This window comes from Oncorhynchus kisutch, linkage group LG17, assembly GCF_002021735.2.
Source record: "Oncorhynchus kisutch isolate 150728-3 linkage group LG17, Okis_V2, whole genome shotgun sequence".
Classification (NCBI taxonomy): Eukaryota; Metazoa; Chordata; class Actinopteri; order Salmoniformes; family Salmonidae; genus Oncorhynchus; species Oncorhynchus kisutch.
This window is the reverse complement of record NC_034190.2, coordinates 558,438-630,312: the sequence shown is the minus strand read 5'-3', so window position 1 is coordinate 630,312 and position 71,875 is coordinate 558,438. Positions and strand designations below refer to the sequence as shown.

At 43.4% G+C, this 71,875-nt stretch overlaps 4 protein-coding genes across 6 annotated transcripts in view; 2 read left to right on the top strand and 2 right to left on the bottom strand.

The window, feature by feature from the left end:
• mtdha (metadherin a) overlaps positions 1-10,980 on the top strand; it is a 22,936-nt gene extending 11,956 nt beyond the window's left edge. The window contains exons 7-11 of the mRNA XM_031794990.1: positions 6,230-6,307; positions 6,423-6,494; positions 6,598-6,845; positions 7,919-8,012; positions 8,316-10,980. Coding sequence (XP_031650850.1) covers positions 6,230-6,307; positions 6,423-6,494; positions 6,598-6,845; positions 7,919-8,012; positions 8,316-8,389 — 566 coding nt within the window. The 3' untranslated portion in view covers positions 8,390-10,980. The remainder of the gene's footprint in view (positions 1-6,229; positions 6,308-6,422; positions 6,495-6,597; positions 6,846-7,918; positions 8,013-8,315) is intronic.
• Positions 10,981-23,259: 12,279 nt separating this feature from the next.
• Positions 23,260-26,523, bottom strand: LOC109880494 (60S ribosomal protein L30). Its single transcript, XM_031794989.1, has 5 exons — positions 26,335-26,523; positions 26,171-26,219; positions 25,260-25,405; positions 24,354-24,484; positions 23,260-23,355 (listed from the first exon to the last, which is right to left on the bottom strand). Exons 2-5 carry the CDS (start codon positions 26,189-26,191, stop codon positions 23,303-23,305), a joined length of 351 nt encoding a protein of 116 aa, XP_031650849.1. The 5' UTR covers positions 26,192-26,219; positions 26,335-26,523; the 3' UTR covers positions 23,260-23,302.
• A 9,182-nt stretch (positions 26,524-35,705) lies between these two features.
• On the bottom strand, positions 35,706-63,713 carry LOC109880496 (serine/threonine-protein kinase 3-like). Of its 3 annotated transcripts, XR_004203806.1 has the most exons (12): positions 63,419-63,575; positions 62,553-62,633; positions 62,122-62,250; positions 60,546-60,660; positions 60,237-60,401; positions 59,363-59,530; positions 56,257-56,394; positions 49,150-49,269; positions 46,881-47,076; positions 44,947-45,131; positions 36,698-37,859; positions 35,706-36,660 (listed from the first exon to the last, which is right to left on the bottom strand). XR_004203806.1 is itself a non-coding variant. In XM_031794988.1 (11 exons), exons 1-11 carry the CDS (start codon positions 63,439-63,441, stop codon positions 37,698-37,700), a joined length of 1,479 nt encoding a protein of 492 aa, XP_031650848.1. In that variant the 5' UTR covers positions 63,442-63,713; the 3' UTR covers positions 35,706-37,697. The 3 variants fall into 3 exon arrangements, 2 of the variants coding, with proteins under 2 accessions (XP_031650848.1, XP_031650847.1); XM_031794988.1 differs by having other exon boundaries at positions 35,706-37,856; positions 63,419-63,713; XM_031794987.1 differs by having other exon boundaries at positions 35,706-37,859.
• A 1,420-nt stretch (positions 63,714-65,133) lies between these two features.
• Positions 65,134-67,391, top strand: LOC109880491 (RNA polymerase II, I and III subunit K). Its single transcript, XM_020472698.2, has 4 exons — positions 65,134-65,265; positions 65,802-65,870; positions 66,140-66,232; positions 67,162-67,391. Exons 2-4 carry the CDS (start codon positions 65,810-65,812, stop codon positions 67,182-67,184), a joined length of 177 nt encoding a protein of 58 aa, XP_020328287.1. The 5' UTR covers positions 65,134-65,265; positions 65,802-65,809; the 3' UTR covers positions 67,185-67,391.
• Positions 67,392-71,875: the final 4,484 nt, after the last annotated feature.

Here is a 71,875-nt window from a genome sequence, read left to right as displayed (position 1 = left end):
GTCATCATCTTGGTCCTGTTAAAGTAAAAAAAAATGTAAGAGGTTGGACTTTTAGCACGTATAGCATTTTAGCATGTATAGCATTTTAGCACATTGGTGTCACCTCGTCAGTCAGTATGCGTTACACCTGTGCTGTCTGCCTTCTTGTTAGTGGGAAGGTGTTTCACCTGTGTTGGCCCAGGTGCTATTTAGGAGTGGCTGGCCCAGCCCAGTGCTCCATTGGAGCATGAGAGATGTTGGGGAGAGCTACACTTCACATCAGCTGAGGTGTGAATTAATGCTCAAGCTATATAAGGTTGAAAGAAGTGTGAGTTTTGGTTTTCCCTGTTCGTTTTGGTTTTCCCTGTTCGTTTTGCTCCATATTCTTTTTACTCCCTATCCTAAGTTGTGGGTTTTTACCACCCTTCATCCAGGACCAGCCCCCTGGGTCAAAAAGCAGACCTTCCTACAAAGCACAGTGGGGAGAGAGAGCTCACACCTCCTTTCGACGTAACGTCTCAGTGTACGCAAGTCTGCGTTAGGAACCTCACCGACAGGTCTTGCTCTAAGATCTGCCTTGTCAAAATCTACCCAACAGGTAACCGAGAGAGAGCAGTGAAATTCTATACCATCCTCGACGAGCAAAGCAACAGATCATTGGTACAAGGCCCCAGCTCTCCCTACTCCCTTAAGACCTGCGCTGGAGTGATGGAGACAGTTGGAAGAAGAGCCAACGGCTACCAGGTAGAATCTATGGATGGGCAAGAACACCCGATTTGAGAAACCAACTCCAGACGTAGAGCTCCACCATGCTCACCTCATCCCAGAACTCAAACCCAAGGCTCTCATCATGCTCCTTCTTGGAAGAGACATTACCAGAGTCTACAAGGTGCGCAAGCAAATTAATGGGTCCCATGACTTACCTTACGCCAAGAACTTTGACCTCGGATGGGTCATAATAGGCCATGTCTGCCTATGCAGTGCAGCTTGGGGCTCAACTGGGACCTCAGGACCGATACTTTCACCTTCAAGGTAGCCGAAGATGAGAAGCTCTTCACACACCGAGGAGTGCGATCAACTTGGAACAGTCTGTACGACCCTCTGGGATTTGTGGCCCCTGTCACCATTCAAGGCAAGTCTATTCTCAGGGAGCTCACAATGACAAATGGGACTCCCCCCTGCATCCAGAAATGGAGGAGCCATGAGTTGCATGGAGAGAGTCTTTGAAAGAGCTATGTAACCTCCATATCTCTTGGGCCTACACGAAGTTCTCACCCTCAGAAGCGAGACGAAGAGAACTATGCATATTTTCGGATGCATCCACAAAGGCAATAGCCGCAGGTGCCTACCTCAGTGACAGACGTCAAAGGATTGAGTCACATGGGCTTTTGTTATGGGTAAAGCAAAACTGACGGCACACCCAGAACACACGATTCCAAGGTTGGAACTCTGCGCAGCAGTCGAGTTGGCCGAGCTAATCACCTCAGAAATAGACATTGAGCTTGATGATACAACCTTCCACACAGACAGCTGGGTGGTGTTAGGCTACATCTACAATGAGACCTGGCGTTTCTACCTCTGTCAGTAATCGAGTCCATCGGATAAGGAGATCTACCTACAGATTAGCAGACCTCTCAGACACAACCTGGGTCTCTGGCCCAGCGTTTCTGACACGCTGGTCTCTGTCTTGAAAGGGATGCTTTTGAGCTCATCAACCCCCCCCCCCCCCCCCCCCCAGGTTCTCCACGTAGAAGTCGCCGACTCGTGCCATCACTCACCTCGTCCACATCCCTCGTCTCTTTATCAGCACTATTGCGGGAAAAAACAGCAACTGTAAGGGCTGGCACTACTGTCAGACAGCATGTACACCAGACAGATGCTCTCAGTCAAAGGATATCGTCATACAGACAGTCCAAGAGGAAATAAATCCAAGAGAGTTTGAGTGGATCAGGAACCAGGAAAAAATTCCTTACGAAAGCTCTCTGAGAGCCTGGGATCCATTGGGCGGCAGGGTAGCCTAGTGGTTGGAGCGTTGGACTAGTAACCGAAAGGTTGCAAGTTCGAATCCCCGAGCTGACAAGGTACAAATCTGTCATTCTGCCCCTGAACAGGCAGTTAACCCACTGTTCCTAGGCCGTCATTGAAAATAAGAATTTGTTCTTAACTGACTTGCCTGGTTAAATAAAGGTAAAATAAAAATAAAAAGACGGCCTTCTGAGAGTTGGGGGTCGCATCACAGAAGCAAAACATGGGCATGATGAGAAGAACCCCCTGATCATCCCGGGGAAACATCACGTCGCAACTTTACTGGTGAGACACAAACGGATCCAACATCAGGGATGCCTTTTCACAGAGGGAGCCATCCGTACAACCGGTCTTTGGATAGTTGGCGGTGAAAGGTGCGTGAACAGCATCATCCACCAGTGTCACCTGTCGGAGACTTCGCTGTCCTCCTTAGGCACAGAAGATGGCCAGCCTTCCTGCTGATCGTCTTTCCACCGAACCTCCGTTCACCCATTTCGGCCTGGATGTGTTTGGTCCATGGACCGTTGCCTCTCGCCAGACAAGAGGCCTCGCCCACAGTAAGTGGTGGGTCGTCATATTCACCTGTATGAGCGTGAGAGCGCGAGTCACTGGATACATCAAGCTTTATCAGCGCCCTGAGGGGTTTCTTCTCGATCCGAGGCCCAGCAAAGCAGATTCATTCCAACCGTGGGACCAATTTCATTGGGGCCTGCAAGGAACATAAGATCCCCTCGAACATCAACAACGACTCGGTGGATACCTACCTGTCAGAACAGGGCTGCATCTGGATATTCAAACCCCCACATGCCTCTCACATGGGTGGTGCCTGGGAGAGGATGATTGGTGTAGAATCCAGGATTCTCCTTGCTGTGTTCCTCCAACAGGGTCATTCAACGCTAAGTCACGAAACGCTCATTACTCTGATGGCAGAAGTGGCTGCCATCATCAATGCCAGACCTCTGGTTCCAGTCTCTACGGATCCAGATGACCCCCTCATACTTACACCTGCTGCTCTCCTCACACAGAAAGTGAGTATCCCTTCGAGTCCTGCTGGCGACTATGGAGCCAAGGACCTCTTTAAGCGGCAGTGACTTCAGGTTCAACATCTTGCAAATACCTTCTGGGATAGGTGGAGGAAACTATACCTGTCTTCACTTCAGATAAGGAAGTGGCAGTCAAACCAGCCCAACCTTGAGCCTGGAAGCATTGTCCTCCTCAAAGACAAACAAGTAAATGAATGGCCTGTTGGACTGGTAACTCAGGTCTTCCCCGGCAAGGATGGTAAAGTCGAGGTTAGACTCTGCAAGCAAGAAGGAACTAAGTTGTTTCTTAGGCCCGTCACAGAGACGGTCCTTCTCCTCTCTCCAGGGGTCTAAACAAGCAAGTTCTCTTATATAGACATTCCATAGTTATCAGTGGTTATCGGAGTTCTAATACTTACCTATATTACTAACCTTGAATTTAGCTCCCCCTAGTGTTGATCTGGAGTATTTTCCTTTACCGAGAAAATAGACCTGTTAGGAGGAAGTTGTTCATTGTTGCCTCATGTAGAGCTCAGAGTGCTCTGTTTCCGTTGTCTGCTTACGATCTTCATCCATCCATTACGTTGTATGCCTTAGGAAGCTTTATCAGTTAGTATGTTCATTCCTTTTGCATACATCTTTCCTTTCAGAGCATTATTTGGATGTGTATGTGTACTTTGTGGAATAGATGGACAGCACTAGCTTAATTGCTACAGTATGTTAGCCTAGCTTTTACTTGTTGTCAGTGTGAGCAAAATATCAGGTTACATTCATATCTAGTTTGTATTTTAGGACAGATTACATTGGTTTATGCAGACATTATTGTCTTTGTCTCAGTTTCATGCTGTTTCAACTCAATACATCTTGTGAACATGGAGATCATGCTTTGAGGATTATTGATGTGAAGGCGTTTAACTTGCTGTTAAAATATGCACTGTAATGCATATGGAGGTCAGTACGGTGTGTGTCAGTGCTGTGTGTAAGTTGACTCTGCAAATAACTTGGAATTTCCAACACATTGTTCCTTATTAAAACATGAAGTGATGCAGTCAGTCTCCCCTCAACTCTTAGCCAAGAGACACTGGGATGCATAGTATTAACATCAGCCCTCTGATTACAATGAAGAGCAAGACGTGTTGCTCTGTTCTGGGCCAGAAGCACCTTAACTCAGTCCTTCTTTGCAGCACTGGACCACATGGCTGGACAATAACCAAGAATGCACTGTACCTGGCTAGTTACGGCTAAGGTTGAAAAGCCAAACAGGTTATGGTCAATAACATCAAATGTTGTGCTGTTGGTTCCCATTATTTGGCAGAGCCTACCTTATCATTCCATTTAATACCCTTGTTCCCATCAGTTGGTATAGCCCACCATATCGTTTGCTTCCTTTAAACGCTGTCACAGCCGTGTTGCTGAGAATCATTAGTACCAGTTGATAATATTGATATAAAAGACATGTCGGCTAATTAAATCATTATGCAGCGCAGCTCAAGATCTAACAGTTTGAACCCGACGCATGGCGCAATACTTGGCTGTGTCATCACACAGTTCCATGATTAGTGCAGGCAATAGACGAGGGTATAACCTAGTTTTGTACAGTGTTCTCCCTGTTATAATTATATGTACACTAATCTTCCAACATTACCATGGATTGAAGAACTGAATGAATCAAACCACCATTTTCTTTATTTTGTGTGAAGGCTTTCCAGGCCAGTTTAAATACTTAACTAAAGTATTTTTTAATCTACCATTTGGTGCTGAACTGGAGACACTTATTTAGATGCCTTTCTTTAAATTACATTTATTCAGAGTGGGCAAGGTAGCCACACCTACAGGGCGTGTTACACGACTGAATTGAGCCCCACAGTAGATGTGTCATAATACCCATAAAACCTAGTGGTCAAACGGAAATGGTTCCAATCGTTTTCCCACCATCCCCACCATAGGGGATTTTAGAAACATTTAAAATAAGGGCTGTGTTTCGTGTAGAGTAATGTTTTGATAACCATGTAAATCGAGGACAAGGTGACTTCTTTCAATATATTCGTCTCTATTTACTCTGATTTGACAAATGCTAATTAGCATCAAAGTAAACATCATGCAAAACTACAAATCCCTGCAAGCTCCTGACACCTTTGCTAACAGGTATTTTGTCAATTAAAGCTTACAAAAGACTGTTAACAGAATTGTAAATTTTTAAAGCAATTTATCCTATTTAATCTTTACTACTGTTAGTCTTTGGTTTTTCCATTTATATTTCGAGGTTGGAAATTAGCACGTAGGGCGCACCGATTTGGTGTTACCCCGTTAGTCAGTATGTGTTACACCTTTGCTGGCCCAGGTGATATTTAAGAGTGGATGAGTGGATGGCCCAGTTGTCTTATAAAAAAAATTACAAAAAATATCTGATCTTCATTGTTTTCATTTTGCTCCACTTTTTTGTTTGTTTCCTTGGTTTGAATTGTTTTCCTCTTCTTGGGAAAATGTAGTGGGTCTAATGGTGGGTGTCTTTCAGGTCCCAGTTGTTGTTGCTAGTCATCTTTCAGTGGACCCTCCCATGAGTATCTTTCAGAACCTCCCCTAGAACCCCCCCACCTGTTTCGTTTTGGTTGTTGATGATTCTGTTAGTTCCCTCTTCTGTTTGAGATAGTTTATTTGGTTTTCTCGCTGGGAAACGTCACACTACAGTTAGCTAACATTAGATAGTTAATCCAGAGATTCTTCCCTTTGTCTCGATTCGTCAGTCTCGTCCAGATCATCATGGCATTTGTTAGCCACATTAGCAGCTAATTAGCGTTTCATTTTTGGGGGGTGGGTTAATTATAAGCGGATATTATAATAAAAGTCACCTTGTCCCAGAGAGATTTACATGGTTATCAAAACGCCACGCCAGGGTAAACCTACAAGGGTTTCTAAAATTCCATATGGGAATAACAAATACTGCAATAAACGATTCGAAAAATTGCCCTGTTTGACTGCTAGGTTTTATGGGTATTATGACTCACACTGTGGTACTATAAGGTAAGTCTGAATACCAAATACTGAGACGTGTGTACGAAAGGTATACATTCATAAGTCTGAATCGGCCCCTTAACGTTTCCATCTGTTAGATGGATTTGAGAATGCCAACTGAATTTCTAAGCTTTTGTGTTTTTCTGGATGTTCTGTGATAACAACAGTCTCTATTGGTTTATTCCTTCCAGGGTCGTGGAGTGGGGTTGATGGGAGGATGAAGACTGAACTAAACACATTACCCTCTGTACTTGGACTGAAGACTATAGGTGATTAACACTTATCACTGATGTCAGGGACTGTAGAATGGACTATTTTGTATGGTTTGAGGAAGGCTAAGATGCTCTCTCTGTCTGTCTCTCTGTCTCTGTGTCTCTCCTCCAGAGCACATCACCCATCCTGCCTCTGAGCTGCAGTGGGAATGCCCCTCTCCTTCTGATGAGTGGTCAGGATTAAGTAAGAAACAATCCGTTTAGAGTAAATATAGCAACTGCTGTGATTTCTGCCTTCACTGGGTGGGTACGATATGTAACTGCTATTTTCTCTGTTCTGTTTCCAGGCGCTATTGCAGCAGCGGACCCCAGCTCAGACTGGAACGCCCCTACGGAGCTGTGGGGGAACTATGAGGGACCCCCGGTGGTAGAGGCCCCCGGCCCCCCGCCCCAGGACCCTGCACCCAACCACCCCCAGGGGGCACAGGGGTCAGACGATGACAAGGAGAAGGATGACTCTGCCGGGGGGGCTGCCAGGTCCAAGAAGAAGAAGAATAGGAAGAAAAAAGCAGAGGAAGGTGGTCCTACAGGCCAGGTAACAGACGTGTGGTGCTGCAGGCCAGGTGACAGACGTGTGGTGCTGCAGGCCAGGTGACAGACGTGTGGTGCTGCAGGCCAGGTGACAGACGTGTGGTGCTGCAGGCCAGGTAACAGACGTGTGGTGCTGCAGGCCAGGTGACAGACGTGTGGTGCTGCAGGCCAGGTGACAGACGTGTGGTGCTGTAGGCCAGGTGACAGACGTGTGGTGCTGCAGGCCAGGTGACAGACGTGTGGTGCTGCAGGCAGGTGACAGACGTGTGGTGCTGCAGGCAGGTGACAGACGTGTGGTGCTGCAGGCCAGGTGACAGACGTGTGGTGCTGCAGGCCAGGTGACAGACGTGTGGTGCTGCAGGCCAGGTGACAGACGTGTGGTGCTGCAGGCCAGGTGACAGACGTGTGGTGCTGCAGGCCAGGTGACAGACGTGTGGTGCTGCAGGCCAGGTGACAGACGTGTGGTGCTGCAGGCCAGGTGACAGACGTGTGGTGCTGCAGGCCAGGTGACAGACGTGTGGTGCTGCAGGCCAGGTGACAGACGTGTGGTGCTGCAGGCCAGGTGACAGACGTGTGGTGCTGCAGGCCAGGTGACAGACGTGTGGTGCTGCAGGCCAGGTGACAGACGTGTGGTGCTGCAGGCCAGGTGACAGACGTGTGGTGCTGCAGGCCAGGTGACCGACGTGTGGTGCTGCAGGCCAGGTGACCGACGTGTGGTGCTGCAGGCCAGGTGACAGACGTGTGGTGCTGCAGGCCAGGTAACAGACGTGTCTGCATCCCAAATGGCTAAGAAAGCTGTAATGAATATCTAGTATTCTACATGGCAGAGAATGATGTGTTGTATTTCCAGTGTCCTGTAACATTGTAACGTCTTGAGCAGTTGAAACAGGATGTGAAAGATGTGTTGCTGGTCATATTTGCAGCCTATTCCCTATATACAGTAGTGCAGTGTTTTTAACCAAGACCCCTGGTCAAAAGTAGTACACTATAAAGGGTGCTATTTGGGACTCAGCCCCTTGATTATGGTGTGTTGTGTAACCAGCTATGACATGGTGTGACTTGTCCTTCTCTGTACAGGTGACCTCTGACAGCATGACAGTCACACCAGTGGAGAGTTCAGCACTTCCCCCAGCAGGGACCAAACAGTCCATCTCCCAGCCGTCCTCACAGAGTAAGATACTAGTAGTAGCAACCTTAACCATAGTTTACGTCCAAAATGGCACCCTATTCCCTTTTATAGCGCACTACTTTCTAAATAGGGTGCCATTTTGGGACAGTCAGTGTGTTGCTACTCATGTGTATCAACACTGAACAGAAGGCAGATCAGATCTCTCTCATTGTGAAGCCAAACTATTTTCTTACAATGGTTGGTGTCACTACTGCTGACTTGCATTCCACTACTGCTGACTTGCTTTTCCATAATAAATATAATGTATTTCTGTTTTTGACACATTGTCCATTCTTTTCTCTTCAGAAATATCCGACCCGAGCTTCGATGCTCCCAAGCCGTCCCAGAAGAAGAAGAGCCGGAAAGAGACAGGAAGTTAAGAAACAAGAACCCACATGAATTATTATGCAAAAGGATTGTTCAATGTGTTATAAATGCAATCAATCATTTGCAAGTACAGACTTTTATACAGAATAGTTTGACTGTACTTTTTAAATATCCCCCAAAAAAGAGAGAACAGCTCATTTAGCTGGGGACTGGTCAGCCTAATCTAACCTATTTACACTAAATGCTACACGGAAGTGGAATAGGGGGTTTAGGAGGGAGGTTGTTAACTTATTTTTGTGAATTATTCAAAAGTAGCCTGTGTACCGGAGTCCTAGCTAGCTAGCTGGTACGGTGTCGCCCCCCACCTCCTGCCTGTGTACCAGAGTCCTAGCTAGCTAGCTAGTACAGTGTCGCCCCCCCACCTCCTGCCTGTGTACCAGAGTCCTAGCTAGCTAGCTGGTACAGTGTCGCCCCACCTCCCGCCTGTGTACCGGGGTCCTAGCTAGCTAGCTGGTACAGTGTCGCCCCACCCCCCCACCTCCCGCCTGTGTACCGGGGTCCTAGCTAGCTAGCTGGTACAGTGTCGCCCCCCCCCCACCTTCCGCCTGTGTACCAGAGTCCTAGCTAGCTAGCTGGTACAGTGTCGCCCCACCCCCTGCCTGTGTACCGGGGTCCTAGCTAGCTAGCTGGTACAGTGTCGCCCCCCCCCACCTCCCGCCTGCGTACCGGGGTCCTAGCTAGCTAGCTAGCTGGTACAGTGTCGCCCCCACCTCCCGCCTGTGTACCGGGGTCCTAGCTAGCTAGCTGGTACAGTGTCGCCCCACCCCCCCACCTCCCGCCTGTGTACCGGGGTCCTAGCTAGCTAGCTGGTACAGTGTCGCCCCCCCCCACCTCCCGCCTGTGTACCAGAGTCCTAGCTAGCTAGCTGGTACAGTGTCGCCCCACCCCCTGCCTGTGTACCGGGGTCCTAGCTAGCTAGCTGGTACAGTGTCGCCCACCTCCCGCCTGTGTACCGGGGTCCTAGCTTAAATATGGACCAATTGAAGTATAAAGAGGGGTGAAGATATGAAGTACTTAGACACCAGTAGAGACAGTATGACATGAAGTACTTCCAGACACCAGTATGAGACATGAAGTACTTCCGGACACCAGTATGAGACATGAAGTACTTCCAGACACCAGTATGAGATATGAAGTACTTCCAGACACCAGTATGAGATATTAAGTACTTCCAGACACCAGTATGAGATATTAAGTACTTCCAGACACCAGTATGAGATATTAAGTACTTCCAGACACCAGTATGAGATATTAAGTACTTCCAGACACCAGTATGAGATATTAAGTACTTCCAGACACCAGTATGAGATATTAAGTACTTCCAGACACCAGTATGAGATATTAAGTACTTCCAGACACCAGTATGAGATATTAAGTACTTCCAGACACCAGTATGAGATATTAAGTACTTCCAGACACCAGTATGAGATATTAAGTACTTCCAGACACCAGTATAAGACATTAAGTACTTAGACACCAGTAGAGACAGAATGACATGAAGTACTTCTAGACACCAGTATGAGATATTAAGTACTTCCAGACACCAGTATAAGACATTAAGTACTTAGACACCAGTAGAGAAAGTATGACAGGAAGTACTTCCAGACACCAGTATGAGACAGGAAGTACTTAGACACCAGTAGTTTTGTGCTCTGCTGTGTATGAGAGGGTTCTTATCTTAACCTCTTTTCTTCCATCCTATCTGGTGGGAAAAGGCCGTGCCATATGTACAGAACACAAGGGCTTTTCCTAATGTGTCATTTTTCTGGGATTGATTGCACTGTCAGGCTGGATCCTATATGTTATCTTTGTCTTTTCATGATTGTTTTTTAAAAAGACCGTTTAGCAGAATGTGAAGGTGTAATTCCTGGTTGTGACTTTAGTTGGAAGTCGATGTGCTGATAAGGGAGAGGTGGCTGGGGTGGGGAGGTACTGAAGATGAGATGTCGTGTGGAGCAGCTTTAATTCCATGTCAGTCATTTTAAAGGTATCAGGAACTGAATTGTATTGCCTTAACCTGTAGTATATTAGTATGTGCATTTATTTACATCTCTTGTGATAGTTTTCAGATCAAGGGCTGGGGAGTTACCGCATCCATCCTATTGCAAGTTTGGTTCTAAAAAAATGCATTTAGTCTCTTGACTGACGACCGTACTCATACAGTATGATTTAAAGAATGGGCGGGTTACTACTTCTGATTGGTACTTTATCACTCACTGTATATAGCCTTGAATGAGCAGGACTGGGCTTGAAGATTGAGGGCTGACAGCCTGCCTACGCTTTAGCTGAAATCAAATGGACTGTATTATTGGTAGCTTTTGAGTGTGTAAAGAAGAGCGTTGCCGAATGGAGGCTCTTAGCTCAGTGTTTTACAGCCCATAGTTCTCTGTAGACTAGATCAGTCAAGTCTGGTGGCGCTGCACTCACCTGACTCTCTCTGTTGATCATTAACCTTTTAAAAAGATGATTCAATCATGTATTTATACCTTCTCCTTTAGAAGAATGATTTAAGAATGATTTTGTTTATGAAGAAATGAAATGATTTTTCAAGGTTTGTTGAAATAAAACAATATAACTCCTAATGCTTTACTGCAACTATGACGAGTTTCTTATTACACAGCAATTCAACACATTCACAGCAATTCATGTATACATAATAGGACTGGGGCGATTTCATGTATACATAATAGGACTGGGGCGATTCATGTATACATAATAGGACTGGGGCGATTTCATGTATACATAATAGGACTGGGGCGATTTCATGTATACATAATAGGACTGGGGCGATTTCATGTATACATAATAGGACTGGGGCGATTCATGTATACATAATAGGACTGGGGCGATTTCATGTATACATAATAGGACTGGGGCGATTTCATGTATACATAATAGGACTGGGGCGATTTCATGTATACATAATAGGACTGGGGCGATTTCATGTATACATAATAGGACTGGGGCGATTTCATGTATACATAATAGGACTGGGGCGATTCATGTATACATAATAGGACTGGGGCGATTTCATGTATACATAATAGGACTGGGGCGATTTCATGTATACATAATAGGACTGGGGCGATTTCATGTATACATAATAGGACTGGGGCGATTCATGTATACATAATAGGACTGGGGCGATTTCATGTATACATAATAGGACTGGGGCGATTTCATGTATACATAATAGGACTGGGGCGATTTCATGTATACATAATAGGACTGGGGCGATTCATGTATACATAATAGGACTGGGGCGATTCATGTATACATAATAGGACTGGGGCGATTTCATGTATACATAATAGGACTGGGGCGATTTCATGTATACATAATAGGACTGGGGCGATTCATCTATACATAATAGGACTGGGGCGATTTCATGTATACATAATAGGACTGGGGCGATTCATGTATACATAATAGGACTGGGGCGATTTCATGTATACATAATAGGACTGGGGCGATTTCATGTATACATAATAGGACTGGGGCGATTCATCTATACATAATAGGACTGGGGCGATTCCGCCTACAAATGATATCTCCATTATTATTATTATTTATGGCTAATTCACAATATATAAAGATAACATGTTCTCTTTGTTGTACAATTTAACAGTCAAATACACTGCATTTAAAACAGTCAGCTATAATGTAATTAATTCAGGGCTTGTTAAGTTATACCTAGGCTAGATGTAAACCTTCCACAACCATAAGACCCACTAATTTAAGACCCATTATTTTTATCCAAATAGTTTAATCAGCTGTTTTACAAAAATCACTGTCGCTTTCAAGTCCGTCTGAAAATACGCTTTTGTTAAAAAAAAATACCAGAGCCATGCATAACACACACACACTAATAATGACTAACTTGTTGTAGCAGGCATTATAGAAAATTAACACCGGTCTCAACCATCTCTCAAGCACAAGCCCACATGCTAGTGAGTAGCCAGCTCATCTCTATGGGAATCTAGTGAGTAGCCAGCTCATCTCTATGGGAATCTAGTGAGTAGCCAGCTAGTGAGCAGCCAGCTCATCTCTATGGGAATCTAGTGAGTAGCCAGCTCATCTCTATGGGAATCTAGTGAGTAGCCAGCTAGTGAGTAGCCAGCTCATCTCTATGGGAATCTAGTGAGTAGCCAGCTAGTGAGTAGCCAGCTCATCTCTATGGGAATCTAGTGAGTAGCCAGCTCATCTCTATGGGAATCTAGTGAGTAGCCAGCTCATCTCTATGGGAATCTAGTGAGTAGCCAGCTAGTGAGTAGCCAGCTCATCTCTATGGGAATCTAGTGAGTAGCCAGCTCATCTCTATGGGAATCTAGTGAGTAGCCAGCTCATCTCTATGGGAATAGAGTGAGTAGCCAGCTCATCTCTATGGGAATCTAGTGAGTAGTCAGCTAGTGAGTAGCCAGCTCATCTCTATGGGAATCTAGTAAGTAGCCAGCTCATCTCTATGGGAATCTAGTGAGTAGCCAGCTAGTGAGTAGCCAGCTCATCTCTATGGGAATCTAGTGAGTAGCCAGCTAGTGAGTAGCCAGCTCATCTCTATGGGAATCTAGTGAGTAGCCAGCTCATCTCTATGGGAATCTAGTGAGTAGTCAGCTAGTGAGTAGCCAGCTCATCTCTATGGGAATCTAGTAAGTAGCCAGCTCATCTCTATGGGAATCTAGTGAGTAGCCAGCTCATCTCTATGGGAATCTAGTGAGTAGCCAGCTCATCTCTATGGGAATAGAGTGAGTAGCCAGCTCATCTCTATGGGAATCTAGTGAGTAGTCAGCTAGTGAGTAGCCAGCTCATCTCTATGGGAATCTAGTAAGTAGCCAGCTCATCTCTATGGGAATCTAGTGAGTAGCCAGCTAGTGAGTAGCCAGCTCATCTCTATGGGAATCTAGTGAGTAGCCAGCTAGTGAGTAGCCAGCTCATCTCTATGGGAATCTAGTAAGTAGCCAGCTCATCTCTATGGGAATCTAGTGAGTAGCCAACTCATCTCTATGGGAATCTAGTAAGTAGCCAGCTAGTGAGTAGCCAGCTCATCTCTATGGGAATCTAGTGGCTAGTAGCTGGCTGGTGTGTTTACGGACATATTCAATCAATCCCTATCCCAGTCTGTTGTTCCCACATGCTTCAAGAGGGCCACCATTGTTCCTGTTCCCAAGAAAGCTAAGGTAACTGAGCTAAACGACTACCGCCCCGTAGCACTCACTTCCGTCATCATGAAGTGCTTTGAGAGACTAGTCAAGGACCATATCACCTCCACCCTACCTGACACCCTAGACCCACTCCAATTTGCTTACCGCCCAAATAAGGCTACAGACGATGCAATCTCAACCACACTGCCCTAACCCATCTGGACAAGAGGAATACCTATGTGAGAATGGGACCGAGAGACTGAAAAACAGCTTCTATCTCAAGGCCATCAGACTGTTAAACAGCCATCACTAACACTGAGTGGCTGCTGCCAACACACTGACTCAACTCCAGCCACTTTAATAATGGGAATTGATGGGAAATGATGTAAAATATATCACTAGCCACTTTAAACAATGCTACCTAATATAATGTTTACATACCCTACATTATTCATCTCATATGTATATGTATATACTGTACTCTATATCATCTACTGCATCTTTATGTAATACATGTATCACTAGCCAGTTTAACTATGCCACTTTGTTTACATACTCATCTCATATGTATATACTGCACTCAATACCATCTACTGTATCTTGCCTATGCCGCTCTGTACCATCACTCACTCATATATCTTTATGCACATATTCTTTATCCCCTTACACTTGTGTCTATAAGGTAGTAGTTTTGGAATTGTTAGCAAGATTACTCGTTGGTTATTACTGCATTGTCGGAACTAGAAGCACAAGCATTTCGCTACACTCGCATTAACATCTGCTAACCATGTGTATGTGACAAATAAAATTTGATTTGATTTAGTGAGTAGCCAGCTCATCTCTATGGGAATCTAGTGAGTAGCCAGCTAGTGAGTAGCCAGCTCATCTCTATGGGAATCTAGTAAGAAGCCAGCTCATCTCTATGGGAATCTAGTAAGTAGCCAGCTCATCTCTATGGGAATCTAGTAAGTAGCCAGCTCATCTCTATGGGAATCTAGTGAGTAGCCAGCTCATCTCTATGGGAATCTAGTGAGTAGCCAGCTCATCTCTATGGGAATCTAGTGAGTAGCCAGCTCATCTCTATGGGAATCTAGTGAGTAGCCAGCTCATCTTTATGGGAATCTAGTAAGTAGCCAGCTCATCTCTATGGGAATCTAGTGAGTAGCCAGCTCATCTCTATGGGAATCTAGTGAGTAGCCAGCTCATCTCTATGGGAATCTAGTGAGTAGCCAGCTCATCTCTGGGAATCTAGTGAGTAGCCAGCTCATCTCAATGGGAATCTAGTAAGTAGCCATCTCATCTTTATGGGAATCTAGTGAGTAGCCAGCTAGTGAGCAGCCAGCTCATCTTTATGGGAATCTAGTAGGTAGCCAGCTCATCTCTATGGGAATCTAGTAAGTAGCCAGCTCATCTCTATGGGAATCTAGTGAGTAGCCAGCTAGTGAGTAGCCAGCTCATCTCTATGGGAATCTAGTGAGTAGCCAGCTCATCTCTATGGGAATCTAGTGAGTAGCAAGCTCATCTCTATGGGAATCTAGTGAGTAGCCATCTAGTGATTAGCCAGCTCATCTCTATGGGAATCTAGTGAGTAGCCAGCTCAGCTCTATGGGAATCTAGTGAGTAGCCAGCTAGTGAGCAGCCAGCTCATCTTTATGGGAATCTAGTGAGTAGCCAGCTCATCTCTATGGGAATCTAGTGAGTAGCAAGCTCATCTCTATGGGAATCTAGTGAGTAGCCATCTAGTGAGTAGCCAGCTCATCTCTATGGGAATCTAGTGAGTAGCCAGCTCATCTCTATGGGAATCTAGTGAGTAGCCATCTCATCTTTATGGGAATCTAGTAATGCTATATATCTTTAAGAAATGGCTTTCTTCTTGCCACTCTTCCATGAAGGCCAGATTTGTGCAATATACGACTGATTGTTGTCCTATGGACAGAGTCTCCCACCTCAGCTGTAGATCTCTGCAGTTCATCCAGAGTGATCATGGGCCTCTTGGCTGCATCTCTGATCAGTCTTCTCCTTGTATGAGCTGAAAGTTTAGAGGAACGGCCAGGTCTTGGTAGATTTGCAGTGGTCTGATACTCCTTCCATTTCAATATTAGCGCTTGCACAGTGCTCCTTGGGATGTTTAAAGCTTGGGAAATCTTCACAACAGTATCTCGGACCTGCCTGGTGTGTTCCTTGTTCTTCATGATGCTCTCCGCTTTTAACGGACCTCTGAGACTATCACAGTGCAGGTGCATTTATACGGAGACTTGATTACACACAGGTGGATTGTATTTATCATCATTAGTCATTTAGGTCAACATTGGATCATTCAGAGATCCTCACTGAACTTCTGGAGAGAGTTTGCTGCACTGAAAGTAAAGGGGCTGAATAATTTTACACGCCCAATTTTTCTGTTTTGTTAAAAAAGTTTGAAATATCCAATAAATGAAGTTCCACTTCATGATTGTGTCCCACTTGTTGTTGATTCTTCACAAAAAAATACAGTTTTATATCTTTATGTTTGAAGCCTGAAATGTGGCAAAAGGTCGCAAAGTTCAAGGGGGCCGAATACTTTCGCAAGGCACTGTATAGCCTCCACATTGACTCTGTACCGGTACACCCTGAATAGAGACTCCACATTGACTCTGTACCGGTACCCCCTGTATATAGCCTCCACATTGACTCTGTACCGTAACACCCTGTATATAGCCTCCACATTGACTCTGTACCGGTACCCCCTGTATGTAGCCTCCACATTGACTCTGTACCGTAACACCCTGTATATAGCCTCCACATTGACTCTGTACCGGTACACCCTGTATGTAGCCTCCACATTGACTCTGTACCGTAACACCCTGTATATAGCCTCCACATTGACTCTGTACCGGTACACCCTGTATGTAGCCTCCACATTGACTCTGTACCGGTACCCCCTGTATATAGCCTCCACATTGACTCTGTACCGGTACACCCTGTATATAGCCTCCACATTGACTCTGTACCGGTACACCCTGTATATAGCCTCCACACATTGACTCTGTACCAGTACACCCTGTATGTAGCCTCCACATTGACTCTGTACCGTAACACCCTGTATATAGCCTCCACATTGACTCTGTACCGGTACACCCTGTATGTAGCCTCCACATTGACTCTGTACCGGTACCCCCTGTATATAGCCTCCACATTGACTCTGTACCGGTACCCCCTGTATATAGCCTCCACATTGACTCTGTACCGGTACACCCTGTATATAGCCTCCACATTAACTCTGTACCGGTACCACCTGTATATAGCCTCCACATTGACTCTGTACCGGTACACCCTGTATATAGCCTCCACATTGACTCTGTACCGGTACACCCTGTATGTAGCCTCCACATTGACTCTGTACCGGTACACCCTGTATATAGCCTCCACATTGACTCTGTACCGGTACACCCTGTATATAGCCTCCACATTGACTCTGTACCGGTACACCCTGTATATAGCCTCCACATTGACTCTGTACCGTAATACACTGTATATAGCCTCCACATTGACTCTGTACCGTAATACACTGTATATAGCCTCCACATTGACTCTGTACCGTAATACACTGTATATAGCCTCCACATTGACTCTGTACCGTAATACACTGTATATAGCCTCCACATTGACTCTGTACCGTAATACACTGTATATAGCCTCCACATTGACTCTGTACCGTAATACACTGTATATAGCCTCCACATTGACTCTGTACCGTAATACACTGTATATAGCCTCCACATTGACTCTGTACCGTAATACACTGTATATAGCCTCCACATTGACTCTGTACCGTAATACACTGTATATAGCCTCCACATTGACTCTGTACCGTAATACACTGTATATAGCCTCCACATTGACTCTGTACCGTAATACACTGTATATAGCCTCCACATTGACTCTGTACCGTAATACCCTGTATATAGCCTCCACATTGACTCTGTACCGTAATACCCTGTATATAGCCTCCACATTGACTCTGTACCGTAATACACTGTATATAGCCTCCACATTGACTCTGTACCGGTACCCCCTGTATATAGCCTCCACATTGACTCTGTACCGGTACACCCTGTATATAGCCTCCACATTAACTCTGTACCGGTACCACCTGTATATAGCCTCCACATTGACTCTGTACCGGTACACCCTGTATATAGCCTCCACATTGACTCTGTACCGGTACACCCTGTATATAGCCTCCACATTGACTCTGTACCGTAATACACTGTATATAGCCTCCACATTGACTCTGTACCGTAATACACTGTATATAGCCTCCACATTGACTCTGTACCGTAATACACTGTATATAGCCTCCACATTGACTCTGTACCGTAATACACTGTATATAGCCTCCACATTGACTCTGTACCGTAATACACTGTATATAGCCTCCACATTGACTCTGTACCGTAATACACTGTATATAGCCTCCACATTGACTCTGTACCGTAATACACTGTATATAGCCTCCACATTGACTCTGTACCGTAATACACTGTATATAGCCTCCACATTGACTCTGTACCGTAATACACTGTATATAGCCTCCACATTGACTCTGTACCGTAATACACTGTATATAGCCTCCACATTGACTCTGTACCGTAATACACTGTATATAGCCTCCACATTGACTCTGTACCGTAATACCCTGTATATAGCCTCCACATTGACTCTGTACCGTAATACCCTGTATATAGCCTCCACATTGACTCTGTACCGTAATACACTGTATATAGCCTCCACATTGACTCTGTACCGTAATACCCTGTATATAGCCTCCACATTGACTCTGTACCGTAACACCCTGTATATAGCCTCCACATTGACTCTGTACCGTAATACCCTGTATATAGCCTCCACATTAACTCTGTACCGGTACCCCCTGTATATAGCCTCCACATTGACTCTGTACCGTAATACACTGTATATAGCCCCGCTATTGTTATTTTACTGCTGCTCTTTAATTATTTGTTACATTATTTATTTTCTTTTGTGTATTTTTCTTAATTGCATTGTTGGTTAGGGGCCTGTAAGTCAGCATATTCAGCGCATGTAACAAATAAATACAATTTGATTTGAAAGGCAGTGGTGTGGAAAAATTAAGGAAATATTCTTCAAAGTATTAGTCGTTTTTTGGGGGTATCTGTACTTTCTTACTATTTATATTTTTGACAACTTTTACCCCTAAAACAAATATGTACTTTTTACTCCTGTACATTTTCCCTGACAACCAAAAGTACTTGTTACATTTCGAATGCTCAGGCAGGACAGCAATATGGTCCAATTCACGCACCTATCAATATAACCCGTTTTCATCTCAACTGCTTCTGATCTGGCGAACTCACTAAACACAAATAGTGGGTTTGTAAATGAGTGTGGCCGTCTCGTGTAAATGGTGCATTTACTTTTACTTCAGTTTGACAACTGAGTACTTTTCCACCACTGTGATTAAGTACATTTAAAACCAGATATTTTTAGACTTTGACTCAAGTAGTATTTTACTGGGTGACTTTTACATGAGTCATTTTCTATTACTGTATCTTTACTTTTACTCAGTATGACAATTGGGTACTTTTTCCACCGCTGCCAGGGCTCAGGTACCGGGTCAGATCTCTGATCTGTTGAAACTGTGAAGACCTCTATCTGGAGCAGGGGGCAGGGGTGGTGGGCAGTGGGCAGGGAGCGGTGGGCAGGGAGCGGTGGGCAGTGGGCAGGGAGCGGTGGGCAGTGGCGGTGGGCAGGGGGCGGTGGGCAGGCAATGGACATGAACACAGGACATGAGCTCCTCCAGTACACAGGACATGAGCTCCAGTACACAGGACAAATGGAATATTTGATATGATGTATTTCCTGTTCAACTAAACTGGATGAATAAGACTTGAAATGACTGATATATGCTTTCTAAATATAGTCAAATCATAAAAAAGACTAACTATACTTCCTTATAACTGTAAAATACCTATTTGCATGTTTTAATGTTAGAGAAAATGTGCATATTTTGTAAAGGTCTCAAAACGTCTGACCCAATGTCTCTCAGAGCTCAAGCTCTGCTTCCTGAACTCGTTAGGAACTCACTTTTAATCTCATTAATATTGTACATCTATGACAAACAGATAGTGTTTGTTTAATGGCTATAAACCGATCTCTGGATGTGCTACCGTGCTACGATGTATGTCCACCAGAGCTGTTGCCAGATAATTGAATGTTCCTTTCTCTACCATAGGTTGCCTCAAAAATCGTTTTAGAGAATATGGCAGTACGTCCAACCGGCATCACAAATGCAAACCACATGTAACCATGCCAGCCCAGGGACCTCCACACCCGACTCTTTACACGTGAGATCGCCTGCGACCAGCCACCTGATGAAACTGTGGGTTTACACAACCAAAGTAGAGAGTAGCCTAGTGGTTAGAGCGTTAGACTAGTAACCGGAAGGTTGCAAGTTCAAACCCCCGAGCTGACAAGGTACAAATCTGTCGTTCTGCCCCTGAACAAGGCAGTTAACCCACTGTTCCTAGGCTGTCATTGAAAATAAGAATTTGTTTTTAACTGACTTGCCTAGTTAAATAAAGGTTTAAAAAAAAGTATTTCTGCACAAACCGTCGCAGAAGCTCATCTGCGTACTTGTCATCCTCACCAGGCTCTTGACCTGACTGCAGTTTGGCGTACTTGTCATCCTCACCAGGCTCTTGACCTGACTGCAGTTTGGCGTACTTGTCATCCTCACCAGGCTCTTGACCTGACTGCAGTTTGGCGTCGTAACCGACTTCAGTGGGAAAATGCTGACCTTCAATGGTCACTGGCACGCTGGAGAAGTATGCCCTTGAAGGATGAATCCTGGTTTCAACTGTACCGGGCAGGTTGCAGCTGATGATGTCAATGTTGTGAACAGAGTGCCCCGCGGTGGTTGGGTTTTGGTATGGGCAGGCATAAGTTACTTACAACTCGATGGCAACTTGAATGCAGAGATACCGTGACGAGACCTGAGGCCCATTGTCATGCCATTCATCCGCCACCTCACATTATCACGATGAAACATGAGGCCCCATGTCGCAAGGATCGGTACACAATTCCTGGAAGCTGAAAATGTCCCAGTTCTTCCATGGACTGGATACTCACCAGACTTGTTATTAATTAACCAATCGCTGCAGCTGTACATAGTCCATCGGTAAATAGCCCACCCAATTTACCTACCTCATCCCCATACTGTTTTTATTTTTTTTACCTTTCTGCTCTTTTGCACACCAGTATATCTACCTGCACATGACCATCTGATCATTTATCACTCCAGTGTTAATCTGCAAAATTTTAATTATTTGCCTACCTCCTCATGCCTTTTGCACACAATGTATATAGACTCTCTTTTTTTTCTACTGTGTTATTGACTTGTTTATTGTTTACTCCATGTGTAACTCTGTGTTGTTGTCTGTTCACACTGCTATGCTTTATCTTGGCCAGGTCGCAGTTGTAAATGAGAACTTGTTCTCAACTAGCCTACCTGGTTAAATAAAGGTGTTCTCAACTAGCCTACCTGGTTAAATAAAGGTGAAATAAAAATAGAATACATTTTTTAAATGAAAAAGGAAACCGCACACTGCTCTTGATAGTATCACTGATCTTTAATAAGCTTACGTATCGGCCTCACGGCCTTCAGAGTTTTTGACGAAACTCTGACGAAGGCCGTGTTCCGATACGTAAAGCTCTGACGAAGGCCGTGTCCCGATACGTAAAGCTCTGACGAAGGCCGTGTCCCGGTACGTAAGCTTAAAGATCAGTGATACTATCAAGAGCAGTGTGCGGTTTCCTTTTTCCTTCAAGGGATATGTTACCAACAGATGCATATCTATATTCCCAGTCATAAGAAATCCATAGACCAGGGCCTAATGAATTTCCTTATGAACTCTAACTCAGCAGTCTTCAAAATTGTTGCATGTTGAGTTTATATTTTTGATCAGTATAATATACTTTAGCAGTCAAAGTTTGGACACACGAACACATTCCAGGGTTTTTACTTGTACTATTTTCTACATTGTAGAATAATAGTGAAGACATCAAAACTATGAAATAACAAATGGAATCATGTAGTAACCAAAAAGTGTTTCAAAAAAGCTAATATATTTTTCAAAGTAGCCACCCTTTGCACACTTGTGTGATTTGTTTAACACTTTTTTGGTTACTACATGATTCAGTTTGTGTTCACTATTATTCTACAATGTAGAAAATAGTTCAAATAAAGAATAACCCATCAATGAGTAGGTTTGCTCTTTCCATAAGACTGACCAGGTGAAAGCTATGATCCTTTATTGATGTCACCTGTTAAATCCACTTCAGTGTAGATGGAGAGTCAGGTTAAAGGTTACTAAACCTTGACACATGGATTGTATCTGTGTCATTCAGAGGGTGAATGGGCAAGACAAGATTTGTGTCGTTGAGGGGGATATGGTAGTAGTGCTGCTGGGTTTTTCACGTTCAACAGCTTCCTGTGTGTATTAACAATGGTCAACCACCCAAAGGACGTCCATCCAGCCAACTTGAAAACTGTGGCCGTGTCATTATAGAATGTAGTCATATTCTATCCTGTGGCAGTAGGCAGTGTCATTATAGAATGTAGTTGTATTCTATCCTGTGGCAGTAGGCAGTGTCATTATAGAATGTAGTTGTATTCTATCCTGTGGCAGTGTCAATATAGAATGTAGTTGTATTCTATCCTGTGGCAGTAGGCAGTGTCAATATAGAATGTAGTTGTATTCTATCCTGTGGCAGTAGGCAGTGTCATTATAGAATGTAGTTGTATTCTATCCTGTGGCAGTAGGCCGTGTCATTATAGAATGTAGTTGTATTCTATCCTGTGGCAGTAGGCAGTGTCAATATAGAATGTAGTTGTATTCTATCCTGTGGCAGTAGGCAGTGTCATTATAGAATGTAGTTGTATTCTATCCTGTGGCAGTAGGCCGTGTCATTATAGAATGTAGTTTTATTCTATCCTGTGGCAGTAGGCCGTGTCATTATAGAATGTAGTTGTATTCTATCCTGTGGCAGTAGGCCGTGTCATTATAGAATGTAGTCATATTCTATCCTGTGGCAGTAGGCAGTGTCATTATAGAATGTAGTCATATTCTATCCTGTGGCAGTAGGCAGTGTCATTATAGAATGTAGTCATATTCTATCCTGTGGCAGTAGGCCGTGCCATTATAGAATGTAGTCATATTCTATCCTGTGGCAGTGTCATTATAGAATGTAGTCATATTCTATCCTGTGGCAGTAGGCCGCGCCATTATAGAATGTAGTCATATTCTATCCTGTGGCAGTAGGCCGTGCCATTATAGAATGTAGTCATATTCTATCCTGTGGCAGTGTCATTATAGAATGTAGTCATATTCTATCCTGTGGCAGTAGGCCGTGCCATTATAGAATGTAGTCATATTCTATCCTGTGGCAGTAGGCAGTAGGCCGTGCCATTATAGAATGTAGTCATATTCTATCCTGTGGCAGCAGGCCGTGCCATTATAGAATGTAGTCATATTCTATCCTGTGGCAGCAGGCCGTGTCATTATAGAATGTAGTCATTCTATCCTGTGGCAGTAGGCCGTGTCATTATAGAATGTAGTTGTATTCTTGTGGGAGGAGGCCGTCGTATTCTGACGCGGCCTAGTAGCTAAATGTTTGTGCACACTAAGACAGACAGACCAAAGAAACACCATTCGACCAAGTTTATTTGTAACATTAAGAGTGAAATGTCTACTTCTCCCCCTGCGGCTGGTCTGGCATACTCCTGATGATGTCAGAATCACCTGTTAATAGACCAATATTACATTTAGCATACAAGATCCAAACAACAACACAGGTGATATAGGTAAAACCAGTGGTGTAAAGTACTTTATCAATATGTTTGACTACTTTTACTTCACTCCTAAAGAAAACAGTATTTTTTACATTTTGAATACTGAGGAAAACGGTCTGATTCACACACTTAAAGGGAACGTCCCTACTACCTCTGATCTGGCAGAATCACTTAACACTTAAAGGGAACGTCCCTACTACCTCTGATCTGGCAGAATCACTTAACACTTAAAGGGAACGTCCCTACTACCTCTGATCTGGCAGAATCACTTAACATTTGTAAATTGTTGGAGCATGCCCCTGGCTATCTGCAAATAAATAAATAGAAAATGTGGCCATCTGCTTTGCTTAATATAAGGAATTTTATCAATTATTTACACATCAAAAGTACCAATACTTTCAGACCCTGTAGTGTTTTTGCATCAAACAGCAGAAAACACAATATTTGTGGTTATAGAAAACATTTCACATCGGTTTAGATGGTACAAGGATTCTCTACACTAAACTTGTTTTGTCACAAAATGAAATTAGCGAACTAATAGAATTTTAGCAACCAGGAAATGGTGGAGAAATTTCTGCATAGTGCATCGTCACTAATGAGGCAGGAAGTAACTGACTAGAGCAGAGCGCCCAGCCAGTTCAGGTAAATGCACCATTGGGTGTTTAGCTAGTGAATCACTAGTGCTGGTCAGACCACCATATATCCAACTGGTGCGCAACGGTGTAAGACAAACACATCTACACATTGGTGAAAAACGATTGAATCAAACATACTCATGTCATGTGAAAGTAAAGCAGTTTGATAAGGATGTGTTGACCATTCTCCTGACTGTCATGTGATCTTTGAATTAACCGTATCAAACTGCTCACTACTAAAGGATTGTCTGCAGACTATACATCAACAGAATAGGCGTGGTAAACAGGACATGCAGTCTGATTGGACACTCACCGGGGTCGATGATAGCCAGTGTGCACACCCTGAAGTACTTTCCACAGGCCGTGCCCAGCTCGATGTTGTTCCCACTGTAGTGATGGACGCCAGTCTTGGCCAACATGGCATAGTACTCCACTTCAGACTTCCTGAGGAAGGACAAATACCTTTTATCAAAGTGTGCCCACGTGTGTATATTATTGAATGAAACATGATCCTGTGTGTATATGGGGAAAGCAATATGAACACAAGTACACTGCAACAGTGATCCACATCTGTCTAATGCTGTAGTTGTTTGGGGCTCCCGAGTGGCGCAGCGGTATATGGCAGTGCTAGAGGCGCCCCTACAGACCCTGGTTCGATTCCAGGCTGAATCACAACCGGCCATGGTTGGGCATCCCATAGGGTTGCGTACATTTGGCCCAGCATCGTCCGGGTTAGGCCATCATTGTAAAATAAGAATTTGTTCTTAACGGACTTGTCTAGTTACATAAAAAAGGCACAGAAAGAGAGAAAAGGCTAGTTGTTTTCTAAAGGTGTCTGATTGCTGAACGACCAACTGCAGGTGCAGCCAGTAACACAGTCAGCCCTCATTTGAATGTTCCTCCTGTTCTTACACACCTGCAAGCAGACCAATACAGGTGTGCCTTTGTAGGAGGAGTACAGAAAAATACAATTACCCATAAGAACACACAAGCAACACTTTATATGCTTATTTGGTTAATTCAATGTGACTAACTATTTGAAACACTTATGGAAGTAGAAATGTAACTATTCCTAGGATTACTGGGACCCCATTAGGAAGATTGTAAGTCCATCACACCAAGCCTAACTACCCAGCTGGCTTTGAAAATCCATTCACATGGTCTGTTCCACAGACATACGAATACTGCTACATAATTGTGATGTAGGCCAACTAGTTACCTGAGGGCAGGTGTGTTGTTGGCCAGGATGACCAGCTTGGCTTTTCCCTGGCGGATCATCTTCTGGGACTGCTTGTATCCCAGAACGTATTTGCCGCTCTTCATCACCAGCTGGAGACGAGAGTTTATGGACTCCAGGGACTTTTTCTACCACCATAGAAACAATTGGTGTTTAGAGACAAACATTTGTGAACTATGAATATAGCCCATATCCATTGAACCAAACATGATACGGTCTTCTAATTGAGATATAGACTATGCTGCCGCCCATAGGTTAGAGCCTTGGACTAGTAACCAAAAGGTTGCAAGTTCAAATCCCTGAACTGACGAGGTACAAATCTGTCGTTCTGCCCCCTGAACAAGGCAGTTAACCCACTGTGCCTAGGCCATCAATGAAAATAATTTGTTCTTAACTGACTTGCCTAGTTAAATAAAGGTAAAATACATTTTACAAAAATACATGTGATTTGAGTGCATATAGCATACTCGTTTATTTCTTAATCTGCTTGGCTGTTGGCTAATTGTACACGCCGACATGGTGTTGCAGAAGAGCTGCTAACTGGATTTATCAGATATATTTCCGAGAACAGTACTGTTACATAGCGTTTCTCGATTAGCCAACTCAAAATACCCCAATGCAATCATTCAAATTGCCGTCTGGACAACTAGTTAAAACGTTAACTAGTCGCTAACTGGCGAGTCGGCGAATGTTACGAGAGCTGGCTATATGGCTAGATTAGGCAAGTTGGCAAAAACTAGACATGTCCTGGGAATTAGAAAGTTGTATGTTGGGGATAAATTAAACATATATACGGTCAACATTGCCAGTTAGCTCAACACATGTGATGGTTTAGCCCAGAAACCACGATTCCACGTGAGTTGCTTTCCACCGTTCATGAGAGCTCGACTCACCGTCTTCTTTGCGGCAACCATAGCTGCGATTTAGTCCGTTCCGGCCAACCTGAACAAAACATTAAGAGATTGGACAATCTTACGTTAGTAATCAACCGGGTGATGTGCACCAAAATGGCCTAAATATATGTATTTTTAAAGAATAAACACAGAGCTGAACTTACAAGTATGTCGCTCCAATATGGCCTCGGAAAGAAAGGAAGTCCCAGGGTGCTTTGCGGCCCATTGGCTTGCTCATGCGGGACCGCCTGGGCTGGTACTGCGCAGACTCGCTGATCTGTGCAGAATGCGTGTTAACTAAAGCAGGTGTGCGCCATTTCAGGTGATTTGTAGATCAGATCATGTACACTGCGCCCTTACGCAGCCCGAGCATGTTATCGCGAGAAAGCAAGGGCCAATACACTACAGATCTAGAAACAGCTTTTATAATGGAAAGTGTTTATTTACCAACTAGAGGACAAAACACAAAACTGATCCTGGTCTGTTTTTAGAGTCTGCTGTTTGTGTCATAATAATGGCACAGAAGGAAGAGAAAGGCCCACTTCGGTGGAAAATATATCTCCCTCTCTATGAGTGTGTCGAATTTGGATTGTGCGGGACAGTCCCGCATTTTGTCCCAAACAATCATGTCCTGATCAATCAGCACTTTTTGCCAGTCCTGTCTGGTCCAGAGATGGTGGGTTTGTGCCCATAAACGACATTGTTTCTGGTGAGGACCTGCCTTACTACAACAGGCCTACAATCCCTCAGTCCAGCGTCTCCCAGCCTATTGCGGACAGTCTGAGCACTGACGGAGGGATTGTGCGTTCCTGGTGTGACTCGGGCAGTTGTTGTTGCCATCCTGTACCTGTCCCGCAGGTGTGATGTTCAGATGTACCGATCCTGTGCAGGTGTTGTTACACGTGGTCTGCCACTGCGAGGACGATCAGCTGTCCGTCCTGGCTCCCTGTAGCGCTGTCTTAGGCGTCTCACAGTACGGACATTGCAATTTATTGCCCTGGCCACATCTGCAGTCCTCATGCCTCCTTGCAGCATGCCTAAGGCACGTTCACGCAGATGAGCAGGGACCCTGGGAATCTTTATTTTGGTGTTTTTCAGAGTCAATAGAAAGGCATCTTTAGTGTCCTAAGTTTTCATAACTGTGACCTTAATTGCCTACCGTCTGTAAGCTGTTAGTGTCTTAACGACCGTTCCACAGGTGCATGTTCATTAATTGTTTATGGTTCATTGAACAAGCATGGGAAACAGTGTTTAAACCCTTTACAATGAAGATCTGAAGTTTTGGATTTTTACGAATTATCTTTGAAAGACAGGTTCCTGAAAAGGGCCATTTCTTTTTTTGCTGAGTTTAGATGCGTGTTGACTGTGATTAGGACATGGGAATATAAGAGCATATGCTAGGCTAAATTAACAAGCTAGTCATGCATAGCTCACCATATGATCCTCAAACCTGATAGTGAAAGAATCCAAAATTAGGTTACTTTTCAAACAAAGTCATTAGTTTTGTCTCCTATAGAAGGTTGTAGCGTAGCCTCAGTAATATCAGAGACAAACTAAAGATATCCCATATGCATCGATCACGTCTTTCCCCGGCATTTTACAGCTCGTTTCTAGCATAAAGCATGGTGTACTAAAGCGTTGCTATAGATCGCTTTATATAAACCAGGTCCAATTATTTAACAATACTCTCACATGCCCCCTCACTTCGAGCCCTGGTTTTAATTTAACACATCAAGCTCTTCACTGACACTGAGATATTTAAGGAGTGCATGGTAACTAGGGTTGAATAGCAGTACTGGGTTACCGAGATTTCCCACCCAAACCCACTCCTTTTCCCAGGAATAAATAACTGAGAAACCATTCAATTGATGATGTAAAATGGAACTGTTAAATGATATGCAATGTCTAAATCTGGCTTCTCTTCTGTTTTTCCGAGCCACCGTGCTTCTACACCTGCATTGCTTGTTGTTTGGGGTTTTAGGCTGGGTTTCTGTACAGCACTTTGAGATATCAGCTGATGTACGATATAAATACATTTGATTTGATTTTGATTTGCTACATTTTTCTTGTGACAGGTTTTTGCAACACAATCTCACAGTCAATTTGTGCACATATGTACAAACAGTATTTCAGCAGATTTCGTGAGTTTTGTGCGACTTCATTCGTAGGAAAATGTATTTATTGGGGGCAAACTTCGGAACAATCTCTTGAAAGTTATTAGATGGACAATGGTGTTCAACACTTCCTATTGTGTCACACATGTATTTATATATAAAAAAAACAGGTTGTCACCAAAATAATTATAATAGTAGCCTGTATATAGTCTCATTACTAACAGGTACCCCCTGTATATAGCCTCATTACTAACCGGTTCCCCCTGTATATAGCCTCATTACTAACAGATACCCCCTGTATATAGTCTCATTACTAACAGGTACCCCCTGTATATAGTCTCATTACTAACCGGTACCCCCTGTATATAGTCTCATTACTAACCGGTACCCCCTGTATATAGTCTCATTACTAACCGGTACCCCCTGTATATAGCCTCATTACTAACCGGTACCCCCTGTATATAGTCTCATTACTAACCGGTTCCCCCTGTATATAGCCTCATTACTAACCGGTACCCCCTGTATATAGCCTCATTACTAACCGGTACCCCCTGTATATAGCCTCATTACTAACCGGTACCCCCTGTATATAGTCTCATTACTAACCGGTACCCCCTGTATATAGCCTCATTACTAACAGGTACCCCCTGTATATAGCCTCATTACTAACAGGTACCCCCTGTATATAGTCTCATTACTAACCGGTACCCCCTGTATATAGTCTCATTACTAACCGGTACCCCCTGTATATAGCCTCATTACTAACCGGTACCCCCTGTATATAGCCTCATTACTAACAGGTACCCCCTGTATATAGTCTCATTACTAACCGGTACCCCCTGTATATAGTCTCATTACTAACCGGTACCCCCTGTATATAGTCTCATTACTAACCGGTACCCCCTGTATATAGCCTCATTACTAACCGGTACCCCCTGTATATAGTCTCATTACTAACCGGTACCCCCTGTATATAGTCTCATTACTAACCGGTACCCCCTGTATATTGTCTCATTACTAACAGGTACCCCCTGTATATAGTCTCATTACTAACAGGTACCCCCTGTATATAGTCTCATTACTAACCGGTACCCCCTGTATATAGTCTCATTACTAACCGGTTCCCCCTGTATATAGTCTCATTACTAACCGGTTCCCCCTGTATATAGTCTCATTACTAACCGGTTCCCCCTGTATATAGTCTCATTACTAACAGGTACCCCCTGTATATAGCCTCATTAGTAACCTGTACCACCTGTATATAGCCTCATTACTAACCTGTACCCCCCTGTATATAGTCTCATTACTAACAGGTACCCCCTGTATATAGCCTCATTACTAACAGGTTCCCCCTGTATATAGTCTCATTAGTAACCGGTACCCCCTGTATATAGCCTCATTACTAACAGGTACCCCCTGTATATAGCCTCATTAGTAACCTGTACCACCTGTATATAGCCTCATTACTAACCTGTACCCCCCTGTATATAGTCTCATTACTAACAGGTACCCCCTGTATATAGCCTCATTACTAACAGGTTCCCCCTGTATATAGTCTCATTAGTAACCGGTACCCCCTGTATATAGCCTCATTACTAACAGGTTCCCCCTGTATATAGCCTCATTAGTAACCGGTACCCCCTGTATATAGCCTCATTACTAACCGGTACCCCCTGTATATAGCCTCATTAGTAACAGGTACCCCCTGTATATAGCCTCATTAGTAACCTGTACCACCTGTATATAGCCTCATTACTAACAGATACCCCCTGTATATAGCCTCATTACTAACCGGTGCCCCCCTGCATATAGTCTCATTACTAACCGGTACCCCCTGTATATAGCCTCATTAGTAACCTGTACCACCTGTATATAGCCTCATTACTAACAGATACCCCCTGTATATAGCCTCATTACTAGCCGGTGCCCCCCTGCATATAGTCTCATTACTAACCGGTACCCCCTGTATATAGTCTCATTACCAACCGGTGCCCCCGCACACTGACTCTGTACCGGTACCCCCTGTATATAGTCTCATTACTAACCGGTACCCCCTGTATATAGTCTCATTACTAGCAGGTACCCAGCATTCATACCTATGTGAGAATGCTGTTCATCGACTACAGCTCGGCATTTAACTCCATAGTACCCTCCAAGCTCGTTATCAAGCTCGAGACCCTGGGTCTCGACCCCGCCCTGTGCAACTGGGTACTGGACTTCCTGACGGGCCACCCCCAGGTGGTGATGGTAGGCAACAACATCTCCACCCTGCTGATCCTCAACACTGGGGCCCCACAAGGGTGCGTTCTGAGCCCTCTCCTGTACTCCCTGTTCACCCACGACTGCGTGGCCACGCACGCCTCCAACTCAATCATCAAGTTTGCGGACGACACAACAGTGGTAGGCTTGATTACCAACAACGACGAGACGGCCTACAGGGAGGAGGTGAGGGCCCTCGGAGTGTGGTGTCAGGAAAATAACCTCACACTCAACGTCAACAAAACTAAGGAGATGATTGTGGACTTCAGGAAACAGGGAACACCCCCCTATCCACATCGATGGAACAGTAGTGGAGAGGGTAGCAAGTTTTAAGTTCCTCGGCATACACATCACAGACAAACTGAATTGGTCCACCCACACAGACAGCATCATGAAGAAGGCGCAGCAGCGCCTCTTCAACCTCAGGAGGCTGAAGAAATTTGGCTTGTCACCAAAAGCACTCAAACTTCTACAGATGCACAATCGAGAGCATCCTGGCGGGCTGTATCATCGCCTGGTACGGCAACGGCTCCGCCCACAACCGTAAGGCTCTCCAGAGGGTAGTGATGTCTGCACAACGCATCACCGGGGGCAAACTACCTGCCCTCCAGGACACCTACACCACCCAATGTTACAGGAAGGCCATAAAGATCATCAAGGACAACAACCACCCGAGCCACTGCCTGTTCACCCCGCTATCATCCAGAAGGCGAGGTCAGTACAGGTGCATCAAAGCTGGGACCGAGAGACTGAAAAACAGCTTCTATCTCAAGGCCATCAGACTGTTAAACAGCCACCACTAACATTGAGTGGCTGCTGCCAACACACTGACAATGACACTGACTCAACTCCAGCCACTTTAATGATGGGAATTGATGGGAAATGTAAAATATATCACTAGCCACTTTAAACAATGCTACCTAATATAATGTTTACATACCCTACATTATTCATCTCATATGTATACGTATATACTGTACTCTATATCATCTACTGCATCTTTATGTAATACATGTATCACTAGCCACTTTAACTATGCCACTTTGTTTACATACTCATCTCATATGTATATACTGCACTCAATACCATCTACTGTATCTTGCCTATGCCGCTCTGTACCATCACTCATTCATATATCTTTATGTACATATTCTTTATCCCCTTACACTTGTGTCTATAAGGTAGTAGTTTTGGAATTGTTAGCTAGATTACTTGTTGGTTATTACTGCATTGTCGGAACTAGAAGCACAAGCATTTCGCTACACTCGCATTAACATCTGCTAACAATGTGTATGTGACAAATAAATTTGATTTGATTTTGTCTCACTGCATCTTCCAGTACGTAAAGTAAATCTCTCTGAAAATCAGACAAAGGAATATCTAATCTTATCCACTCCTATAACCTCCTACAGCCTCTCCCCTCCTACAGCCTCTTTACGCTCCCCACTCAATTTAAACCATTTTAAATTCAGGCTGTAACAAAATGTGGAAAAAGTTGAGCGATGTGAATACTATCTGAAGGCACTGTATAATGCACAATGTCTCAGGAAAGAGTCTGGGTTTCAATAATCTGTATAGAAACCTGGACCTAGAGGCCAGCGTGAAAGCATCTGTAGCTACTATAGGCCTCGACATAGAACTCTTGTTTCATTGACCTTGACTGCAGACTATTTGTTTAGGCTATTAGCCAGACAAACCCCACTGAGTTCAACAATAAATAGTGAATTTATCCTCAAGCCGACTACTTTTTTCCTCTTAATAGGCTATTTGATGTGTAATTTTTACAAGTTTATAAATAGCAGCTAAATACTGTATATAGCTATAGAAAGTACTATGCATAATGAGACAATCTCTAGTTAACTAGTGTTGAGGGTGGACTGATAGTACTCTGCATAATGATCCCTAGTTAACTAGTATTGATAGTACTCTGCATAATGATCCCTAGTTAACTAGTGTTGATAGTACTCTGCATAATGATCCCTAGTTAACTAGTGTTGATAGTACTCTGCATAATGATCCCTAGTTAACTAGTATTGATAGTACTCTGCATAATGATCCCTAGTGTTGAGGTTGGACTGACTATTAATTGGCATTAATAGACAGGTTTTACTCAAATTTCTATCCAAGCTGGGACAGAGTGTGAGGACATCTCATGTCATGTCATGCAGGTTCAGGTAGCCTGTACTCGGGTAGCCTGTACTCGGGTAGCCTGTACTCGGGTAGCCTGTACTCGGGTAGCCTGTACTCGGGTAGCCTGTACTCGGGTAGCCTGTACAGGACAGTTGTGTGTGTTTGTGTGTGTATATATATTTGTTTTAAACAAAACTATTATATAACCTGAAAAACTGGAATTTCCAACTTTAATTACTGAACAAGTAATTCCATTATTGCCGCCAGCCAGCAGTATAAATGGCACCCGTGGAACACTGCATATTGCTTCATGTAGGATATATAGAGTATATATATTTTTTTTAATCAACCAATAAATATTGAACCCTTAGCTAAAGCAAAGCTATTAGGCTACATGCCCTGGCACCACAGAAAGCCTGGGAGCGATTCCACAGGCAGATAACTGCAACCTTGTAGGGGACCGGAGAAACTGCATACAGGTTGTACATTGAGGAAGTAAATTAAGAGGAACTATGGCAAAATATTACAAGCTGAGGAGTTTTTCCATATTACAAAAACTTTATATGGGAATCTCTCATCTATGGCAAGGGTCTTCCAGGTTGTGTACTGGTACTGTAAAGTAGTTTGTTAAAAGCTGAGGAAGAGAAGTGTGAACCATGACAGAAAGTAGTTTGGCCCTGTCCGGGGGTGTCCTCGGATGGGGCCACAGTGTCTCCTGACCCCTCCTGTCTCAGCCTCCAGTATTTATGCTGCAGTAGTTTATGTGTCGGGGGGCTGGGGTCAGTTTGTTATATCTGGAGTACTTCTCCTGTCCTATTCGGTGTCCTGTGTGAATCTATGTGTGCGTTCTCTAATTCTCTCCTTCTCTCTTTCTTTCTCTCTCTCGGAGGACCTGAGCCCTAGGACCATGCCCCAGGACTACCTGACATGATGACTCCTTGCTGTCCCCAGTCCACCTGGCCATGCTGCTGTTCCAGTTTCAACTGACCTGAGCCCTAGGACCATGCCCCAGGACTACCTGACATGATGACACCTTGCTGTCCCCAGTCTACCTGGCCATGCTGCTGCTCCAGTTTCAACTTCCACCTGACTGTGCTGCTGCTCTAGTTTCAACTGTTCTGCCTTATTATTATTCGACCATGCTGGTCATTTATGAACATTGAACATCTTGGCCATGTTCTGTTATAATCTCCACCCGGCACAGCCAGAAGAGGACTGGCCACCCCACATAGCCTGGTTCCTCTCTAGGTTTCTTCCTAGGTTTTGGCCTTTCTAGGGAGTTTTTCCTAGCCACCGTGCTTCTACACCTGCATTGCTTGCTGTTTGGGGTTTTAGGCTGGGTTTCTGTACAGCACTTTGAGAAATCAGCTGATGTACGAAGGGCTATATAAATAAATTTGATTTGATTTTGACAGTACTATATACAGATAGTACTGTCATTCTGTATAGTATATCACATATCCCACTACACAGCAGATTGATGCAAAGATCAACATGCATAGTATTAGGCAAACATCATGAAACCAGAGACATCTGACATGACCACAACAAGTCTTCCAGAAATGTGTTGCTCATGTGTTGCTATGGCAATAGACTGAACAGCTTTAGTAAATGGACGATGCAAGGTAAATCCATCCTTCACTCTCACCGTCCTCCTAAAGCAATGCTGGTCCTATTGGGTTTAGTGATTCTCATCAAGCACGGAAACAATATTAATTAACCACAACAATAAAGAGGCAATATAAAAGTGACTTGCCTCCTTGTCGAAGCCTCTGTCTGAACCCTACAATGTAAGATATCACGCCACGCCGTCAATCATCACCTGGATAAAAACCCTTTGATGTGGTTGTAAAAGAGCAGTTACTAGGATCCATTATTACATGACTGACAGGAGATTCCCTCCTCTGTCCATCAAGTGGTTTCCTTCCTTATTATTCAACCTCCCAGGAAGCAAAGAGTCAGCCATCTCTACAGAACGTCATACAGAATCACTACTCACAGAAATAACATACAGTCAGACAGGAGCTGCTCTCTGTCTCTGGGAATATACAGTCAGACAGGAGCTGCTCTCTGTCTCTGGGAATATACAGTCAGACAGGAGCTGCTCTCGGTCTCTGGGAATATACAGTCAGACAGGAGCTGCTCTCGGTCTCTGGGAATATACAGTCAGACAGGAGCTGCTCTCTGTCTCTGGGAATATACAGTCAGACAGGAGCTGCTCTCTGTCTCTGGGAATATACAGTCAGACAGGAGCTGCTCTCGGTCTCTGGGAATATACAGTCAGACAGGAGCTGCTCTCTGTCTCTGGGAATATACAGTCAGACAGGAGCTGCTCTCTGTCTCTGGGAATATACAGTCAGACAGGAGCTGCTCTCTGTCTCTGGGAATATACAGTCAGACAGGAGCTGCTCTCGGTCTCTGGGAATATACAGTCAGACAGGAGCTGCTCTCTGTCTCTGGGAATATACAGTCAGACAGGAGCTGCTCTCTGTCTCTGGGAATATACAGTCAGACAGGAGCTGCTCTCTGTCTCTGGGAATATACAGTCAGACAGGAGCTGCTCTCTGTCTCTGGGAATATACAGTCAGACAGGAGCTGCACTCTGTCTCTGGGAATATACAGTCAGAGGCAGTGTTCCAAATGCACCCTATACCCTGTGTAGCACCTATGAGTCCGGGTCAAATGTAATGCACTACATAGGGGACAGTGTTCCATTTGGGACAGACACAGAGTATGGAAATCTTATGACAGTGAGCGCACGTTAAGACTCATGAAGCACTAAGAGTACAGGAAACCTAAAGCCTGTGTCTACATTACAGGGAAACATATAGTAACCTAGTAACCAACTGGCTCAGAATATCAAGCAGAACAGGAAAGGATAAACAAATGGCAGACGTTCCAATGAACAGGGGTTAACTTCTCGGTGCACATCAGATCACATCCCCTCCATTAGGTTTTCAGATCGAGTTGCTAATGGGAGAAAAGATTCTGTCCACTCAGATCACATAAATTAATTGCTTTAAAAAAATATATATTTTTTTAAGGCATTTATTCTCATCTAGTTAGTGTTTGGTAGTTGACAAACCTCAACAGTTGTATTATATACAGTATTACATCATGATGCATCAAATACACACCACAGGGTTTCCATCGATGCACTACTCTATCATCCCCCAGGCTGGCTGCCACTACCACAGTGGAACTGATATGAATAGTGGGGCTATATTGAAGGTGCGACAGTACATGGAGAATGTCCCATCCGTGTGGAAGCTAGGTGAACTGCAACAACTAGGCTCCATTCCAAACAACTCCAATCCCCTACCTCGCATCCCATTTCCCTGTAACATGGTGGTTAGTGCTATCTGGATTTCAGGGAACGTCCCTACCCTAAACCATAACACTTACCTAACCTTGACCATGACCATTTTCAATTTCAATGGGGTAACGTTAGAGTTACATTCTCAGGACCAATTGTCGTTATGGCTACAGACTGTACAAGGATACCGGATAGCATGGACAATGATGGTGGACGTCCCAAGGACCCCGGATAACAATTCACTTTCAGTTTCGTCCAACTTTCAACAGCCGTAAAAAAAAATTGTTATTGAAAATATATTTTATAGCGATTTAGATGGTTTCTAACACATTATTGTTTTCTTTGTATCACCTGGAAACTACAGCCATTTCTACAATGGCCGATTCCCCCAATCTGCCATTTCTCGTTGAGATGACCATGCCTCTTAGTGACGCCGATGTAAGGATGGTGAAGCTTCCCCATCTTAACAACATAAACTAGCTTTACTTGTCAAGTAGAAAGTCTGCAGTTTACAATGCGTTGTTGTATCCTCCTTTAACATTATTTTCCATATCGCTGGTCCTTTCCCAAGAGGCAAATAAACCCAAACAGTTTATCAGAGGATGCTCTAAAGGGGAAAAACGGATCTGTAAGAAAATGTTAATCAATCATACTTTGGGATATAAGGCTACCTACAGGTTCATAATTAACAGAGGGGTATAAGGCTACCTACAGGTTCATAATTAACAGAGGGGTATAAGGCTACCTACAGGTTCATAATTAACAGAGGGGTATAAGGCTACCTACAGGTTCATAATTAACAGAGGGGTATAAGGCTACCTACAGGTTCATAATTAACAGAGGGGTAATAAGGCTACCTACAGGTTCATAATTAACAGAGGGGTATAAGGCTACCTACAGGTTCATAATTAACAGAGGGGTATAAGGCTACCTACAGGTTCATAATTAACAGAGGGGTATAAGGCTACCTACAGGTTCATAATTAACAGAGGGGTATAAGGCTACCTACAGGTTCATAATTAACAGAGGGGTATAAGGCTACCTACAGGTTCATAATTAACAGAGGGGTATAAGGCTACCTACAGGTTCATAATTAACAGAGGGGTATAAGGCTACCTACAGGTTCATAATTAACAGAGGGGTATAAGGCTACCTACAGGTTCATAATTAACAGAGGGGTATAAGGCTACCTACAGGTTCATAATTAACAGAGGGGTATAAGGCTACCTACAGGTTCATAATTAACAGAGGGGGAGGCTAATAATTGTTTAAAATAGTCCTGAGGGCCAGCAGAGACATGGGAAGATAGGATAACTCCAGGTCTCACTGACTACTGGGGTGGTGATGAGAGACAAAATGGAGGACATTTAGAAGCACAGAAGCAGGGTGAATTAAATTCCAGACAGCGGTCAGGTTTCTCCTCTCCCTTGGTCAGGTCTTAACAGAAAGCACCAGGTCAGAATTCCTTTTCTAAGGTCCTCAGCAGTTCTGCTGCCAGAGTGCTGATCTAGCATCAGTTCTGCTGCCAGAGTGCTGATCTAGCATCAGTTCTGCTGCCAGAGTGCTGATCTAGCATCAGTTCTGCCTTTTAGATCATAAGGAATAAGATTACATGGAAAGTGGACCTTAGCCTAGATCAGCACTCTGGAATGTGAGACGCTGTATGAACACGGGCCCAGGTCAGAATGTGTTCCTCAGGTCAGGCTCTTCAGAAGTTCTGCTGTCTGCGTTTCTTGGCGTCCATTGCGTCGAGGATGGGTTGTCTCTTGGCGGTGTAGCGCTGGCGCAGCTCCTCGATCTCTCTCTCCATCATGGGGTCCAGAGCCGTCAGACGCAGCTGCAGCTCCTCAAAGTCAAGGTTCTTCAGCTGCTTAGACAGAGAACACGCACACACACACACACACACACACACACACACACACACACACACACACACACACACACACACACACACACACACACACACACACACACACACAGAGGGAGAGAAGCATCTTTAGAACACGGCACAACCTAAATCACTGTGTCAGATAGGAAGTAAAGACAAAGGGATGGACAGAGATAATATCACATGACTATTGATCACTGAGATAATGTCACATGACTATTGATCACTGAGATAGAATCCTATTGATCACAGAGATAATATTACATTCCTATTGATCACAGACATGCTATTACAAACCACCAGGGGTCTTTTCATAGTCCCCAAATCCAGAACAAATTGAAGAAAGCATACAGTATTATATAGAGCCATTATTGCATGGAACTTCCTTCCATCTCATATTGCTCAAATGAACAGCAAACCTGGTTTCAGAAAACAGATAAAGCAACACCTCACGGCACAATGCATCTCCCCTATTTGGCGTAGATAGTTTGTGTGTATGTATTGATATGAGGTTACATGTGCCATTAAAATATGTTTTGTAGTTCTGTCCTTGGGCTGTTCTTGTCTATTAATGTTCTGTATTATGGTTCATGTTCTGTGTGGACCCCAGGAAGAGTAGCTGCTGCTTTTGCAACAGCTAATGGAGATCCTAATAAAAACCCAATACCACTTTTGAAATGTATTTATCTGAATATGTTATGTACGTATGTACACTACTGGTCAAACATTTGGACACACCTACTCATTCAAGTGCTTTTTCAATTTTTTACATTGTAGAATAATAGTGATGAAATCTGAACTATGAAACAACACATATGGAATCATGTAGTAACCAAAAAAGTGTTAAACAAATCAAAATGTGTCACCAGCAAAGCACCACCACACCTCCTCCTCCATGCTTCACCGTGGGAACCACACATGCGGAGATCATCCATTCACCAACCCTGCGTCTCACAAAGACACGGCGGTTGGAACCAAAAAACAAAAATTTGGACTCATATACAGTGGGGCAAAAAGTATTTAGTCAGCCACCAATTGTGCATGTTCTCCCACTTAAAAAGATGAGGCCTGTAATTTTCATCATAGGTACACTTCAACTATGACAGACAAAATGAGAAAAAAATAATCCAGAAAATCACATTGTAGGATTTTTAATGCATTTATTTGCATATTATGGTGGAAAATAAGTATTTGTTCAATAACAAAACTTTCTCAATCCTTTGTTGGCAATGACAGAGGCCAAACGTTTTCTGTCTTCACAAGGTTTTCACACTGTTGCTGGTATGTTGGCCCATTCCTCCATGCAGATCTCCTCTAGAGCAGTGATGTTTTGGGGCTGTAGCTGGGCAACACGGACTTTCAACTCCCTCCAAAGATTTTCTATGGGGTTGAGATCTGGAGACTGGCTATGCCACTCCAGGACCTTGAAATGCTTCTGACGAAGCCACTCCTTCGTTGCCCGGGCGGTGTGTTTGGGCTCATTGTCATGCTGAAAGACCCAGCCACGTTTCATCTTCAATGCCCTTGCTGATGTAAGGAGCTGTTCACTCAAAATCTCACGATACATGGCCCCATTCATTCTTTCCTTTACACGGATCAGTCATCCTGGTCCCTTTGCAGAAAAACAGCCCCAAAGCATGATGTTTCCACCCCCATGCTTCATGGTAGGTATGGTGTTCTTTGGATGCAACTCAGCATTCTTTGTCCTCCAAACACGACGAGTTGAGTTTTTACCAAAAAGTTTGATTTTGGTTTCATCTGACCATATGACATTCTCCCAATCTTCTTCTGGATCATCCAAATGCTCTAACAAACTTCAGACGGGCCTGGACATGTACTGGCTTAAGCAGGGGGACACGTCTGGCACTGCAGGATTTGAGTCCCTGGCGGCGTTGTGTGTTACTGATGGTAGGCTTTGTTACTTTGGTCCCAGCTCTCTGTAGGTCATTCACTAGGTCCCACCGTGTGGTTCTGGGATTTTTGCTCACCGTTCTTGTGATCATTTTGACCCCACGGGGTGAGATCTTGCGTGGAGCCCCAGATCGAGGGAGATTATCAGTGGTCTTGTATGTCTTCCATTTCCTAATAATTGCTCCCACAGTCAATTTCTTCAAACCAAGCTGCTTACCTATTGCAGATTCAGTCTTCCCAGCCTGGTGGAGGTTTACAATTTTGTTTCTGGTGTCCTTTGACAGCTCTTTGGTCTTGGCCATAGTGGAGTTTGGAGTGTGACGGTTTGAGGTTGTGGACAGGTGTCTTTTATACTGATAACAAGTTCAAACAGGTGCCATTCATACAGGTAACGAGTGGAGGACAGAGGAGCCTCTTAAAGAAGAAGTTACAGGTCTGTGAGAGCCAGAAATCTTGCTTGTTTGTCGGTGACCAAATACTTATTTTCCACCATAATTTGCAAATCAATTCATAAAAAATCCTACAATGTGATTTTCTGGATTTTTTTCTCTCTCATTTTGCCTGTCATAGTTGAAGTGTACCTATGATGAAAATGACAGGCTTCTCTCATCTTTTTAAGTGGGAGAACTTGCACAATTGGTGGCTGACTAAATACTTTTTTGCCCCACTGTATGTTCATGGTCTTTTACCAAATAGGGCTTTCTTCCCTCTTAGGGCAAGGTGAGACGTCTGCATCTCACATAGCCAACAGGAAATGGAAATGCGCAACGCCAAATGCTAATAGTTTGAGTTTGAGTTTATTTTTATTTTTACAGGGACAGTGCACATTAATCAACATTTCAGTAAAAGTGCCGGTTTTAGCCAACCGGCTAATTTTCAACCGCAGTCCCTGGGCAGGTTATTAAAAACAATTACAATATAGACAATAGCAACATAGGGCAAGCAAGACATAGCATACAGACAGAGCAACATAGGACAAGCAAGACGTAGCATACAGACAGAGCAACATAGGACAAGCAAGACGTAGCATACAGACAGAGCAGCATAAAACAAAAAGCAGCAAGACAAAATTCATAAAAGCAACAAAGTGTTTCCACACCTCACAAGCTACAGACAACAGACAACATGGAGTGGCAACACACAGATAGGGACCATGTTCACAAATCTGATTGACCTTTAGCCATGTCTTCAAGCATTTTGTGAAAGTGTGATATGTGGTGCAGTTATGTGTGCTCGGCTAAAACTCAAACTTTCATTAAAACACACATGCAGGGTACTCAATTAAAGCTATACTCATTGTGAATCTAGCCAACATGTCAGATTTTTTAAATGCTTTTCGGCGAAAGCATGAGAAGCTATTATCTGATAGCATGCAACCCCCCGAAATACCTGTAGGGAACGTAAACAAAAGAATTAGCGTAGCCGGCGCTACACAAAACGCAGAAATAAAATATAAAACATTCATTACCTTTGACGAGCTTCTTTGTTGGCACTCCTATATGTCCCATAAACATCACAATTGGGTTTTTTTTCGATTAAATCCGTCCATGTATACCCAAAATGTCCATTTATGAAGCCCGTCTGATCCAGGAAAAAGCAGCTTTACAAAACGCAACGTCATTTTTTTTAATTAAAAAAGTTGCCGATAAACTTTGACAAAACACTTCAAACTACTTTTGTAAACCAACTTTAGGTATTAGTAAACGTTAATAATCGATCAAATTGATCACGGGGCGATCTGTATTCAATAGCAGCAATTCTTGAAATGATGGTCCATTTTCTCTCTCTCAAAACTTCCAGCTGTGTACTCGATAACAGGAAGTGCCTATTTCTCATCTCACCAAGGATTAACTTCAAACCAAATGACAGTACTGGCGACATCGTGTGGAAGCTGTAGGCATTGTAAACTGGTCGCTATCTATTTTCTATTTAATTAATACCAAACCTACCTTGTCACAACACAACTGATTGGCTCAAACACATTAAGGATAGAAATTCCACAAATTAATTTAACAAGGCATACCTGTTAATTGAAATGCATTCCAGGTGACTACCTCATGAAGCTGGTTCAGAGAATGCCAAGAGTGTGCAAAGCTGTCATCAAGGCAAAGCTTGGCTAATTTGAAGAAGCTCAAACACTTTTATGGTTACAACATCATTCCATGTGTGTTATGTCATAGTTTTGATATCTTCAATATTATTCTACAGGGTAGAAAAAAGTCAAAATAAAGAAAAACCCTGGAATGAGTAGGTGTGTCCAAACTTCTGACTGGTACTGTAGTTCTATAGGCGGCTCTATATGAAGTTCAAGAGAACGCTCTACATGTTGTTCTATGTGTAGTTCTATATGAAGTTCCATGGATGGTTCTATATGTAGTTGCAAGGAATGTTCTATATGTAGTTCCATGGATGGTTCTATATGTAGTTCTAGATGTAGTTCCATGGATGGTTCTATATGTAGTTCTAGATGTAGTTCCATGGATGGTTCTATATGTAGTTCCATGGATGGTTCTATATGTAGTTCTAGATTTAGTTCCATGGATGGTTCTATATGTAGTTGCAAGGAATGTTCTATATGTAGTTCCATGGATGGTTCTATATATAGTTCTATATGTTGTTCTATATGTAGTTCCATGGATGGTTCTATATATAGTTCTATATGTTGTTCTATATGTAGTTCCATGGATGGTTCTATATATAGTTCTATATGTTGTTCTATATGTAGTTCCATGGATGGTTCTATATGTAGTTCCATGGATGGTTCTATATGTAGTTCTAGATGTAGTTCCATGGATGGTTCTATATGTAGTTCTATATGCAGTTCCATGGATGTTCTATATGTAGTTCTAGATGTAGTTCTATGGATGGTTCTATATGTAGTTCCATGGATGTTCTATATGTAGTTCTATGGATGGTTCTATATGTAGTTCTAGATGTAGTTCTATGGATGGTTCTATATGTAGTTCTATGGATGGTTCTATATGTAGTTCTATGGATGTTTCTATATGTAGTTCCATGGATGGTTCTATATGTAGTTCCATGGATGGTTCTATATGTAGTTCCATGGATGGTTCTATATGTAGTTCCATGGATGGTTCTATATGTAGTTCCATGGATGGTTCTATATGTAGTTCTATATGTAGTTCCATGGATGGTTCTATATGTATTTCCATGGATGGTTCTATATGTAGTTCTATATGTAGTTCTATATGTTGTTCTATATGTAGTTCCATGGATGGTTCTATATGTAGTTCTATATGTAGTTCTATGGATGGTTCTATATGTTGTTCTATATGTAGTTCCATGGATGGTTCTATATGTAGTTCCATGGATGGTTCTATATGTAGTTCCATGGATGTTCTATATGTAGTTCTATGGATGGTTCTATATGTAGTTCTAGATGTAGTTCTATGGATGGTTCTATATGTAGTTCCATGGATGTTCTATATGTAGTTCTATGGATGGTTCTATATGTAGTTCTAGATGTAGTTCTATGGATGGTTCTATATGTAGTTCCATGGATGTTCTATATGTAGTTCTATGGATGGTTCTATATGTAGTTCTAGATGTAGTTCTATGGATGGTTCTATATGTAGTTCTATGGATGTTTCTATATGTAGTTCCATGGATGGTTCTATATGTAGTTCCATGGATGGTTCTATATGTAGTTCCATGGATGGTTCTATATGTAGTTCCATGGATGGTTCTATATGTAGTTCCATGGATGGTTCTATATGTAGTTCCATGGATGGTTCTATATGTAGTTCCATGGATGGTTCTATATGTAGTTCCATGGATGGTTCTATATGTAGTTCCATGGATGGTTCTATATATAGTTCTATATGTTGTTCTATATGTAGTTCCATGGATGGTTCTATATATAGTTCTATATGTTGTTCTATATGTAGTTCCATGGATGGTTCTATATATAGTTCTATATGTTGTTCTATATGTAGTTCCATGGATGGTTCTATATATAGTTCTATATGTTCTATATGTAGTTCCATGGATGGTTCTATATGTAGTTGCAAGGAATGTTCTATATGTAGTTCCATGGATGGTTCTATATGTAGTTCCATGGATGGTTCTATATGTAGTTCTAGATGTAGTTCCATGGATGGTTCTATATGTAGTTCTATATGCAGTTCCATGGATGTTCTATATGTAGTTCTAGATGTAGTTCTATGGATGGTTCTATATGTAGTTCCATGGATGTTCTATATGTAGTTCTATGGATGGTTCTATATGTAGTTCTAGATGTAGTTCTATGGATGGTTCTATATGTAGTTCTATGGATGGTTCTATATGTAGTTCTATGGATGTTTCTATATGTAGTTCCATGGATGGTTCTATATGTAGTTCCATGGATGGTTCTATATGTAGTTCCATGGATGGTTCTATATGTAGTTCCATGGATGGTTCTATATGTAGTTCCATGGATGGTTCTATATGTAGTTCTATATGTAGTTCCATGGATGGTTCTATATGTAGTTCCATGGATGGTTCTATATGTAGTTCTATATGTAGTTCTATATGTTGTTCTATATGTAGTTCCATGGATGGTTCTATATGTAGTTCTATATGTAGTTCCATGGATGGTTCTATATGTAGTTCCATGGATGGTTCTATATGTAGTTCCATGGATGGTTCTATATGTCGTTCAATGGATGGTTCTATATGTTGTTCTATGGATGGTTCTATATGTAGTTCTATATGTCGTTCAATGGATGGTTCTATATGTAGTTCCATGGATGGTTAGATATGTTGTTCTATGGATGGTTCTATATGTTGTTCTATGGATGGTTCTATATGTTGTTCTATGGATGGTTCTAGATGTTGTTCTATGGATGGTTCTAGATGTAGTTCTATGGATGGTTCTAGATGTAGTTCTATGGATGGTTCTATATGTAGTTCCATGGATGGTTATTTTTGTTGTTCTATGGATGGTTCTAGATGTAGTTCTATGGATGGTTCTAGATGTAGTTCTATGGATGGTTCTAGATGTAGTTCTCTGGATGGTTCTAGATGTAGTTCCATGGATGGTTAGATATGTAGTTCCATGGATGGTTCTATATGTAGTTCCATGGATGGTTATTTTTGTTGTTCTATGGATGGTTCTATATGTAGTTCAATGGAAGGGTGATTAGGTGTAACTCACAAAGTCAAAGTCTCCGTCCTGAGGAACCTTCCAGTTGTCAGGGAAGACGTTCTTAGCCTGGCTGATGTGATAGCCTGGTTCCTGCTGCCGGTTATGGTTATAGCTCCCCTGTTGGACCTTAGAGTCCTGCTTGTCAAAATAGTCCATGAAGGAGGGTCTCAGGGCCTGCTGTGAGGTGGGGTGTCCTGGGCAGAGAAAAGGAAACATTTACTCTACTCTTCCTAATGAATAACAAAACCACACGGTGTGGAGGGAGGTAGAGCTAGGCATGTTGGAGTAATGAACACATGTTAAAGGGACACTTCCGGATCATTATGTCTCTGTTTCCAGTATGAAGGAAGTTGGAGGTAGTTTCGTGAGCCGCAATGACTGGAAGCCTATGGGTATCAGCTAGCATTATGGGTATCTGCGAGCATGCTAGCTGTTCCCATATACTTCCAAGTGATTGCGCTAACGCTAGTTAGCAACTTCCTTCAAACTGTACGCAGAAACATAAAAATGGTTTCCACGAGGTCATCTGACTCTGGGGAAGTAGATTAAGGGCCTCATTGCCAAAATCCTGATGTATCCCTTGAATATAATAATTTTCTAACTGTGAAGATTTATATCTAGGAGGAATAGATAAGATTTTAAAATATACTGACCAAAAATATAAAAACGCAACATGTTTCATGAACTGAAATAAAAGAGCACAGAAACTTTCCACATGCACAAAAAGCTAATTTCTCTCAAATGCTGTGCACAAATTTGTTTATATCCCTGTTAGTGAGCCTTTCCCCCCCCCAAGATAATCCATCCACCTGACAGGTGTGGCATATCAAGAAGATGATTAAATAGCATGATTATTACACAGGTGCACCTTGCGCTGGGGACAATAAAAGGCCACTAAAAAGGTGCAGTTTTGTCACAACACAATGCCAAAGATATCTATATTTTTGAGGGAGTGTGCAATTGGCATGCTGCCTACAGGAATGTCCACCAGAGCTGTTGCCAGATAATTGAATGTTCATTTCTCTACCACAAGCCGCCTCCAACATCGTGTTAGAGAATTTGGCAGTATGTCCAACCGGCATCACAACCGGAGAGAAACATTCAATTATCTGGCAACAGCTCTGGTGGACATTCCTGTAGGCAGCATGCCAATTGCATGCCAATTGCACACTCCCTCAAAAATATGTAACCACGCCAGCCCAGGACCTCTACATCCGACTTCTTCACCTTCACCTGCATATTCACCTGCTGAATATTCTGAGATCAGCCACCAGGGCAGCAGGGTAGCCTAGTGGTTAGAGCGTTGGACTAGTAACCGGACTGTTGCAAGTTCAAATCTCCGAGCTGATAAGGTACAAATCTGTCGTTCTGCCCTTGAACAGGCAGTTAACCCACTGTTCCTAAGCCGTCATTGAAAATAAGAAATTGTTCTTAAGAATTTGCCTGGTAAAATAAAGTAAATAAAAACCCGGACAGCTGATGAAACTGAATATTTCTGTCTGTAATAAAGCCCTTTTGTGGGGGAAAAACTCATTCCGATTGGCTGGACCTGGCTCCCCAGTGGGTAGGCCTATGGCTGTGCCCAGTCTTGTGAAATCCATAGATTAGGGTCTAATGAAGTTATTTGAATTGACTGACTTCCTTATATGAGCTGTAACTCAGGAATTGTTGTATTTTGCGTTGATATATTTGTTTACAGTAGCAACACTACTATACTAAAGACAGAGACAGTTACAGGACGAAGGTCCTGAGGTTGGGGGTTTAAGTCTTTCTCCATTTGCATATAGTCTCAAATCAAATAAAAATCTATCACAAAAACTAGATAATGTCAGCTACAGCCTAATGGATACTACGCTGACAGCTCACTATAATAAATATAACTAAATGATCACAAAATATACTATGTTACAGCCTACGGTACTATCCTGACAAGCTCTACTCACTCCTCATTGAGCCTTCATCGTTGTCCTCCTCATCACTGTTGATGACCATGGTTCCCAGGTCTGCCTCTAACATGGTACTGCCGTGCTCGATCATGGTCTGAGCTCCGTCACTCATGGTGCTGGTAGCTCTCATGGTGCCAGCCCCCTCTGACCCAGACTTCACCATGGTGTGGGAGTCCACTTCCACCTCCTCTTCCTGGACACAGAGAGAGAGGACAGTCAGGTCAATCAAACTAACTTGTAAAGTCCTTTTTACATCAGCAGGTGGACAGTAAGTTGCTGGGATTCATTCATACAAATACCCACTAACTGGGGAATGTGCAGGCCCAAACCTGAGCTGTGTAGAAGGACATGTTACTCAGGAAATAAAAAGTTACGTTCAAAGTATCAACTGCAAATATTTCAAATGTGTGCAGGCCCATTATTCTGCTTTCATACTAGGTATCTATTACTCCAAAACAACCTTTTAAGTGTAAAATAAGCATTGGTCTTAAGCAACAAAATCACTAATGTGTAATCCACCCATGCTCTCCCAAGGTTTTCCAACACACAGCTTTAACCTACTACAGTAGTTATGTTGGTCTATTATACTTCAACACTATGTAGGCAGGTTGCTTAGGATTCAAACCTTCTTTGTGGAAGAATGTAGGACTGGCTAGCTGACGTTATTCTAAAATGGATGAAATTATTTCAAATCAATCTACACACAATACCCAGTAAGGACAAAGCAAAAACAGGTTGACATTTTTGTAACTTTGAAACTACCTTATTTACATAAAGGTATTTCTGGGGGGTCTGAATACTTTCGGAATGCACTGTATGTTGAATGAGCATGGAGACGAGAGAGCCTCACAAGTTTGACGAAATTACCTCTACATATTGACCTCTACATATTGACCTCTACATATTGACCTCTACATATTGACCTCTACATATTGACCTCTACATATTGACCTCTACATATTGACCTCTACATATTGACCTCTACATATTGACCTCTACATATTGACCTCTACATATTGACCTCTACATATTGACCTCTACATATTGACCTCTACATATTGACCTCTACATATTGACCTCTACATATTTCAGTCTAACATGGCTATTTACTTACTTTTGGAGCTTTTGGAGCATAGGGTAGACCAATTATATACCAAAGACATCTTACATTTGTATTCAATAACTCTTCGCCACGTATAATATAACGGCACAACCATTTTAATTGAGGGTTTATGGGGGGCTCATATATAGGCCTATGCATATGGATGTTGGGAACTAAAAGCACTGTCCATTTTGTTGTATATCAACTGCAATAGTGTTTGATGTGACTTTAGATTGCATTGATGTCAGAGTGGTTAGAGGGACAAGAGCCCTGAGTACCAGGCCATTAGGACCTGATGGAGGGATAATAGAGCCCTGAGTACCAGGCCATTAGGACCTGATGGAGGGACAATAGAGCCCTGAGTACCAGGCCATTAGGACCTGATGGAGGGACGATAGAGCCCTGAGTACCAGGCCATTAAGACCTGATGGAGGGACAATAGAGCCCTGAGTACCAGGCCATTAGGACCTGATGGAGGGACAATAGAGCCCTGAGTACCAGGCCATTAGGACCTGATGGAGGGACGATAGAGCCCTGAGTACCAGGCCATTAGGGACGTGTACTACCAATGCAAGACCACTGTGCATAAGAGGAGATTACCGTGACTCAATGGTCACGTGGAATTGTACTGCGGTCATGACTCGTGACTGCCGGTGTGGCTGTAATACAGTCACCGCAACAGCCCTAGTTGAATCCCCCCATTAGAGTTCCAGACACTCGTAGAATCTATGCCAAGATGCATTGAAGCTGTTCTGGCTCATGGTGACCCAACGCCCTATTAAGACACTGTTGGTGTTTCCTTTATTCCTTTATTTTACCTGTAGCTTTTATGTGAAGTGTTGAGGTCAGCTGTTGTTGTCTAGCTCTAGCTAGCTAGCTAATGGCAAAAGTAATTTGTGTCAAGGTTCCATGACCTTTTCTTTGCCTGTTCAGCAGACTGGTGTGAGCTAACTATTAAGATATTGGTGTCATATTGACTTAGATGAAATGGTAGGAATATTTTAATATAACATTCAGCATCAACCAATCCCCTACTTGTAGTTGACGATCATCAGAACTATAACGCCCCTAGAAGCCCAGCCATTAAGGCAGCTTGGTGAACATGTCTGAACCCAGCTTCTTTAATGACTGTGTACATCTATCCTACATAGATCCCATACGTACAGAGTCATCCTCCTCCAGCTCTCTCTGCTGCTCCTGTTGTTTCTTAGCCTTCATCTCCATGGACTCAGTGATCAGGTCTCTCAGGATGGTGACTGGCTTGGCTGCTGTAATGAACGGATGCTACAGGAGAGAGCGAGAGGAGTAAGGCAGTTAGTTGACGAAGCTCCACATGCCTGCCAGTGGTTTAACATGTTGGTAGAGGAAGGGACAGCATAGACAGATAACTGTCAAGGTGCTAGGCTCTGATGAGCTACAGAAGACCACACTATGATGTTCTAACAGTATACAGGAGTCGGTCTGTCTGTCTCACCTGTGGTAGTCGTCTGTCTGTGTGTGTGTGTGTGTCTCACCTGTGGTAGTCGTCTGTCTGTGTGTGTGTGTGTGTGTCTCACCTGTGGTAGTCGTCTGTCTGTGTGTGTGTGTGTCTCACCTGTGGTAGTCGTCTGTCTGAGTGTGTGTGTGTGTGTGTGTCTCACCTGTGGTAGTCGTCTGTCTGTGTGTGTGTGTGTGTCTCACACCTGTGGTAGTCGTCTGTCTGTGTGTGTGTGTGTGTGTGTCTCACCTGTGGTAGTCGTCTGTCTGTGTGTGTGTGTGTGTGTGTCTCCCCTGTGGTAGTCGTCTGTCTGTGTGTGTGTGTGTGTCTCACCTGTGGTAGTCGTCTGTCTGTGTGTGTGTGTGTGTCTCACCTGTGGTAGTCGTCTGTCTGTGTGTGTGTGTGTGTCTCACCTGTGGTAGTCGTCTGTCTGTGTGTGTGTCTCACCTGTGGTAGTCGTCTGTCTGTGTGTGTGTGTGTGTCTCACCTGTGGTAGTCGTCTGTCTGTGTGTGTGTGTGTGTGTGTGTGTGTGTCTCACCTGTGGTAGTCGTCTGTCTGTGTGTGTGTGTGTGTCTCACCTGTGGTAGTCGTCTGTCTGTGTGTGTGTGTGTGTCTCACCTGTGGTAGTCTTCTGTCTGTGTGTGTGTGTCTCACCTGTGGTAGTCGTCTGTCTGTGTGTGTGTGTATGTGTCTCACCTGTGGTAGTCGTCTGTCTGTGTGTGTGTGTGTGTCTCACCTGTGGTAGTCGTCTGTCTGTGTGTGTGTGTGTGTGTGTGTGTGTGTGTCTCACCTGTGGTAGTCGTCTGTCTGTGTGTGTGTGTGTGTCTCACCTGTGGTAGTCGTCTGTCTGTGTGTGTGTGTGTGTGTCTCACCTGTGGTAGTCGTCTGTCTGTGTGTGTGTGTGTGTGTCTCACCTGTGGTAGTCGTCTGTCTGTGTGTGTGTGTGTGTGTGTGTCTCACCTGTGGTAGTCGTCTGTCTGTGTGTGTGTGTGTGTGTGTCTCACCTGTGGTAGTCGTCTGTCTGTGTGTGTGTGTGTGTGTGTCTCACCTGTGGTAGTCGTCTGTCTATGTGTGTGTGTGTGTCTCACCTGTGGTAGTCGTCTGTCTGTGTGTGTGTGTGTGTGTCTCACCTGTGGTAGTCGTCTGTCTGTGTGTGTGTGTGTGTGTCTCACCTGTGGTAGTCGTCTGTGTGTGTGTCTCACCTGTGGTAGTCGTCTGTCTGTGTGTCTCACCTGTGGTAGTCGTCTGTCTGTGTGTGTGTGTGTGTCTCACCTGTGGTAGTCGTCTGTCTGTGTGTGTGTGTCTCACCTGTGGTAGTCGTCTGTCTGTGTGTGTGTGTCTCACCTGTGGTAGTCGTCTGTCTGTGTGTGTGTGTGTCTCACCTGTGGTAGTCGTCTGTCTGTGTGTGTGTGTGTCTCACCTGTGGTAGTCGTCTGTCTGTGTGTGTGTGTGTCTCACCTGTGGTAGTCGTCTGTCTGTGTGTGTGTGTGTCTCACCTGTGGTAGTCGTCTGTCTGTGTGTGTGTGTGTGTGTGTGTGTGTGTGTCTCACCTGTGGTAGTCGTCTGTCTGTGTGTGTGTCTCACCTGTGGTAGTCGTCTGTCTGTGTGTGTGTCTCACCTGTGGTAGTCGTCTGTCTGTGTGTGTGTGTGTCTCACCTGTGGTAGTCGTCTGTCTGTGTGTGTGTCTCACCTGTGGTAGTCGTCTGTCTGTGTGTGTGTCTCACCTGTGGTAGTCGTCTGTCTGTGTGTGTGTGTGTCTCACCTGTGGTAGTCGTCTGTCTGTGTGTGTGTCTCACCTGTGGTAGTCGTCTGTCTGTCTGTCTGTCTGTCTGTGTCTCACCTGTCAAGGCAGCAGCTACTCTTCCTGGGGTCCAGCATAATTAAGGCAGTTTATACAACTTTAAAACATTACAATACCTTCACAAATCTCACAACACACAGTGTGCCCTCAGGCCCCTACTCCACCACTACCACACATCTACAGTACTAAATTCATGTGTATGTGTGTGTGTCTGTGCCAATGGTTGTGTTGCTTCAGTCCCCGCTGTTCCATAAGGTGTTTATCTGTTTTTTAATTCTGATTCTCCTGCTGCATCAGTTCCTCTTATGTGGAATAGAGTTCCATGTAGTCATGGCTCTATGTAGTACTGTGTGCCTCCTGTCATGACGTTGCCCTCTTTTGGTACAGCAAGCCCATCCCCCTCTCCCTGCCTCCTTCAACTAGGCTGCTGTGGTCAGAGAGAGGTCGTAAATTCCTGAGAAGACCCTGCCTCATGGCCACACAGTATAGAGAGAGAGTGAAGTTTCATAGAGAACAAAGGAATTTCTTCCAGCTCACAGAACTGGAGGTCCAAACAAATGTTCCGGACAAGGTATAAAAGATCGGTGAAGAATCCAGCTATGAACTGGTCCGTTTGTTACATTTTGGGGAAGCTCATGGGAGACGGTGTGGCCACATTACCATAACGCCGTTTATATAATAGCCTCAGATATGAGGTTTACATCTAATTGTTGTATAAGATGAATGAGTATGATACTGTTTGTAAAATTTGGTAATATGATTTTGAACTTTTTAATGAAGGAAAATCCAATTCCCCTTTGATTTGAACTAAATCAGAGGACCGCCCCTGTGCCCAGTTAGGGTCAGGCATCCTGGGACAGCCCCTTTTCTGAAATTCCGAATAAAACCGAACTTTGAGAAATTATCACCAGACCATGCTTTTCTCCATTAGGAGAGGACAAAGGTTGTAGACCATTGCTGAATCTTTTAACCATACCACGTGGTTAAACTCTTAGACTATTGATACCGACAGAAAAATAACAAGTCTTTGTTATTAATTACTAGTCTGCAGCTAGGAATTCGGTGTCATTGAATGCGAAGAACGACAACCGCCGAAACATCCATCCTACAACAGCATGAATGAATGTCAGTCTGAACTATCCATTCTAACCACGACAGAGAGAGAGAGAGACGGACAATTCTACAAAAGAAACAACTTTTCGCCAGCGATCAAGACGACACACTGAGCGTAAATATGTATATTGATTGCAATTGTTCCCGAATGAGTGAGCGTTCATGTGCAAAGGATTAGCATTTCAATTGTTATAATTATCTACTCTGTAGTGACTTCTCAGCTGACCCCCACTCCCTCTTTTGTCTAACAAGCCGCCATGCCGGTTTAGCCCACTAGGACACATTCCCCTATCATTTCTTGTAACCATATTTACCTTGTTGTTTTGTTTATGCATTTCTGTGAATTACTTAGTAATAAATAAATGATTTAAGACAATTGATGTATGGATGACTCATAGTGAAGACTGGGTTCGTGCAGAAAAGTTATTTTAGGAAATGATAACTTTGTAATCTGAATATTTTCCTTGGTGCCCCGACTTCCTAGTTAATTACAGCTACATGATTAATCAATTTGATCGTGTAATACTAATTACAGAGTATCTTTGATAAAAACGAAGTCTTCAATTTAATGATAGTAAAGACACAACACTCCCTTTGCCTGTGAAGAGACCTCTGGTGGCATGTCTTGTGGGGTACGCATGGGTGTCTGAGCTGTGTGCTAGTAGTTTAGACAGAGAGCTCGGTACATTCAACATGTCAATACCTCTCATAAATACAAGTAGTGATGAAGTCAATCTCTCACTTTGAGATAATTTTGCACGCCCAATTTTTCTGTTTTTGATTTGTTAAAAAAGTTTGAAATATCCAATAAATGTCGTTCCACTTCATGATTGTGTCCCACTTGTTGTTGATTCTTCACAAAAAAATACAGTTTTATATCTTTATGTTTGAAGCCTGAAATGTGGCAAAAGGTCGCAAAGTTCAAGGGGGCCGAATACTTTCGCAAGGCACTGTATATCCTGTATTTTTACTGTTGTTTTATTTCTTTACTTACCTATTGTTCACCTACCACCTTTTTTGCACTATTGGTTAGAGCCTGTAAGTAAGCATTTCATCTGTGGTATTCAGCGCACGTGACAAATAAACTTTGATTTTGATTTGAAATACAATGCTTTTAGTGTTATAAATATTTAGGACTAACTTATTCCTTGCCACCCATTCTGAAACTAACTGCAACTCTTTGTTAAGTGTTGCAGTCATTTCAGTCGTCATTTCAGTCATTTCAGTCGGTTGAGTCACCCACATACAAAGACACACTGGCTTTACTCAAAACCAGTGGCATGTCATTAGTAAAGATTGAACAAAGTAAAGGGCCTAAACAGCTGCCCTGGGGAATTCCTGATTCTACCTGGATAATGTTGGAGAGGCTTCCATTAAAGAACACCCTCTGTGTTCTGTTAGACAGGTAACTCTTTATCCACATTATAGCAGGGGGTGTAAAGCCATAACACATATGTTATTCCATCAGCAGACTATGATCGAAAATGTCAAAAGCTGCACTGAAGTCTAACAAGACAGCCCCCACAAACTTTTTATCATCAATTTGTCTCAGCCAATCATCAGTCATTTGTGTAAGTGCTTGTTGAATGTCCTTCCATATAAGGGTGTTGAAAGTCTCATGTCAATTTGTTTACTGTGAAAATAGCATTGTATCTGGTCAAACACCATTTTTTCCAGAAGTTTACTAAGGGTTGGTAACAGGCTGATTGGTCAGCTATTTGAGCTAGTGAAGGGGGCTTTCCTATTCTTAGGTAGAGGAATGACTTTGATTCCCTCCAGGCCTGAGGGCACACTTTCTAGTAGGCTTAAATTGAAGATGTGGCAAATAGGAGTTGCAATATTGTCCGCTATTACCCTCAGTAATCATTGATCCAAATTCTCAGACCCCGGTGGTTTGTCGTTGTTTATCAACAATACTTTTTTAACCTCGTCCATACTGACTTTACGGAATTCAAAAATAAAATTCTGGTCTTTTATAATTTGGTCCCTCAATATATTTGGATGTGTAGTGTCAGCGTTTGTGTGTGTGTATCTCTCACCTGTAGTAGTAGTTGTGTGTGTGTGTGTGTTTGTGTGTGTGTGTGTGTGTCTCTCACCTGTAGTGTGTGTGTGTGTGTGTGTGTGTATCTCTCACCTGTAGTAGTTGTGTGTGTGTGTATCTCTCACCTGTAGTAGTTGTGTGTGTGTGTATCTCTCACCTGTAGTAGTTGTGTGTGTGTGTATCTCTCACCTGTAGTAGTTGTGTGTGTGTGTATCTCTCACCTGTAGTAGTTGTGTGTGTGTGTGTATCTCTCACCTGTAGTAGTTGTGTGTGTGTGTGTATCTCTCACCTGTAGTAGTTGTGTGTGTGTGTGTATCTCTCACCTGTAGTAGTTGTGTGTGTGTGTGTATCTCTCACCTGTAGTAGTTGTGTGTGTGTGTGTATCTCTCACCTGTAGTATTTGTGTGTGTGTGTGTATCTCTCACCTGTAGTAGTTGTGTGTGTGTGTGTATCTCTCACCTGTAGTAGTTGTGTGTGTGTGTGTATCTCTCACCTGTAGTAGTGTGTGTGTGTGTATCTCTCACCTGTAGTAGTTGTGTGTGTGTGTGTATCTCTCACCTGTAGTAGTTGTGTGTGTGTGTATCTCTCACCTGTAGTAGTTGTGTGTGTGTGTCTCTCACCTGTAGTATTTGTGTGTGTGTGTGTATCTCTCACCTGTAGTAGTTGTGTGTGTGTGTGTGTGTATCTCTCACCTGTAGTAGTTGTGTGTGTGTATCGCTCACCTGTAGTAGTTGTGTGTGTGTGTGTGTGTGTGTATCTCTCACCTGTAGTATTTGTGTGTGTGTGTGTATCTCTCACCTGTAGTATTTGTGTGTGTGTGTGTGTGTGTGTGTGTATCTCTCACCTGTAGTATTTGTGTGTGTGTGTGTGTGTGTGTGTATCTCTCACCTGTAGTATTTGTGTGTGTGTGTGTGTGTATCTCTCACCTGTAGTATTTGTGTGTGTGTGTGTGTGTGTGTGTGTATCTCTCACCTGTAGTAGTTGTGTGTGTGTGTGTGTGTGTGTATCTCTCACCTGTAGTAGTTGTGTGTGTGTGTGTGTGTGTGTATCTCTCACCTGTAGTAGTTGTGTGTGTGTGTGTGTGTATCTCTCACCTGTAGTAGTTGTGTGTGTGTGTGTGTGTGTATCTCTCACCTGTAGTAGTTGTGTGTGTGTGTGTGTGTATCTCTCACCTGTAGTAGTTGTGTGTGTGTGTGTGTGTATCTCTCACCTGTAGTAGTTGTGTGTGTGTGTGTGTGTATCTCTCACCTGTAGTAGTTGTGTGTGTGTGTGTGTGTGTATCTCTCACCTGTAGTAGTTGTGTGTGTGTGTGTGTGTGTATCTCTCACCTGTAGTAGTTGTGTGTGTGTGTGTGTGTGTATCTCTCACCTGTAGTAGTTGTGTGTGTGTGTGTATCTCTCACCTGTAGTAGTTGTGTGTGTGTGTGTATCTCTCACCTGTAGTAGTTGTGTGTGTGTGTGTATCTCTCACCTGTAGTAGTTGTGTGTGTGTGTGTATCTCTCACCTGTAGTAGTTGTGTGTGTGTGTGTATCTCTCACCTGTAGTAGTTGTGTGTGTGTGTGTGTATCTTTCACCTGTAGTAGTTGTGTGTGTGTGTATCTCTCACCTGTAGTAGTTGTGTGTGTGTGTGTATCTCTCACCTGTAGTAGTTGTGTGTGTGTATCTCTCACCTGTAGTAGTTGTGTGTGTGTCTCTCACCTGTAGTAGTTGTGTGTGTGTGTGTGTATCTCTCACCTGTAGTAGTTGTGTGTGTGTGTGTGTATATCTCTCACCTGTAGTAGTTGTGTGTGTGTGTATCTCTCAGCTGTAGTAGTTGTGTGTGTGTGTGTATCTCTCACCTGTAGTAGTTGCGTGGCTGTAGCTCTCTGTTCTGGGTTCTTCACGAGACATTTCTTTACAAAGTGTGTGAAGTTGTCTGTCCACAGCTCAGGCTTCCTGAATGTAGGTGGAGGGTTGGTTGGGATCATGAAAATAGCCTGACAGTAATACAGAGGAAGAAGAGACAGAAAACACCTAGTTAAGCAGGTAGTATAGAAACCTCTTTGTAAACCCTAATGAATGTCTATAGACCGCTTGGTACGGACCTCTCTGTAACCCTAATGAATGTCTATAGACCGCTTGGTACGGACCTCTCTGTAACCCTAATGAATGTCTATAGACCACATGGTACGGACCTCTCTCTAACCCTAATGAATGTCTATAGACCACTTGGTACGGACCTCTCTGTAACCCTAATGAATGTCTATAGACCGCTTGGTACGGACCTCTCTGTAACCCTAATGAATGTCTATAGACCGCTTGGTACGGACCTCTCTGTAACCCTAATGAATGTCTATAGACCGCTTGGTACGGAACCTCTCTGTAACCCTAATGAATGTCTATAGACCGCTTGGTACGGACCTCTCTCTAACCCTAATGAATGTCTATAGACCGCTTGGTACGGACCTCTCTGTAACTCTAATGAATGTCTATAGACCGCTTGGTACGGACCTCTCTCTAACCCTAATGAATGTTTATAGACCACTTGGTACGGAACCTCTCTGTAACCCTAATGAATGTCTATAGACCGCTTGGTACGGACCTCTCTGTAACCCTAATGAATGTTTATAGACCACTTGGTACGGAACCTCTCTGTAACTCTAATAAATGTTTATAGACCACTTGGTAGGGAACCTCTCTCTAACCCTAATGAATGTCTATAGACCACTTGGTACGGAACCTCTCTGTAACTCTAATAAATGTTTATAGACCACTTGGTAGGGAACCTCTCTCTAACCCTAATGAATGTCTATAGACCGCTTGGTACGGCACCTGCAAGGCACCCGACCGCAAGGCGCTACAAAGTGTGTTGAGTAAAGCCCAGTTCATCACTGGGGCCGAGAGCTCCCTGCCATCCAGGACCTTTATATCAGGCGGTGTCAGAGGAAGGTCCTAAAAATGTGTCAGACTCCAGCCACCCAAGTCATAAACTGTTCTGTGTGTTACCGCACAGCAAATGATACCGCTGCACTAAGTGTGGAACCAACAGGACCCTGAACAGCTTCTACCCCCAAGTCATAAGACTGCTAAACAAGACCGCTAAATAGCTAATCAAATGCCTACCCGGACTACCTGCATTGACCCTTTTTTCCACTAACGCTCTTGCACGGACTCTATGCACACCCACAGTACCAGTCAAAAGTTGACACACCTACTCATTCAAGAGTTTTTCTTTTTACTATTTTCTACATTGTAGAATAGCAATGAAGACATCACAACTATGAAACACATATGGAATCATGAAGTAACAAAAAAAAACAAATCAAAATATACTTTATATTCTTCAAAGTAGCCACCCTTCACCTAGATGACAGCTTTGGACACTCTTGGCATTCTCTCAACCAGCTTAACCTGGAATGCTTTTACATCAGTCTTGAAGGAATTCCCACATATGCTGAGCATTTGTTGTCTGCTTTTCCTTCACTCTGCGGTCCAACTCATCCTAAATCATCTCAACTGGGTTGAGGTTGGGTGATTGTAGAGGCCAGGACATCTGATGCAGCACTCCATCACTCTCCTTCTTGGTCAAATAGCCCTTACACAGCCTGGAGGTGTGTTTTGAGTCATTGTCCTGTTGAAAAACAAATGATAGTCTCACTAAGCCCAAACCAGATGGGATGGCGTATCGCTGCAGAATGCTGTGGTAGCCATGCTGGTTATGTGCCTTAAATTATAAATAAATCACTGACAGTGTCACCAGCAAAGCACCCCCACACCATCACACCACCTCCTCCATGCTTTATGGTGGGAAATATACATGCGGAGATCATCCGTTCAGCCACACCGCGTCTCACGAACACACGGCGGTCTCCAATTTGGACTCATCAGACCAAAGGACAGATTTCCACTGGTCTAATGTCCATTTCTCATGTTTCTTGGCCCAAGCAAATCTCTTATTATTGGTGTCCTTTAGTAGTGGTTTCTGATTCACGCAGTCTCCTCTGAACAGTTGATGTTGAGATGTGTCTGTTACTTGAACTCTGTGAAGTATTTATTTGGGCTGCTATTTCTGAGGCTGGTAACTCTAATGAACTTATCCTCTGCAGCAGAGGTAACTATGGGTCGTCCTTTCCTGTGGCGGTCCTCATGAGCGCCAATGTAATCATTGCGCTTGATGGTTTTTGCGACTGCACTTGAAGAAACTTTCAGAGGTCTTGAAATGTTCCGTATTGACTGACCTTCATGTCTTAAAGTAATGATGGATTGTTGTTTCTCTTTGCTTATTTGAGCAGTTTTTGCCATAATATGGACTTGGTCTTTTACCAAATAGGGTTATGTTCTGTATACCACCCCTACCTTGTCACAACACAACTGATTGGCTCAAACACATTAAGGAAAGAAATTCCACAAATGAAGTTAAGGCACACCTGTTATTTGAAATGCATTCCAGGTGACTACCTCATGAAGCTGGTTCAGATAATGCCAAGAGCGTGCAAAGCTGTCATCAAGGCAAAGCTTGGCTACTTTGAAGAATCTCAACTATATTTTGATTTGTTTAACACTATTTTTAGTAACTACATGATTCCATGTGTGTTATTTCATAGTTTTGATGTCTTCACTATTATTCTACAATGTAGAAAATAGTCAAAATAAAGAAACACTTTTGGCCAGTCAAAAGTTGACACCTACTCATTCAAGGGTTTATCTTTATTTGAACAATTTTCTACATTGTAGAATAATAGTGAAGACATCAAAACTATGAAATTACACACATGGAATCATGTAGTAACCAAAAAAGGGTTATAAAATATATTTGGAAGAATGTTTATTTGTGATTCTGAGACATCCAGGTGTTTGTGAAGTATCCCAGATGTCTTATTTTTCAGGTATAGTCACCAGCTAGGTGAATTATAATCAACCTGTAGACTAATCTCACTGAACTGTCCTGCCCAAACTCAGACTCACCCTCATGGGATGTATATCAGCGTAGGGAGGTTTGCCCTCAGCCATCTCTATAGAGGTGATGCCCAGGGACCAGATGTCTGCCACACAGTTATATCCTATCTCCTGGATGACCTCTGGAGCCATCCAGAACGGAGTCCCGATCACCGTGTTCCGCTTTGCCATCGTGTCCTAGACAGGGACAGAATAATACGAGTGTTTGTCTCATCTATATATAAACTTCTGTGATACACTGCTACAATCACTACAAGGATAATAAGAACGCCTGATCAAACTGACACCAGATTACATCGTTAGACAGTCAGAAATCACTTCAGGGAGACAGAGAGAGTTGAAGGCAGACTCAGGCAGACAGGCAGACTCAGGCAGGCAGGCAGACTCAGGCAGGCAGGCAGACTCAGGCAGGCAGACTCAGACAGGCAGGCAGACTCAGACAGGCAGGCAGACTCAGACAGGCAGGCAGACTCAGACAGGCAGGCAGACTCAGACAGGCAGGCAGACTCAGACAGGCAGGCAGACTCAGACAGGCAGGCAGACTCAGACAGGCAGGCAGACTCAGACAGGCAGGCAGACTCAGACAGGCAGGCAGACTCAGACAGGCAGGCAGACTCAGACAGGCAGGCAGACTCAGACAGGCAGGCAGACTCAGACAGGCAGGCAGACTCAGACAGGCAGACTCAGACAGGCAGACTCAGACAGGCAGACTCAGACAGGCAGACTCAGACAGGTAGACTCAGACAGGCAGACTCAGACAGGTAGACAGAGACAGGCAGACTCAGACAGGCAGACTCAGACAGGCAGACTCAGACAGGCAGACTCAGACAGGCAGACTCAGACAGGTAGACGCAGACAGGTAGACAGAGACAGGTAGACAGACCGTGAGTTGTCCCGCTACTCCAAAGTCAGCCAGTTTGGCATGGCCCTCTGTGTTGAGGAGAATGTTGCCTGCCTTGATGTCTCTGTGGATCTTCCTCATGAAATGCAGATACTCCAGACCTTTCAATGTGGACTTGAGGATGGTGGCTATCTCATCCTCTGTGAGCTTTACAAGAGGAGATGGTATAAATGATTCATTCTGATAATTCAGTAGTCTATGAATACACATTAACATGAGAAATTAATGGTAAAAGGCTACCGAAATACCAAAGGTCATCTTCATTCTCACACTTTTAGTCAATATACTGACCGTCTTATTGCGTAGTCTGATGATGTCTGAAACAGAGCCGGCTCCACAGTACTCCATCACTATCCACAGGTCTGTGTTCTTAAAGTAGCTGCCATAGTACTTCACCACATAGGGACTGGACAGGAGGAGAGACAGAACAAACAATTATTGATGAAAGGTGAGCAAACAGAGTGTGGGGTACTGGTTATAGTAACAGAGTGTGGGGTACTGGTTATAGTAACAGAGTGTGGGGTACTGGTTATAGTAACAGAGTGTGGGGTACTGGTTATAGTAACAGAGTGTGGGGTACTGGTTATAGTAACAGAGTGTGGGGTACTGGTTATAGTAACAGAGTGTGGGGTACTGGTTATAGTAACAGAGTGTGGGGTACTGGTTATAGTAACAGAGTGTGGGGTACTGGTTATAGTAACAGAGTGTGGGGTACTGGTTATAGTAACAGAGTGTGGGGTAGTGTGTGGGGTACTGGTTATAGTAACAGAGTGTGGGGTACTGGTTATAGTAACAGAGTGTGGGGTACTGGTTATAGTAACAGAGTGTGGGGTACTGGTTATAGTAACAGAGTGTGGGGTAGTGTGTGTGGTACTGGTTATAGTAACAGAGTGTGGGGTACTGGTTATGTGATTGTGGAGGAGGAGACCGTTCTCCTCTCACTAGCCTCTGGAGCCATGCTAGTTCTGCCTGATGAACGTCTGGTTATAGTAACAGAGTGTGGGGTACTGGTTATAGTAACAGAGTGTGGGGTACTGGTTATAGTAACAGAGTGTGGGGTAGTGTGTGTGGTACTGGTTATAGTAACAGAGTGTGGGGTACTGGTTATGTGATTGTGGAGGAGGAGACCGTTCTCCTCTCACTAGCCTCTGGAGCCATGCTAGTTCTGCCTGATGAACGTCTGGTTATAGTAACAGAGTGTGGGGTACTGGTTATGTGATTGTGGAAGAGGAGACCGTTCTCCTCTCACTAGCCTCTGGAGCCATGCTAGTTCTGCCTGATGAACGTCTGGTTATAGTAACAGAGTGTGGGGTACTGGTTATGTGATTGTGGAGGAGGAGACCGTTCTCCTCTCACTAGCCTCTGGAGCCATGCTAGTTCTGCCTGATGAACGTCTGGTTATAGTAACAGAGTGTGGGGTACTGGTTATGTGATTGTGGAGGAGGAGACCGTTCTCCTCTCACTAGCCTCTGGAGCCATGCTAGTTCTGCCTGATGAACGTCTGGTTATAGTAACAGAGTGTGGGGTACTGGTTATGTGATTGTGGAGGAGGAGACCGTTCTCCTCTCACTAGCCTCTGGAGCCATGCTAGTTCTGCCTGATGAACGTCTGGTTATAGTAACAGAGTGTGGGGTACTGGTTATGTGATTGTGGAGGAGGAGGAGGAGACCGTTCTCCTCTCACTAGCCTCTGGAGCCATGCTAGTTCTGCCTGATGAACGTCTGGTTATAGTAACAGAGTGTGGGGTACTGGTTATGTGATTGTGGAGGAGGAGACTGTTCTCCTCTCAGTAGCCTCTGGAGCCATGCTAGTTCTGCCTGATGAACATCTGGGCCAGAGAGTCTTTCCTCTCTTACATACAGAATACCTGTCACACTGCTGCATGATGGATATCTCCTTGATGATCTCCTGGAGGTCTGACTCAACAGGAACCTGTTTGATAGCCACCACCTGGCCTGACTCCTTATGGATGGCTTTAAACACACTGCCATAGGACCTGGAGATTAAGAAAGACAGTGGAAATGATGCAGAAAGTACCAAACACCAGGGCCCAGATTCACAAAACACATGTAAAAACATAAGCATCTTAAGAAAAAAGAAGAAGTTCATGAGATAGTTTGTAAGGGTAATACCTCAACAATATCTTAAGATATATATTAGTGGTTCCATCAGCTGTTGCATAAATAATCTAGTCATTATTATAATGTCAATTTACATGAACATCTATTTTCATTATAAGTGTTATTCAAGTTATAATGCTGTAAGAAAATATATGAATGAATGAATGAATATTCTCACCCTTCACCTAGTTTTTCCAGAAGATCAAAGACCTCCTCCGGTTGTTTTGTGAGACTGTCTTCACTCAGTTTCTTCAGCTTGCTGTGGAGGAAGTTTGAGCATGAACAATAGATATATAACGGATAGAACAGTCAATGATGGCAGACCCCACACTATAACCAGTACCACACAGTGTACCCATGCCTGGAAGTAAAAGCAGGAAGCGTCCCTATTCAAGTCAATGATGGCAGATCCCCCACTATAACCAGTACCACACAGTGTACCCATGACTGGAAGTAAAAGCAGGAAGTGTACCATTCAATCTGCGTTGTGATTTGTTGATTAAACAAACAAAAAAATCCATTCCATGAGCTACATCAGTTAGCATCATATGAATTAGCATTCTACATTACCATGACAAATCCAGCATCAGTTTTAAGAGATGTTTAATTAGCATGGAAATGATGGCATCACAACACCAGGCAGCCATTAGAGTGACCCATTAGTTTTCTCGTCAAATTGCCAGAGTTAAGAGGGTTCAATATCTTTCTATTCATTTCAATTTCTACAGCATGAACAACATGACTGGCATTGTGGAACTCGGTCTACATGGATTTTAATGTAATTTATGTCAAAGTAGTTAGCTAGCTTTTCAGGCATAAATGTAAACATGACAAGAACATATAATACACTTTCAGACCGTTTCTGTCTAACTAGACAACTAGCCCGCCGGTAGCTACATTAAGGTAAAGCATAAAATGTCTAGTTAGATAACTACAAGTCAAACTTTGACTCATAATGGTGAAGCTAACACTCTAGCTGGCTAGCTTATAAAACATGACAAATATTGTTAGTAAACTTGCTAAATGTGTCTAACTCCCACACACCTTTTGGGCGCTGTCGGCTCCATGCTTTACAACTTCAAATAGTCACCCTTGTTTAAAACGCTAAAATATAACAAATCCAAACTAATATTTGTGATATTTTCTGTTTCTGTCGTTGTTTTTAGGCAAGAGGTCCGGTCAGCTGTAGTGTCAAAGGTTTATTCTTCTTTAACTTTTATCGGGGGAATCGCAACCAACTGATGCGCATACACCGCCACCTACTGTACCGGAGTGTGAGGCCACACCACACCGACCACCTCCGATACTTCACCCTGCTTTCACTTCAATTTCTCCTCCTGTCATCAGCTCACTCTGCTTACACTTTCTACCATTCTTCTTTAAACAAACCATCTCCCTTTTTTAACCGATTCAAGCGTACCCTCATCCTCCCACACCCTCAGACCTCCTTTGCCTCTCTTTTTCCCTCCATTCCTCCTATTCCAAGTATACGTGTCCTTATGATAATATTGCACTTCTCCTGACATATATATTGTTCTTGCCTTCTCAAGGAACGCCATTTAACCGGCTGCCACAATCTCCGTAGCGCTCCACAGTACAATGCTTTTCCATTTTAAAAAAGCGCACTCTTCCAACCACATCCACTCTTCCACACATCCCCCAGTTGAGTTTCCCTTCCTATAGAAGAACAGAATTCCCTCCATGAACCTTTCTTTGCATTCTGGAAAACACTCTCTTTCTCTGAAAGACTATCATGCTATCAAATGTCAAATTATTCTTTAAAGTTTTAAAAGCCTTTATCACATGCTTCAGTCCACCAAGGAACTATATTTAGTCTTATTTGAAAAGCCTTTAAGGCATCGTCAAAGATTTTTATAACTAACTCATTTTATTACTAACTCATTGTGTGGCAGTATCAAAGATAATCTAGACAAACCACCGCCTGTTATTTGCAATGGGAACAATTGAGTCATAGTGGGCAGAACACGCAAGGATGGGGCAGAGCCATGCACGAGTTAGCCTATTGGTGTGTTCTAGCATATATTTTCATTTTTCCGTTAGGGAACGCCTGCTCTGTGAAGTGTTCATGTGCAATAACTCTATTTTATTTTATTTAACCTTTATTTAACTAGGCAAGTCAGTTAATAACAAATTCTTATTTACAATGATGGACTACCAAAAGACAAACGAGGAGGCCTTTTGCGTTTGTCTTAAACTTTGGCAAAGGGTGAAGTCTACAATACTTAGTCCACTCTGTTTGTAACATATTTTAGTTTTGGGAACAGAAAACTGTATTGAGATCAAATGTTTCAACGATGACAACATTTTGTAGACTTCCATCTCATCCCATCTTCCTACACTGCCCGCCACTGGGCTTCTTCTCATCACCATATTTGGTAGTGAGTGGAAACGCCAAACGGATGCTTCACATTTATACATCTGGTAAAATATCTGTCTCATTGTTCTATCTGTGGTGATATTGTCTTCGGATTTGCAGTGTGTAAACGGCGTTTACATGAACCGAACAGCGCCCTCTGCTGTTCTGGAGCTGTGAACCTAAAATCATCCAAGTCCCATCGAGAAAAAAACTAAGTATGGCTTGTGACTAACATAGAAAGACTCCTATGTACCGATTGTTATATTTAATTTGACATCAAACTGCTAGAAAATATATTGAATAAAGCGTCATTGTAAATAAGAATTTGTTCTTTAACTGACTTGCCTAGTTAAATAAAGGTTCAATAAAAAATAAAATCTAGCCAAGCATTGATGGACCAATTACAATGGAGGATTAGGTAGCCAATCACGAATCACGTTGTTGCGACGTCCAGTTCGACTGCGCACGCTGGCATGAGAGAAACAAAAAACATATTTATCAACTTTCTAAACCGGTAGGCTACCTAAATGACTAATTATTTCAAGTTGAATTGGTTTTAAACACGCGATATATGCTTTGATATTTCTCAGTTATTATTTTGAAGTTAGCCTGCTAACGCTAGCCAGGAAACCATTCATAGCAGGGTAACTAGCTAAGGCTAAACCACAGATACAAGGGGTTAGTTATCATAATATTTGCCTAAATTGGTGTGAGATAATTATGCTTTTGGCTCACTTTGCAAACCTGTTATATGTTAGCTAGTCATTACAATCTCATTTATAAGCCATGCTGGTTCGGCTATTTCAGAAATGTGTCAAATGCCTACACACACACACTGTACTATACACATGTTCACAATTATTTTGTGTGGTAATACAGGAGTGGCCTGAGGGCATACACTTATTGTGTTGTGAAATGTATTGTTTTTAAAATTGCATAACTGCCTTAATTTTGCTGGACACCAGGACGGCAACAGCTAATGGGGATTCATAATACATACAAATACACTCCCAAACGGTACTGACAATGTTTAATCTGATTTTTCTCCAGATTCAAGCATGGACACTCAAAAAGATGTGCAACCCCCCAAGCAACAGCCTATGATCTACATATGTGGGGGTAATGTCTGCTGTTCTGAAACTAATATTCTATTATACTGTACATGGGGTGCTATTTTTCAAAAAATCCATGCTTTGTCTTTGTACTGTAACTAAGACTATTAGTAACTTTTCATAACATGCCCCCTCAGTTGTCTACCCTGGTTTTATTCACCCATATCTATACATGTATCTACGTGGTTGATGTACTACTGCAGCTCCTGCCTTATAGAACGCTTACCAGTATGTCTGCTGTAGTAGTGGCTGAAATGTTGCTTTCTCTCCAAACAGAATGCCACACTGAAAATGAAATTAAGGCTCGTGATCCAATCAGATGCAGAGAGTGTGGATACAGAATCATGTACAAGAAGAGAACAAAGAGATGTATCCTTTTAAATAGTGTTTCTGCTGCACTTATTTTCCTGTTCGCTGCTATTTGCCACAGAAAAATCATTGCCGCCAAGCAATTTTTTCAAATTTAATGTGAAAATATATTTCTGCTGAGGCACACTTTGAAGATGCTAGAACAGTAGACATTTTACTTTTCCTGTGCAAATGAAATGAGTGATTAATAGAAAACTCTGACAAGCCCATAGTAGAATAGTTGGTCTATTTACCTAGTTGGCTTGTTGTGTGTTCTATGCGAAAGGAATATTCTATTATGGCTCAAGTTATGAGTGCCATAGGGCATTGTGTCAAGAAGCAGTGCGGCTTGGTTGCGTTGTGTTTCAGAGGACACACGGCTCTCCCGAGTCCATACAGGAGTTGCCGCGATGAGACAAGATTGTCACTACCAATTGGATACCACATATATATTTTTTTATGAGTGCCTTAGGGAATATGGATTCTGACGAGCAGTTAATGAACAACAATTCTTGCAGTCACAAAAACAAATATTCCCAAAATGTTAAAAGAATTCTAACAAATAATTTTACCAATGTGTTATTGGGCTCACTTCTGGAGGTGGAAATTCTATTTTAGATGGTGTTTGCATAATTTTATTGTCATTCATTTTGGAGTAGAATGACCTTTTTAAAAGGGCACCAGAACAGAGCTTCGGTCCTTCTACATAAGAATTCTAGGATGGACCCAATCATTACTGTACATTATAGAAAATTGCCCTGTGATAGATTAACATCCTGTCCAGGGGGTGTACTTGTACATCAAGCTGACTCACGCTACAAAAACAGGAGACAGGCTCCTGCTCATATTAGCCGTTATGGCTCGCACAAGCCAAGACTCGTGCAAGGCTACTTACTATATGAAATAATATTTTCCATTCTTGTTGCTATTCCTCGACTCCCAGACTCCAGTGGTTGTGTTTGACGCGCGGTGAAGTGGACGACTACAACATTGACTCATTTTTGTTCTGTTAGTTTTTAGTGTGTCACAGTGTTGCACCAAGTCACCAACACTTCATATTCTTTATAGGAAATCCCACAGGCTTGGGAAGCAGTGCCAGTATGGGTGCCCAGTTGGTTGATTATGTTCCTGCAACTGTAATCAATGATAGATATGGTTTATAAAATACATCCTGATTGATTGAACTTGTGGTTTTTGCACATCAAGAAATGAAACTGAACAATATTTTATCATTTGAAAATACAAAGAATGCAAATGTGTTAATTAGAAACAACAGAATCTATATAAATCAGATTTAAACAACAGTTGGCCTTAGTTGCTTCAGGGTTGTTGAGTCTATCAGCAGACAAAAAATAGATATCACCCAAAAATAAATATTGGACACTGTTAAAACATTTGCATGGAGAAAAGCACCAGGAATGGACAGCTTTCTCATAGAATTAACATTTTGGGACAAAGTAGCCCCCCTATTTCCACAAATGACAACACACAATTTTTTTACCTAGGCAAGTCAGTTAAGAACAAACTCTTATTTTCAATGACAGCCTAGTGGGTTAACTGCCTTGTTCAGGGGCAGAACGACAGATTTGTTCCTTGGCAGCTTGGGATTTGAACTTGCAACCTTTCTGTTACTAGTCCAACACTCTAACCACTAGGCTACCCTGCCGCCCAATTCAGTACTTCCTACTTCCTTGTATGAAACAGTTATTTCAGTTATGTTAAAATCTGGAGAGTCCCCTGCTCATTATAGATCCATAAGTTTAATAAATTGTGACAACATAATAACAAAGCTCATAAGCAATAGAATGGCAAAAGTCTGACCAGATTTGATACATATCAATCAAACAGGGTTTATTAAAAATGGACACAAACAAATACAAGAACATGTTTCAGTTTAATACAATAAGCAAAAAAAAACAAGATCTAGATTTATCAATAATGGCTGTTGATGCCGAAAAGGCTTTCGGCTGTCTTGAATGGCCTTTTCTATTCAAAACTTTGGAAGCTTTTAACTTTCCAGCTGAAATAATACATTTAATAAAAACATTTCTTTAAATGTGTTAAATAAAAAATATACACAAATAATACATTATCTGATCAAATTGCTTTAGAAAGGGGAACAAGACAGGGATGTTGTCCACTCTCATGTTTGCACTGGAAATTGAACCGCTTCCAGAAAGAATTAGACAGGACACAAACATATCAGTATTGATAAACATGAATATAAACTAAACATATTTGCAGATGATCCCCCTCATATACCTGACCAATATTGAAAACTCGACCCCCTTGCTAAAAATATTTTCAGAATGTTCTAAAATCTCAGGATATGAAATTAACGTGGATAAAAAGAAAGAAAGCATAACTCATGATCTACAGCAATCCTCTAAGTTAGGGGTGTCAAACTTATTCCATTATTCCTAGTGTCTGCTGGTTTTTGGTTGTTCCTTTCAATTAAGACCTAGAAAACCAGGTTAGGGGAGTTCCTTACTGAGACCTAGACAACCAGGTGAGGGGAGTTCCTTTACTGAGATCTAGACAACCAGGTGAGGGGAGTTCCTTACTGAGACCTAGACGACCAGGTGAGGAGAGTGCCTTACTGAGATCTAGACAACCAGGTGAGGGGAGTTCCTTACTGAGATCTAGACAACCAGGTGAGGGGAGTTCCTTACTGAGATCTAGACAACCAGGTGAGGGGAGTTCCTTACTGAGATCTAGACATCCAGGTGAGGGGAGTTCCTTACTGAGACAACCAGGTGAGGGGAGTTCCTTACTGAGACCTAGACAACCAGGTGAGGGGAGTTCCTTACTGAGATCTAGACAACCAGGTGAGGGGAGTTCCTTACTGAGACCTAGACGACCAGGTGAGGAGAGTGCCTTACTGAGATCTAGACAACCAGGTGAGGGGAGTTCCTTACTGAGATCTAGACAACCAGGTGAGGGGAGTTCCTTACTGAGATCTAGACATCCAGGTGAGGGGAGTTCCTTACTGAGACCTAGACGACCAGGTGAGGGGAGTTCCTTACTGAGACCTAGACAACCAGGTGAGGGGAGTTCCTTACTGAGACCTAGACAACCAGGTGAGGGGAGTTCCTTACTGAGATCTAGACAACCAGGTGAGGGGAGTTCCTTACTGAGACCTAGACAACCAGGTGAGGGGAGTTCCTTACTGAGATCTAGACAACCAGGTGAGGGGAGTTCCTTACTGAGATCTAGACAACCAGGTGAGGGGAGTTCCTTACTGAGATCTAGACAACCAGGTGAGGGGAGTTCCTTACTGAGACCTAGACAACCAGGTGAGGGGAGTTCCTTACTGAGACAACCAGGTGAGGGGAGTTCCTTACTGAGACAACCAGGTGAGGGGAGTTCCTTACTGAGACCTAGACAACCAGGTGAGGGGAGTTCCTTACTGAGATCTAGACAACCAGGTGAGGGGAGTTCCTTACTGAGACCTAGACGACCAGGTGAGGAGAGTGCCTTACTGAGATCTAGACAACCAGGTGAGGGGAGTTCCTTACTGAGACCTAGACGACCAGGTGAGGAGAGTGCCTTACTGAGATCTAGACAACCAGGTGAGGGGAGTTCCTTACTGAGACAACCAGGTGAGGGGAGTTCCTTACTGAGACAACCAGGTGAGGGGAGTTCCTTACTGAGACCTAGACAACCAGGTGAGGGGAGTTCCTTACTGAGACCTAGACAACCAGGTGAGGGGAGTTCCTTACTGAGATCTAGACAACCAGGTGAGGGGAGTTCCTTACTGAGATCTAGACAACCAGGTGAGGGGAGTTCCTTACTGAGACCTAGACGACCAGGTGAGGAGAGTGCCTTACTGAGATCTAGACAACCAGGTGAGGGGAGTGCCTTACTGAGATCTAGACAACCAGGTGAGGGGAGTTCCTTACTGAGATCTAGACAACCAGGTGAGGGGAGTTCCTTACTGAGATCTAGACAACCAGGTGAGGGGAGTGCCTTACTGAGATCTAGACAACCAGGTGAGGGGAGTTCCTTACTGAGACCTAGACAACCAGGTGAGGGGAGTTCCTTACTGAGACAACCAGGTGAGGGGAGTTCCTTACTGAGACAACCAGGTGAGGGGAGTTCCTTACTGAGACCTAGACGACCAGGTGAGGAGAGTGCCTTACTGAGATCTAGACAACCAGGTGAGGGGAGTGCCTTACTGAGATCTAGACAACCAGGTGAGGGGAGTTCCTTACTGAGATCTAGACAACCAGGTGAGGGGAGTTCCTTACTGAGACCTAGACAACCAGGTGAGGGGAGTTCCTTACTGAGACAACCAGGTGAGGGGAGTTCCTTACTGAGACAACCAGGTGAGGGGAGTTCCTTACTGAGACCTAGACAACCAGGTGAGGGGAGTTCCTTACTGAGATCTAGACAACCAGGTGAGGGGAGTTCCTTACTGAGACCTAGACGACCAGGTGAGGAGAGTGCCTTACTGAGATCTAGACAACCAGGTGAGGGGAGTTCCTTACTGAGATCTAGACAACCAGGTGAGGGGAATTCCTTACTGAGATCTAGACAACCAGGTGAGGGGAGTTCCTTACTGAGACCTAGACAACCAGGTGAGGGGAGTTCCTTACTGAGACAACCAGGTGAGGGGAGTTTCTTACTGAGACAACCAGGTGAGGGGAGTTCCTTACTGAGACCTAGACAACCAGGTGAGGGGAGTTCCTTACTGAGATCTAGACAACCAGGTGAGGGGAGTTCCTTACTGAGATCTAGACAACCAGGTGAGGGGAGTTCCTTACTGAGACCTAGACGACCAGGTGAGGAGAGTGCCTTACTGAGATCTAGACAACCAGGTGAGGGGAGTTCCTTACTGAGATCTAGACAACCAGGTGAGGGGAGTTCCTTACTGAGATCTAGACAACCAGGTGAGGGGAGTTCCTTACTGAGATCTAGACAACCAGGTGAGGGGAGTTCCTTACTGAGACCTAGACAACCAGGTGAGGGGAGTTCCTTACTGAGACAACCAGGTGAGGGGAGTTCCTTACTGAGACAACCAGGTGAGGGGAGTTCCTTACTGAGACCTAGACAACCAGGTGAGGGGAGTTCCTTACTGAGACCTAGACAACCAGGTGAGGGGAGTTCCTTACTGAGATCTAGACAACCAGGTGAGGGGAGTTCCTTACTGAGATCTAGACAACCAGGTGAGGGGAGTTCCTTACTGAGACCTAGACGACCAGGTGAGGAGAGTGCCTTACTGAGATCTAGACAACCAGGTGAGGGGAGTGCCTTACTGAGATCTAGACAACCAGGTGAGGGGAGTTCCTTACTGAGATCTAGACAACCAGGTGAGGGGAGTTCCTTACTGAGATCTAGACAACCAGGTGAGGGGAGTGCCTTACTGAGATCTAGACAACCAGGTGAGGGGAGTTCCTTACTGAGACCTAGACAACCAGGTGAGGGGAGTTCCTTACTGAGACAACCAGGTGAGGGGAGTTCCTTACTGAGACAACCAGGTGAGGGGAGTTCCTTACTGAGACCTAGACAACCAGGTGAGGGGAGTTCCTTACTGAGATCTAGACAACCAGGTGAGGGGAGTTCCTTACTGAGACCTAGACGACCAGGTGAGGAGAGTGCCTTACTGAGATCTAGACAACCAGGTGAGGGGAGTTCCTTACTGAGATCTAGACAACCAGGTGA

Excerpts from the sequence above, each read along its gene's own strand:
- LOC109880494 (XM_031794989.1), bottom strand. The coding sequence starts at position 26,191 with ATGGTTGCCGCAAAGAAGACG. Across the intron at positions 25,406-26,170 it reads TGGTTGCCGCAAAGAAGACG|AAAAAGTCCCTGGAGTCCAT; the intron begins GTGAGTCGAGCT and ends CTATGGTGGTAG. Across the intron at positions 23,356-24,353 it reads ACTGGCTATCATCGACCCCG|GTGATTCTGACATCATCAGG; the intron begins GTGAGTGTCCAA and ends GTCTATTAACAG.
- LOC109880496 (XM_031794987.1), bottom strand. The coding sequence starts at position 63,441 with ATGGAGCCGACAGCGCCCAAAAG. Across the intron at positions 62,634-63,418 it reads GAGCCGACAGCGCCCAAAAG|CAAGCTGAAGAAACTGAGTG; the intron begins GTGTGTGGGAGT and ends CTTCCTCCACAG. Across the intron at positions 56,395-59,362 it reads CTGATATACATCCCATGAGG|GCTATTTTCATGATCCCAAC; the intron begins GTGAGTCTGAGT and ends TATTACTGTCAG.
- LOC109880491 (XM_020472698.2), top strand. The coding sequence starts at position 65,810 with ATGGACACTCAAAAAGATGTGCAACCCCCCAAGCAACAGCCTATGATC. Across the intron at positions 65,871-66,139 it reads TATGATCTACATATGTGGGG|AATGCCACACTGAAAATGAA; the intron begins GTAATGTCTGCT and ends CTCTCCAAACAG. Across the intron at positions 66,233-67,161 it reads CAAGAAGAGAACAAAGAGAT|TGGTTGTGTTTGACGCGCGG; the intron begins GTATCCTTTTAA and ends CCCAGACTCCAG.